The sequence below is a fragment of the Motacilla alba genome, chromosome 1, assembly GCF_015832195.1.
Source record: "Motacilla alba alba isolate MOTALB_02 chromosome 1, Motacilla_alba_V1.0_pri, whole genome shotgun sequence".
NCBI lineage: Eukaryota > Metazoa > Chordata > Aves > Passeriformes > Motacillidae > Motacilla > Motacilla alba.
In genome coordinates this window covers 6,951,483-7,021,086 of record NC_052016.1, presented here as the reverse complement: position 1 = coordinate 7,021,086, position 69,604 = coordinate 6,951,483, and the positions used below count along the sequence as shown (strand labels likewise).

Here is a 69,604-nt window from a genome sequence, read left to right as displayed (position 1 = left end):
GGGCCCTAGTGGATTTACACAGCAACAATCTCAGTTGGCTGTAGTCTTCTCATCTCTCACTGATGACACCTTCACCCTCTCTGCCTTCAACACCAAGGCTGCCCTTCCACTGAGGAAAGGATCTGTGGGTAGAGTGCATTTGCTGTGCTCAGTCTTGCCATGGCATCTGCAGTGAGTGGGATCTGCTGATCACCCAGATCTCCTACCAGGAGGGCTTCCCTCATGCCCCAGCCAGAGGCAGGAATCACAGAAGTGCTGGCAGTCTTCACTCTTCCTATTGAGTAATTCCTGGCTTCCTGCTATTGAAAACATGTCATTCGTGGCAATGTGGTGGTTTAAGGCACAGTCTCAAATAGCAGATGTTTATCTTACCAGCCCAAGACCTCTTGTGTAATACTCCTGTCTTCCTCCAGGCCAGCAGGAGTGAGGATGAAGGATTTGGGGGCAGCTCCAGCGCTTGTGCTGGGTGTGGATTCTTGCTGGGGGGCCCACTGCCAAGGAATGGGAAACCGTGGAGTTGCAGGGCTGGGCTCTGATTGATGTCGATCCTGAAAAACGACTATTTAATAAATAAACAAACAACCAAACAAGGCATGGCATCCCCAGGAGCACTGTTAGCAGGGAAGTGGGCTGCTTGCAGAGCCTCGCTGCCATCTAGCATGTGAGCTTGGTCTATATTTAGCCCTTTGAAACCTTCCAGATAAGAATCCTCCTGATGCGAACTGAAACCTTTGACCACCACAAAACACACAGCGAGGCTCCGTGTCCCCGCTTCCTCCCTTGCTGCAGGACAGCCCTCATACTTTGTGACTGAATCATCGGGTTCCCAGCGCTAACACCCAGGCTCCGGCGGCCCCACCACGCAGGAGGCGAGCAGAACACGTGTTGGTTCAACCCTGACGAAGCAGCGCTCGGATTTAGGTCAGGCACAGCAAACAGGAGTTACTTGTACGCCGCACCTGGCTGCCGTTCAAACCAGAGCCTGCTGAATTCACACCAGCCCAGACATGCAGAGCGCCATCCGCCTCTCCCCTTTGCGCAGCCATTCCTGCTCAGACGCTGCCCGCAGCTCCTCACCGCCGTGCCCCACACGCCAAGGCAGCCTGGCTCTGGGGAGCAGGCCCAGCACTGCTGCTCTGCCCTGAGCACAAGCTGCACAAGCGGCTGCTGTGCTGCCCTGCTGCCCCTGGCTGGCCCATGGCCCTCGCCGGGCACGGAGCAGGCAGCAGACGCTGCTCCAGCCGCACATCCCGAGCTGCCCAGGCTGGCCTCCTGCACGGCTGCGACCAGCGCTCTGCTGGACATCTCCCTTCCGATGGACTAGCAGGACTCGCAGGGCATTCAGCCTTGGAGATGGTGAAGTCACCTTTCACCCCGCTGGTCTTTCAGCCTTTGTCTCTCACCTCACTGTTACTTTATCCCTTCCCATTTTCCCCTGGCTGCTGTCACTTCCTGGTGGTAGGAGCAGGCTTTAATTTCCATTCCAGAACTGGCAGAGGCTTTTAACTCTGGATTTGTAGAGGCTTCGGTTTCTAGTATTTTAACTCCTTGTTCACTGGTTGTTGGAGTTGAATTTCATAATTTCTTACATTTTGGCCCATCTCAAGATCCAGAGGATTCCACACCTTAGTGCAGCTTACTTTGTATTAATAAAGTTATGGACAAATAGTATTAATCTTTCAATGAATATATGTGTTATTATTCCACAATAAATGCATGATTACACATTTATAGATATTATATTTACTTATATTTTATATACAAAACAGAGAATTACAGATATCACACATAAAATATAACTAATTTAGCCATAAAGAATTTATTGGCTTTGCCAATTCCTGATGGAAAAGAGATTCAATCAGGCTGAGACTGTAGTAATCTCACCTACAAATTTAAGAGTGACTTGGTGGTGGGAGATTACTTTTTATGGGATCACTTGGGATTAGGTAGCATCTTGAATATATTGTCAGGCTGTGCCAGAAACCAATTTAGCACGGCTCTGTTTGTTCTTCAGCTTCTACTCAAAGTTTAACTTGTACACGCCTCAATCTTGAAATGATTTTAAATGTTCTATTAAAAACATACGAGAGCGAGGCACAGTTGACTGCAGATTGACTTCTCTGAGACATGTCCTAAGTGCTGGGATTCCTGAGCAGCCTCCAGGCTGTTCTGAGAGAAACACACAGCTCCTCTCCACATTCTCATTCCCCTTGGCCTCCGCACCTGCGTGGTCTGGAAGTCCAAGATCATAGGATGCAATGACTCTGGTCTTCCCAATGTTTCTCTGCTCATTGCTTTAAAGCAGTTAAATAGTGGGGATTTTCTTCACATTTCTAATTCTGTGTTGGTTCTCAAATGCTTGGGCATCACCTCCTTGGCAGCGAGAGTAACTTCCCAGCCCTGGCATTTTCAGTGCATGTCTGGAATTCTGGTGTGGAGCAGTGAATTTGGACCCTAATGGTCCTTGTATGCTGCAAGTGTTGATTTGGACATAATTGCTTCTTGCCTTTTCTCCATAAATTATGTATTTGTATCAAAATTAAGAATCCTGATGGATATTTTTGGTGCAGGTTCCACGGATTCTGGCTTTTTAAAAAAGCATTTAGAAGTGGGACTCTGAGTCCTTCATTAGGCAGTGCATTGTCTGCACAGTTGCCATACATTAAAGGAGCTGGAATAACAGTGGTGCAATATCCAGTTTCACCCAAATGAGGTTGCTGAGCAGGATCCAGGCCTGTATCCACAAAAGGCAGAGTATTTAAACAGAAACAAAGCCTTCGATTTATTTCATTATTTACTGAGTGCTGCCATGGCGCTTAGCGCTACATAAACATGCCCTGCCCGGGGTTATTAATACTACCAGGCACGAGCAGGTTCAAGGCTCAAAACACCTCACAGGAGATATTCCCCCAACAAGAGCTTTAAGGACAAGTTAAAAGGACAAGGTATCCGTAGAGGAATCCTGTTAATGAAATTTCAGGCTTCAAAAATAGCTGTGTGTTCCAGTAAGAAGAAATTCACATTTGAAGACCCAGCTCTCCACCCATCCCATATAACTGACTGTTGCTGTAACAGGACTCTGCCCTGTTGAGTGTGTGAGTGATGCCAGTCTGGCCTTTTCTTTGTATGACAAGGAACATCCACCCCTCCAACAAATATGGAGAATTAGTAGGAGATCAGATTCTGGGGCTTATACTGCATAATGATCCCATAATTAGGGAGAATGAGAAGGTTCTTGCCTTCAGACTGCACATCTCTGGAAATGCTGGGGAGTCACTGCAGGGTCCCCAGCATGTGTGACCAGTGGGTGGACAGTAAAATGGAAAATGTTGCTCTGGAGGAAAGAAAGGACTGTTCAAGGGCATGTCTTTAGCTCTCATAGAAGGACTAAAGGAGACAAGCTATTTGAAGGTGCGTATCAGAAGAAAAAGGAGTATTTTACTTCAAGATAACTTAAATGCCTTATAAATTCTTGAGAAAGGCTAGAAAAATTGTTCTTAAACACATCAGGCTGAAATAACCCCAAAGGTATACAATTCCATGATGAAAACTTCAGTCAGCATTAAGGAAACTGTGTATGCATGCTTAGGTCAGTGAAGATTACATCTTATGTAAGGCCATTTAAAAGACAGAGCTCTCACAAGAATTACAAATTATTTGGGGTCCATGACAATCATCCTGGTTTTAATTGCAACAATAAAGACAAATCCACAAAGTTGTAAGTTCTGCTGGCATGGCAAGCAACCATTAGAAATCTGGACAAGGGATCACACAGAAATTGTAAGTAATGACTGTGAGAGATTTCAGTACTAGCTATTTTTGTCTTTAGAAATGTTTTTCATTTCAAAAAGTCATTAGCATTTGTGCTCAGCCAAAACTTGCTCATAAGACTAAGCAGGGTTTCTTAACATAAACTGTCCTTAAAAGGACACTGTCAGCTTCCAGCTAGCCCGTTTTTAAGAAGAATTTTAAAGATGTTTCAGTACATGAATCCCTGGGGTGATGCCTGTCCTTTTATCACAGTACTTTGCCTTTTTTTTTTTCTCTGGTGCTTTACCTTGCCCTTTTGCAGCATCAAAGACACCACATGAGCTCAGGGAACCAAAAAATAAGGAGGTGAAGCTGAGAGCCTGGAAAGCACTGTAGAAAGCTGAAAACAAGCCAGAGGAGCTAAACAAAGAACTGAAAAGGTGTATCTCCTTTTATTAATTTTCAGTTCCAGATATTGTTTGGAAAAGAGACAAAATTGTCAGGTAGTGATGTCCTTGTATTTTAAAGTTTAATTACTGCTAATACTGCAATAAAAAGTGGAAAGGTGGACAAAAATTAAAATTCTATTCTGATATTAAGATGACTTTGAAAAAAATATTTTTTAAAAGACAAAAAAACAGTCAAAGCAATAGTTCAGCATGTTGTAGAACAGGCATACAATAGAGTTCCTCTATCCTGAAATGTTATGTATATCATAACCAATGATATAAATCAGAAGTTTGTTACGTACATCATGATCCAATGTCATGGTGGTGGTGATAGTTCAGTGGGTACTAAGGGGCAAACTGGGAGAGGAGTCCCTCAGATCATCAGACAAGAGTTATACAACTCTTCAGTGCATTTTATTTTATTACATTTGTGTCAGCAGCCCTCTCCTGCCAGTAGGATTTGTATAACTGGGCCCTTCCTCTTTCTGAGAACCCCAAATGGCAGCAAGAAGCTTTCATTGAGGCTGGCACTGTGAGGCTGGGGCCTGAGCTGATGGAACAAGGGAGCAGTGGAACAGGATGGAAAGTTCTCTAAGGCTAAAGGTCTGGAGTTTAAACCACACTGCTTCTGCCAGGTTTATCTCAGTACTACTCATTTAATTAGTACCACTCAGCAATAAACTCCCTTGACTTTCTGATTCTAGCTGTACTGTCACTTGGCCTGGATTGTGACAAGGATAACTGTGAGTTTGTGCAACTTTTGGTGATGACTTCTTGAGAAGTTATTTGCAAAGATGGAAAAACCCTAACTCTTCCTGGTCATTGGAATAGTCTAGATGCCAGAAATTTTGTGACTGGCTAGACAGAAACTTGTACAACTGGACCTGTACAATAAGAAGTATCAACTATTACCATGTGCTGATAAATAGGAATTCACACCATTAAAATACCAGCCAAGAATCAGTTCCTATGAGAGTGGAAGGCAGAGGTGGGTGAAGAGGTAGAACTGCTGACAGTGGGGCAGATACATCTGCAGGGTAATCCTTTCCCTTCTCCTGACCCCTTTTTAGCAGCTCCCTTCTCAGATTCCAAACGCTGTTGCCCCTCTGCAATGAACCTGAATCCAACTGAAACCTTTCTTTTCTCTTACCTCCTGCACTGGCTTGAGAAGGGCTGCAAGGAGAGCTCTGAGAAACAGGCACAGTGAGCCTTGCCCAGCCCAGTGCCAGCTTTACTCCAGATGAAGAGATCTGGAGCTGGTTATCCAGATCATCCATGCAAAATGAATTCCCTGCATCAATGAGCATGCACATGAGCCTGTCATTATAGGCTCCTACCATGTAACTTCAGCTGCCTAATGCTGAACACCCAGCAGGGAAGAGCCCCGTTGGAGGTGCTGTGTCTCCCGTTGACTCAGCAGGATGACAAACCTCCTGCCTGGTGCCTACAGCCAGCCTGGCCATGCTTCCCCTCCCACTGTGCCAGTCCCTCCCTAGGCACTTTTCCATATACAGCAGGCAACTCACATGCTACATATATATCACTCCTGGTGCCTGCTGCTATCCTACAGACAATTATAAAATAGTTATTTGGAAATGGCAAAGCTTCTTAAAGAGACATTCTGCTAAATCTTGGGATGCAACCATTCTTTCTCTGCTTTCTTCTTTCCATTTGTCTTCGCAGCTGCTCTTGTCCAGCATTTGGTACTGCTCTAAAAGTTGTTGTGCCAGAGGGTTTAAAAAATAAGGTAACCTTCTCCTGTGTTTTATACAGGTCCATTCATGAAGACCAGAACTTTCTATCCTGCAACAGTAAAGGGTTAATATCCCTGAGATACTCTACTGTTCTACATCTGTAAAAAAGAAGCCAAGGCAAACCTAAAAGAATTCAGTATGGAAAACATATTCCAGCTTCAATGACACACTGGGGTTTTGTTTAGGTTTCTTTATTACGATGAGTCACAGTATGTAAACTTCACATGCAGTTACTGAAGTCATGTGCCTGCCTTATTTTAGCTTTGAAAACAGCAGCAATGCCAACATCCTTTGCTGCCTTTGAGACTTGAGAAGTCCTGAAAGCCAACAATGTTATGGTCCCCTTGTAAGCACTGTGTTGCTTTTTCACCCTTTGGCTAGAAAATAAAGGGGATGGTTCTCCAGGTGAGCCTTCTCCAATTTGGGTGCTTCTTTTAGAACCGTGGCATTGGTAATGCTGGCTGGACCCTGCTGCTGTCAGCAATGGAGGCATCCCCATTTGGGACAGTCTGACAAAAGGATGCCTCATTCTCAGTCTCTCCTGCCTCAAGCAGAAGTGAGCCACACACAGGTGAAATCAGCAGAGTTGTTAGTGCTGGAAGTTCCACCGCTACTTGCATCACTGGAGTTGTTCCAATCAGAAGTCCAGTTAGGGTGAGTGGAGTCCAAAACCAACTCCCCACCCCTGTCTCCACCTTTCTGCTAGGCCCTGCAGGAGGCTTAAACAAAGCAGAGAGATTCCCATGCTCCCATTCCCCGGGTGAGGCCCGTGCAGTGCAGCTCTCCAGCCCATTCACAGAGAGGCAGAGCAGATTCCCCTGGCTCAGTGAGTGCAGCGCCCATCCTTGCAGGTATAAAAGGGCAGCATGCAGTCATCTATATAAAGAATGTTCTTCAGATGGGTTATGTATAAACTGCCTGATGGCAAGGGTATCAAATGAAGGTCGAACATCGGAGACCTTTAGGCTATTACGAAATATGACTCATGGATTAGTTAACTGCCTGTCAGATTTTCCATTATGAAATTTAACCACAGCCCATATCTGAACAGCAGCAACACCTGTAGAAGTGCAAACAAACAAGTGGTTATATATGCACTTGCACTGAAATGGGTCAGCAGATGTGCTGTGGTATCAAAAGAATCTTCTTCCTTATTAATGAACTATTAGCTAAAGAATAAAAATGAGAGAAGGGGGAGAAAATGCTGTGGGAGTAAAAAAACATTGTTTTGAAGTTCCTGTTTGCCAAAGAATCTGCAAGATAAATCTTTACAGTTCAACTGTATCAGATGAATTAACATAAAAATTCTCCTCTGCAGAATATCATTATTATAGCTATGATGAATATCTGTGCTTCCTAATCCAAGCATTTGTTTTTCATGAGCAGAAGTCAAAAAGCAGCTATTCCTGTTCTAGAAAATTCCTATTTACACATTAAACTAAAAAAGAAGAATGTAATAAATTTTGTTTCTGAAAATCAGTGAAAATATTTAGCCATTTGTTGGAAGACCCTCATAATTCTCTCAGTTGGTTGTTTGGAGGTGGCTGTAAATTCAGAAAGGCAGAAGATGTGCTCTGAAGGTTCACCATGGGAAGTGGGGCTTTTGACCTGTGTGTCACTGGTTTGACTGCACAGGTGAGAGAGACTCAGCTCACCTACTTTTAGATGTCTACTGTGTCTATCAATACACCTGAGCCTGTTGCCCTGTAGGCAATTCAAAGGTATGTCTTATCTGATCTATTTTAAATATCTACCTTGGGATGAGATGATTCATGACCTCAGTGTCTTTTTCTTGCTGTGGCTATATCAGGGGCTGGAGGTGACTGGCTTGGCTGCAGAGCCTTTCCTGTGGCCAGAGATGAGCCCTGCCTGAATGCTCTGCCCCCACAAGACCAGTAGTTTATGTGAAATGAGTTGGTTAACACAGGTCCTTGCTGTGCAATGGTTTGTCCATATCACAATGCCACCACCACATCTGGCACAAATGAATGCTAGCAGGCTGAAACAGCCTGGAGGCTACTGATTAAAGAGGGAACCTGAACCACTTTGATGGATTTCATCATTACATCCTATTCTTGCCTCTAGAGTTGTTCCACATCACAAGGTAGGCATGGAGTTCTCACTCCTCCTACCACTGTGGCATCTAATCTGTGAAGACATAAGTCTCCATTTCCATGCCTGTCAGTCCAGCTCATTTCATAAACACTACATTCATTTAAATGCTAAACTGCTGCTCTACAAGAAGTTCAGGAGACATTAACTGTAAGGCACAATCAAAAACAATTCAGTCTCAAGAAGCAAAGTCTGAAGAGGGACAAAATAGCAGCATACAAATACATAAAAAGCAACTGCAAAGAGGAAGGAAATAAACTATTCTTCCTGTTTACTATGGAGACTTAAGTTACCCCACAGTGAGGTGACATACAACAAGCTGTGCAGCCACTTCTTACAGCTGAACAGCAGCAATCTTCCATCTTTTAGAGAATGGGGAAGCCACCAGGAGCTGCTGTCTCACAGAGAGGCAGCAGCAGCTCCTACCTCACTGCAGGCCTGCCTTGGAAAGGGGTGGGAGGGTTACAGCTCCACTGTGTCAGTGGGTGTCTGAAAGGAGCTGGGAGCCCTTGGCTCACTAAGCAGCTTTTCAGTCTCAGCATGAAGCAGGGGCTCCTTCCTCACAGCTGGGGAGCAGTGGCTGTGGTGATGTGACAGTAACCTGCCCTTTAGGAGAAGCCAGTCAGGGTTGGGAGCCCTCCCCCAGTTTGGGGATGCAGTTGGTATTCTGGAGATCCAGTCTGATGAGCATCCACCCAGCGTGGATGGATATATTTAGTCTTAAGGCAGTGCGATGGACTAGATGTCTCCAAAACCCTTTATCTTTAATTATTTAAGTGGAAAGGTTGCAAGATGCAATTGAAGCCTGAGCTAAGCCTCTTACAAGGGGTGGGCCAGAGCTCCAGCTGTGTGACCTGCACTACTGACCACAGCCAGCAAGAGGGACAGGATGGCCTTTGAATATCCATCCAAAAAAAAGAGAGGCTTTTCTCCTGACAGTAAATTTTAAAATAAAACTTGCCTTTCAGATGGCAGATTATTTTTCTGCTGCCATCTGAAAGATTACGCTTCTGGGTGCTCCTCTTTCTTGTTCATCTATAGGAAATACTGCTCCAACGTGGTATAAACAAGGTAGAAAACATCAGGAGAGGTGGGGATGAGGGGGGAAGGGGAAGAAAGTGATTTAATTTAAAATAAAACCAGAAACAAAACAGGTTTCACTCAGACACATTCCTATTCTCACACTCACAAGAGCAGGCACCAGGCCAGCATGTTTAAGCCATTTAACCAAAAATCCAGGCAATATGAAGTTTGGGCCCAGGTAATGGATCCAGGATCTGTGTGATGCCATAAAGAACACAAGGAATGCCAGTTCTGAAGTGCTGGGTTATTCTTGGATTGGTGACTATGCACAGGGCTGGAGTATCTTTCTGTAGCTCTTTGGAACTGGCAGTTTCTCCACCTGTCTCAGCTCTGGCAGTCATCAGGACTAATCACGTTTTTTCCATATCTGAATGCCCTGAGAGACAGCAGGTCGATGCCCTGTGGTCTTGATGACCTGCTAACCTGGTGACATTAACTCAGGCCACCAACCTTTGTATTACAAATCCCTACACCACCCCCATTCCCTTGCTGGTGATCCTTCCCCTGCCAAATGACAGAACCAACACTGCAGCGACAGTGAGGAAAATAGGAAGAGGAACCTTCTTTCCCTTTTCTCCCAAAGACCAGTGTTGGCTTTGCTTCATGGGCTTCATGGTTTGCCCTTTCAATTCCTGGCAGGGCTGTGGGGAGCTGGGGGTGTCCTCAGGACCCTGACAAGGCCACAGAGCTCTCAGAGTCACCCTCTCACTTAATAAGGAGCAACACTGGGAATTCCTCAGATGGCTGAGACCACTCTCTTAACCCAAGCACTCCTGGCAGCTGCACCACACTGCACAACCACCATCTGCAAAGGTCAGACCTTGCCAGGTGCTCACAGCTGGCAGCTGAATTCAAACCCCTGCACACCAGAGGGGAGAGCACTGGCAAGTGGTACTTGGTCAGAGAGGCTCTGAAGGGCTTTCATAGAAGACTCTAATGTTATATTTATGTTACATAACATAGAAGTTGCACTTGGTATTTAGAAATGGTAATTAGAAAAGGCTTACAGAAACTGAAATGAGAAACATTAGTGCCTCCTTCAAAGTATAACTGATGCTGATTAATGTAGGAGCCATCTTGACTAGGCGCCTATTTTGATTTAGGCAATTATGAGCTTACTAGTTCAAACCAGTTCACAATGAGAATGTGAATCCAATATTTACTGATGTGCCTCTTTCCTTTCTTCTTGCTGCTATGAGTCTTCCTTCTTTTGTCTTTACCTTCTCTTCTTTGGGCTTGCCTACAAGAGAAAGGCACACTCATAAAATTACAATCTACTTGTAAACCAATAGTCAACTCCAGGCATTCAGTGACAAAGAGGGGCGGTAGATGGATACCCATGACTTTGCTGCATTGAACAACATCATACTGATTTTTTTATTTTGCAAAGGACTCAGTTTTTAATACCTAGATGAAAAGAGTGGAAGGAAATATCTTGCACAGAGGCAGAGCAGTCCCTACTTCTGTCCTGTGAGTGCTGGGGATTGGGCTGTCCTGGTGGGAAAAAGGCTGCAGTGGGCAAGAGCTGCTCCACAGCCCGAGCCGGGGCAGTGACAGCAGCAGCCACCTGGTGTTGTGCTACCTCTGTCCAGCAGACTGTGGCTCCTGCAGAGGTCAAGACCATACTCCCAGCCTTCCTTCCCATGTGGAGGTTGCAATCTGCAGAAGGAGCTGCTGGACTCTCTTCGTTCTGATGCAGAAAAACTTACTGCTTTGCAAGTTCTTCCTGCTCCTAATTGACCTGATCTAACCTGAAATAATCCATTTGTATTCCTGCAGAGGAATACCAGGGAGTCCACATGGCTTTTTGCCCAGGTTTAACGTAACTTCTTTAAAGCAAACTGCAAATTAATGGTAGTGTAACTTTCCTGTGCAGGCAAGCCCTTAATCTAATTGGAACATGTAAAACAGCATTTGGGAAGACAAAGCAGTGCACAGACTTGGAAAGTGAAAGAGGGAGGCAATATAATTTGGAGTCCAGTGGGGATGATGCAGAAATCTGAATGCAGAGACATAAAAATGATTAAGGTTTTTAAAATCCAAGCTAGCAAGGAATCTAGGGATATGAAAAAATAGAGCCCAACTCAGAAATTTCCAATGTTCAGAGAATTTCCATATTCTCTCCATTCATTCTTCCATTCAGGACACCAACTCTTCTCATTTTAGTCAAAAAACATTCTCTCTTCCATCCCTAAAAGTCTGAGTCCACACTCATGGCCTCACCTTCCCCTGTGTCTGATCCTCATGTAACAAGAAGAAATATAAACAAAACTATGCTTGTACTTTCTCAGCTCTCACAGAAGCCCGTCACTACTTGATCTTGTCACTAAACCATTGCAGAAAATAAAAACAGGACTTCAGTAAAGAAAGAAAAAAAAAAAAAAGAGAGAAGCCTTGAGTGCTGCCTCAGATAAGGACTAGTGTATGTTTGAAGTGACTAAATCTTTTGTGTGTACCCCTGCTGTAGAATCATAACTTACAAAACTTCCTGACTCTGTCTCTCCTTTCAGCCAAGAGTCCCTGCTTTCTGTAAAGAGTCTTTTGTGGTTTTTCAGGACAAGATGAGAATTTCTTTGGAGCTTGAAAACCAACTCCAGGCATCTCTTTGGAGAATAATCACAACTCTGCTCTCCCCTCCTATCGATTGTGTGCATTCCACCTACCAGTCTGGGAACATGGAGAGACAAGGATGGGGAGCCAGCAAGGCTTGGGTGGCAGCACACTGGCCAAAGGACAGAGCAGCTCTTAATCAGATTGCCTTTAATTCCTCACATGAGCTAAAGGCATGATGTGCTAAGATTGAGGATAGAGGTGTACTCAGCAAAGGCAGTGATAGAACAAAGTGCTGCAGCATAGGGGAGAATTTTGTAAGAATTCTGTCAAATGCTGTCCAGGCACAGTTTAATAATCACTGGCAATGCCAGTGAGAGGAACCATTGGGCTCAGTGCAGTGGTTTTGCCCCACACACTGAATACAATTCTGCCTTTTGATGCTGAAAAATGTCCACAGAAATTTAGGAACCGATCAGATGGAACATGTGGAAATTATGCTGCTAAAGACAGATCTCTGATATCAATGAGAGACATTCGCTGTTGACTAAAGACTGCTTCCAAATCCCTTTGCTAATTTATGGCTGGACAATGTTAAATTTATATTTTGATTACCCTCCCATCTTACAGTATGAAAGACTCACAAAAATATGGTATGGGGTCTTAGCCTCATAGGCAACTGTGCAGGACAAGAACCAAGTCTTCACTGCTGTGACTTGAGAATTATGTCCATGGTAGGATCATTTTTTTATCACATTTTGGATATGTGTGATAGGTCTGAGCTGCTTTACCATTAGTAAAATACCTTCTTTCCTTAGAAGTGAGTCCATAGCTGTGTACAGTGAGAAATCTGCTTGCTAAGATGGTCAGCAGTGTAGGACCTGTTGATAGGTTCAAAGCAGATAAGGAAACTCGTGTACTACACAAGGTCAGTGTCTGTCAGCATTGGGGAAAACACTCTAAAACTCAGATACAACTTCATAAACACACTGACTTCACAGCACACGTGGCTTGGTGGCAGTGGGTGATACTGGCTTCCTAACACAACCTCCCCAAGACTCAGAAAGCTGCATTCCTGGCTGTTTTGGGGCGTTCAGTGGAGCCTTTTAGAACACCTGCCAGATGGGGCTCTGCAGGTGAAGGCATACCAGATTTGGAATTTGCTGGGATTTAAGAACTCAGCGCCCGGTAGTGTCGGCTTTTGAGGAGTTTTGGTTGAGCCCATTGGCAAAACCTTGCTGAATTTAACATGAGCAGGGCTTGTGAGGACTCTGGTGTTGACTCAAGTGCTCATGAGCTGCTCAGCTTCCTCCAGGGAATTGTGTCTGAGTCAGCTGTGGGAGAATTAAAAGTGAAACTGAGAATAGTCCTGCCTAGTGCAGATGGCAACTCAGAGGGAAAACTGACTTCCCCAAGAACTGACTTCCCTGACTGCAGGATCAGGGTTTAAATTGCTGGGATACTTCTAAACCAGCAAAGGATTAATTAATGTCATTTTCTAGTGCATGTGAATTATCACAAAGAATGCCCTTGCTTGTAAAACACTGCAGATCATGCAGGGATGTAAAGGGAACTGCAGAACTGTTTAGAATTTAGAATTGTCTGCAAAGTTGTAAGAAGAAAAGGAATTAAAATTATTACTTGAAACTTGCTTTCAAAAAAATCACAAAATTTGGGCCTACATCCAGTAACAGCTTCTTTAAAAAGACAGAGACCTTTTCCTTTTAACTGTCAGGAAGCCTCAATGACGAAACCTGTGAGTTTTTAGACGGTATAAATAGGTGCACCTGGGGAAGAAACACAAGCATAAAGATTTAACTCTGGAGCTGTAGCTGGCTGGAGAAGTATTATGGAAGGTGAAAGCAGAGGACTGGTAAATGTTTTGTTTAAGACCAGAGCATCACAGAATTGAGTGGTTTGTCTGTGAGGAGCATGTGTTGTTGATTCAAGGAGTTGTTTGTGGATGTTTAACTCTTAAATCTTGTTTAAACCCTGTCTCAGAGGGCCTAATTTCTGCATCGGGAAGACTTTGGTTCTAGAGCTCCAATTTTAAGGGCAGGAAAAACCTGGGCTGAGATGGGCTGTTTAATGTGTGAGTACTGTGGAAAAGTTCGGTCTTGTTTTGAAATCCCATGGTGAATCATCCTTCTGGAGAATGGATCTTCCCTGTGGTATTCTTCTTGGAAGAGGCAGGAGCCTGGGGAGGAGGGAAATTGAGGAATAATTGCTGTGTTTGGATCAAGGACAGCCAAACCCCATGTCCTTTTCCCCATGTCCTTTTCCCCAGGACTTCAGAGCCCCGGCCGTGTCCTGATCCCCTCAGCACGTTCGTCCGTGCTTTTACTGACCCAAATTCAAGGAAGCAGCTTTACTACTCTCTGTGTCAGCAGGCTGTGAGAGAGGGGAATGGGGTTATTTATGTATTTTTTTTCCTAAAGACAGTTCAATGTTAACTATTTGAGTGATGCTTACAGTCTGAAAGTCCTGATGAATCCAAAGTGGGGATATTTGTGGATGCAGAGATAGCTGGCAAAACTGCCACTACAGGGAAAACAAGGGCAGTGTTTTGGCACGTCAGTGTGTTTGATGGCTGAGGGGCTTGGAGGAAGAGCTGATGAACATGTGCAGTGACTACTGGAACCCACCAGCAGCGTGCTGGAGTGAGCGGCTCACAGGGCGACAACCACAGGGGATGGTCTGAGCCCCGCAGAGCCGCAGGATGGCGTATCCGGGCCTGCTCTAGGGTTAGGCGGGAGAGGAGGGAGGCCGGTGTGTTCCGGGCGCAGGCGCCCCTCCTCCGCCGCGCCGCCATTACGCGCTGCGCCACTGTCCGCCGAGGGGGGAGCGACAAGATGGCGGCGGCGCCCGCCCACGTGACCCAGGGCCCGCCTCCTTCTAGAGGCGTCCGGGCCGCGCGCGCGTGGTGCGCTCTCGCGAGAGCGGCGAACAATAGGACAGCGCGGCGCAGGCTGTGTGTTGGGGAGGGGGGGGGAAATGTGTTGTGATCTCGCGAGAATTCGCCGCCGCTCTCCTCCCGAGCAGAGTCGGGCGGGAATGGGGGGAGGGGAAACCTCGCGGTACCGCCGGAGAGTCCGCGCGGGCCCGGCGCCCCGAAGTCTCGCGACACCTCCGGGAGCGCGTCCCACACCAACAACTGGGCTGCGCGGAGTTCTCGCGATAGCGCCGGGAAGAGAGGGCGGGGGGGGCGGTCGCCGTGCGCGCTGAGGTCAGCGCGCGCGGCCGGGCGCGCGGGGGGCGGGGCCTATATAAAGGCCGGGCCCGCGGCGGGGGGGGCTCAGTCAGGGCAGCGATTCGTGGAGGAACCAGTGATACCCACGGCAGCGACCTCCCGGCCCAGCGGATTCCCATTTCTCGAGGCGGAGCGGGACGAGCCCGAGACCGATCTCTCGTTATGAGTCATGTGGCGGTGGAAAATGCCCTCAGTCTAGACCAGCAGGTGAGGGACGAGAAGCGGAAAGGCCGCTCCGTTACCCGGAGGAGGCGCGCGTCGGAGGCTCTTGGGGCAGGGAGGGCGGCAGGGATGGTCGGGAATCTTCGCGTGGGGCTCCGCTCCTCGCTTCCCGGCGGTCGTGTCGCAGTTCCCCCCGCGGTAACCCCCACCTCCCCCCCTACGCGGCCTGTTGTGGCGCACTCGGTCGTTGCGCAGTTAACGCCGTGCGGCGGCCCCGCGCCGCGCCGGGCCTCCCCCGCGGGGGTGCGTTGTCCCCGCGGCCGGGGCGGCGTTGCGGGGGTGCGGGAGCGCCGGTGCCGCCCGGCCCGGCCCCGGTCCCGCTTGGGCCCCGTGGCCCCCGCGCCGCGCTCGGACCCGCTTTGTGTGGGAGCGCCGGGAGCGGCAGCGGCCCCCGGCGGCCGCAGCGGGAACTGCAGCGGGGGGGAGGAGGAGGAGGAGGAAGGGGCGGTCAATGGCCGCCATTGTGCGGGGCGGGGGAAGGGGGGACACACACACGACACGGCGCGTTCTGTGACGCCCCTTCCCCGGGGAGGCGGCGCTGGCGGCCGCCTTTGTTCGCGCTCCGGTGCTGCCGGGCCCCGGTGACGCAGTTGGGCCTGGAGTCGTGTTGGCCCGCACCATTTTTTTATTCTTTTCCTCCTTTTCGTTCCTACATCCCCCCGCGCTGGGCGGGATCGATGGTTATCTAACCCTCGGGGTTGGCGGCAGGGGGCAGGAAGAGCCCCATCCGCTGCAGCCGCACCGCGGCCGGGCAGCGCTCGCCCTCGGCCGCTCCCGCGAAGTAGGTCACGGAGGCGATCCTTCCCTCCCCTCGCCCTTCTCCCCCGCTGCCCCCCCGCGCCACACGTGACGGGCGCCGGCAGGCGGATTAGCTGCTCCTGCTGCGCCGGGAATCCAGCCCGCAGTGCCGCACTGAGATGGCGCCGGGGCTGCGCCACCGAGGCCCGAGGCAGCGCCTGGGAGGTGTTGCCCCCACCGTGCGGAGCCAGTGCGAGAAGATTCATTCGTCGCTTCTCGTTGAGTGTGGAGAGCCGCCTTGACCTAGCAGAGAGCCTTTAAAATGCTGTTAAAAATAAGAGTCATTATTAAGCCCTGCGTTGATGCTTCGATCAACTAGAAAGATGGCATTTTAGGTGGTAGCTTGAAAGAGGATGTTACGATGTCAGCCGTGGGAGAATTCTTCAAAAATTGAATGTCTTTTGGCGGCAGCTCGTGCGGCTGAGCGCCGGAAAGCACAATGCATTGGAGTCTTTGCTGCGGACAAATTCAGCTCATGTTGGAAAATATCTCTGTGCACTACAAAATTTACTTGTATTTAAACATGCCTTATTTTTCTGATACATGTTTGTAATCCTTGCCGTGCAGGCAAACAACTGTAATAATTTGGTTCTTAAGCTTTATCGGTTTCCCACTGTTTTTTGCTGAAACGAGTCCCTATTATGTTATATTATATATTTATTATAATAATAATATAATATAATAGCCCATATTATTATATTATTATAACTCAACACCTCTGAGCGGCACACCAGCACTGCGGGAACTGAACATCTTTTGGGAAACTTTACCGTGAGACTGAAGGCTATAAAGGCTATTGTTTATTTTTGAAAAAACAACCCAAAAATTTGTGTTTGCTGAAGATGTCGGCGGACACCTAGTGTTTTGGGAGCAGTAGTTTCCTCGAGCGTGAAGATTCTAATGTCTTAGTAGTGTTAATGCAGCTAAAAATACCTTTAGTCTCTACAAGTAAAGTGCCCAATTAAATTGGCATTACTTGTGCTGAAGTTTCAGTAGCAAAAACAAATTGTCACTGACCCAAATCCGAATGCATTTGATTGAAATAGACCGAAATTCAGTTTGTTTAAAATGGCTCTTTAGCCTGCAGGTAGTGTGAAGCAGAAGTTTGTGGCAGTGATTTAGTGGGTGTGAGATACTCTGCTGGCCTTGCTGCCCGTGTGGGTGTCTGTTTATTGTGAGTTGAGTATAAAAACATTAAAGATGATACAACATGAGTAATTATAGGAGACCTAATTTGGCACGATATAAAAAAACCCCAAAACTTTTGCAGTAGCTTGTTTCTGATAAATGAGAAGGTTTTTTTTTTGTATCTTAGCATAAATTAATAGTAAAACATGTTGATACTTGTTTTATTTCTTCTAGTTTTCTGGTCTAGACTTGAATTCCTCAGACTCTCAGAGTGAAGGAAGCTCTACAAGCAGTAAGTACATGCAAATTCTCAAGCTTACTAACACACTTTTAGAAACTGGGGGCTTGCAGCTGTGAAAAGCAATTTCTAAAGCCAAAGTTTACAGAGGCTGATGAGGAAATAGGAGGTTGCCAGTTAAGCTTGCTTTGAAAACACTGTGTGTTTTAGATAGAACCACTTAATTTTGCAGTGGTACAATATGTGTGCACATTTCTGAAGCCCTTAATTAGCTTGAGAGAGCTCAGTGTTCAGTTCTGTCCCAGATTTTCAGTTGCCTCTCATCTGAGGCCACTGAGTGTAGTAATGTGGTGATTTGTCTTCTCAAAATACCAGATAGAGTAGGAATGTCAGCTCTGCTGATCTCAATTCTCTGAACAGAAAGTGATACTGATATACAAGGCTTAAGTATGTTAAGAGCGGAGAATCTTCCAGGAATTCACGTTCGGCTTGTGGCTGGTATTTTCTCATTCATGTTGCTTCAGCAGACAGATGTTTCTGGATTGTAAATGAGGAATGCTATTCAGATGCAGTTTGTTGTGGCTTCTGGTTTTATCTGAGCTGAGTGGAGGGGATGGGTGAATTTAAAGGGAAGGAAAAATACTGGTAGTAATACTGCTGAGTGCCAGTACTTGAATGTCACAGTAAATATTTGGAGCTGCTCAAGTGTCTGGCACCAGCTTAAGCCTTAATGGGTTCTAGGAATACAGGTTTTGTTGTAGACATTGTAACACCCATAAATGGGTGTGTGATTGGGTCAGAGGAACACAAGACATCTGTGCCTTAAACCAGCTGCCTAAATGGGTATGCAAGAACTTTAACTTAGAGCATGCTACCAAATGCTATATTAAAGGATTCCTGTTTAAAATGTTGCGAGAGGCCTTGAAGACAGATGTTTTTACTAATCAGAAGCTGTTGGCAAGATGAGCATTTCACCATGTGCTGACCCCACGGGCCTGTAACACTGCGTTTCTTTTGTCCTTTAGAAGGCCGATACATTCCTCCTCACTTGCGGAACAGGGAAGCTTCAAAACAGGGTATGTATCAGAAACACTGTGGCAACACTAAACTGGCTCTTGCATCTCCAGGAGCAGACTCTGGAGGCTCTGACGGTACTGCTGAAGGCAATTACACAGACTACTTGACTGTCCTGTGCCAAACATGGCAACTTTATCTTCTGCTTTTAGTGTGCTCTTCTAGATCCCTTCACCAACTTACATCCTAAGGTCAAGTTCAGTATCTGACTGAGGAAATACCTTCTGGGTCTGAGTAACAATTAGCTGTGACTGAAGCCAGATGGAGTCTCCCATCTTAACTTGTGTAATCTTGAGTGTTGGTTTGAATGGATTTTGTGGGTACTAGTTTTTCTGCTAGTGGCTGTTGTGGAACTTACAGCAATCAGTTGTTTAATAGGAACCAACAGCACAGTTTCACTCTGTAAGTGCATGTCTTTACACAAAGAGGTGTTGTCCTTGTTCAACTTCCTGCAGTTTTTAGGGAAGCCCCTGGGAGCACGTGCAGAAGGAAATGCAGGCTGTTGGTGAAGCAGACAAGAAGTACGTGACCTGTTTTGGTCACATGTTTACATAGGTGTTTATGCTGAGAAACAGCCCTTCCATCTTCTGTTTGAATCTCTAAACAGAACATAATACAGAAGAAAAGTTTCTGGGAACACTTCAGAGAAGTAAATCATGATCTTTCTGTGTAAGACGCCAAGGGGGCAGGTGCTGCAGCACGTGTTGTCATGTCTGGTGACTTGGGTGGATATGAGAGAAACATTTCCTCTAACACCTATTGAAATGCACCAGAATGCAGCAGCTAAAACACTTCCTGCAGTGCTGCAACGTAAGCAATTGAGGTTTTGTGGCATGGGAGGACTTGGATCTCATCTGTATCTAAAACAGTAAACTTCCACAGATTCTTTTCAATACTTTTACAGATGCTTTTCAATACTGCAAGAGGATGGCTTCCATTATGAGTGGGTGGGAGGGCAATCATTATATGATAATATATCTCACAGTGCTTTTGGAGCTATATCACAGTTTAACTGACTAGATGAAAAATGCTCCATTCTAGCCTTAGACCATTTGAAGAAAGATAGTCTATTTTTGTCTTGCCTTCATATGTGTCCAAGCTGCTAGTGGGTTTTCTGGGTATTTAGGGTTTTGGGGTTTTTGTGTTTTGTTTTGTTTTCTGTTTTTCTGGGGTGGTTTGTTTGTTAGGGTTTTTTTCTTTGGTTTGGGGTTTTTTTGTTATGTGAAAGAAGCATGGCCTGAAGCACCAAGTGATGAACAGTGTGTTACCAGAGCTAGATGTTCTAGGAAAAGGAGAAGGACTGGTTGGCAGCCAGATCAGTGAGCTTGTTCCCAGTCACACTGACCTCAAAATGAGCAGACTGGCAAGAAACTGACTTGCCAAATCTGAGGAATGTGCGGGTTTCTCTAAAGCAGGGAGCAGGTTTAAGGTGGTTGTGAGCATTTGCTTGTTCATAGAGGTCTTCTTTCTTGTATGATGTTTAGTACCTAAGTTTTGTGGGTAAAAAGATGCTGTAACCTTGAGTTCTACCATGACCTATTATGGGTAGGACTGGCATTGTACTTTCTTGTGTGCAAGATCACAGTTCACACGTGGCAGTGTGGGTGTGATTACATGAGGCTTTTCTGGAGACTTTAGCTTCACCTTGCAAAAAGGTAAAGAGGTCATGAGACCATAATCTGACCTGTGGCTTGTCCAGTTAATAGAACTTTGGCTGCCAACTTCCCTTGGTAAACCTAATGTTCAAAAATTGCCTTTAAACCTGGCTGAGTGCTGTAGCACTGGCACATTCCTGGTTCCCTGTGACAAGGTTCATAATTGCTGAGTAGAAAAGTTCCAGTTCAGCACCCTGCTGGAGGCATCATGAGTTTGGGTTTGTAAAGCTGGGCTATCTTGTAGGATGATTTGAAGCCTCTTCTACAGTTGTACTTCCATTGAAGTGATACTTGCTTCTGTTTACATAACTCGGTGATTTCTTCAGCTGAGTTGGAACTTCCAAATTTTGGCTGCTCCTTGGAATTTTTAATGACAGATTTTTTCAAAGCTTAGACATGAGGCAGCAACCTTGCATGATAGTGTTCAACCACACAACAAACTCTTAAAGCAGCCTTACAAGCGTGGTAACCTGATTGGGTTAAAGTCTTCCATTTAGCTGCAGATCTGTCCCACTAATACAGATCTATTAGCATTAGAAGTGGGGAGTAGGGTAGTGCAGAAGTACAGGAAATAACAGCCTGCATAAAAACAATGTTCTTAGGTTACTTAATGGCAGTTGTATTTCTCAGCTGTGGGCAGAGCTGCCTGGCCTGAAGTGTCTTGCTTCCATGAGCTCAACTTGGTAACACTGAAGCTTGTTATGTAAGTTTCTTCTTAAACTTCCTGGAAGCGGGTTCTGGATATTTAGACTGTAATCTGATCTATAGTAGATCAAAAAGTAAATGTTACGAACTCGCCTTGAAGGTCTTATCCTCCCTAAAGGAATCTATCATTCTGTTTCTCCCATGTTTAAAAAAAAGATTATTGCTGCTGCCTGTGGCAGGTTTTCAAGTGATCTGGCAGTGATTAGTGTTAGTGTTACAAAATGTGAATTGAAATGCTGGTTGAGGGAGATGCATTGAGATCTGTAGTGCTGTGCAGAGGTGCAAGGAGCACAGAGCTGCTCTGGAAGTTGATTAGCTTAGTGAGTTCTTATCCCTGCCATGATGAAGATGTGCTGGATGGAATCTCTACAGGTTTTTACTTAAAAAAAACACCAAAAGCATTGACATTTTAAAGAATTTCCTGGTAGTCTTTGCACAGCATTGTAGTCATTCTCTTCACTTTAGAGAAGTTGATCTCTGGTCTCTTATGGGTTTTCTCAGGGCATTTACTTCCATTTTTAATTTACCATTTGATGTCTGAAATTCTGATTATTGTGCCTGTCATTTACTTAGAACTGACTTGTATGGCCTGGTCCTGTGTTCTGTGCTGATCCACAAATAAAGTCAGAGTAGGAATGCCAGTCTGAAAGGCCTGGAATTGGTGAGGCAGGATGTGCACACTTGTCCTTTGGTGTAGAAGTTGCTGTGCTGCCTTAAAATTATGGCAGGGTACCAGCTTCAGAAATTAGTTATTCGCCTGCTATAACGAGCTAGGTGAATGAGATTGCTTTGTAGTCTATTTGGGGTATAAAATTTTGGCTCTTACAACTTCTCAGGCTTGGTAGATCTGAAATGCAGTGTCAGTTGAGTTTTTTCACTGTTAAGAAACTACATCTGTATCCCTGAAGATGGCTCTGTCAGTACCACTGCTGTGGCCAGGATGACATATCCAAATAGTTGTAGTGGCCCAAAAGTTACTCATAATAAAATCTGTATTTAGCTATCTTTTAAACAAGCCAAAATAACTTCCTTGAAGTTCATTTTGAAGGACTAATACTGATTCTTAAAGCACTTTGGAGGTCTTGAAGTGCTAAAACTTAATGGATGGATTATTATTGCTGTCTGTTTCAGTTATCCAGAAAAAAGAGTTACAGTTACCATAGTAGTTTTTAAAGTTCCCTTGTGACCAGTACATTTCTGGATTCTGGGTACTAGAATTCCTCAATTAGAAACCAGAGAGGCAAGGTACATTGCACTCTTTAGAGAATGTCAAAAAAAGTAGGGTAATTCTGGTAGCAAAAGCTTTTCAGAGAGACTGGGCCTAGAACAGCCCCTTTCATTGGAATGAATTTGTTCTGTGGTTGCTGTTATTGTCTCATGAATAGGTCTGGACTGGTTTTGTGCTGTGGAGCTGGCAAAGCATGCTCACAAGAGTGACATTATTTATCTGTTATTTAACTTACTCTCTGCTGGGATCCCATAGCTGAGATCAAATACGCTACACAGAGTTGGGGAGGTTGGACCTCTGAAAGAGAACTTAGAATTTCTTAGTCCAGTTCCAGAGCAATGTTTAAAGCTTCACATTTCTGCTACTTCACAAGCCCTGGTAGCAGAATAAAAGTGAAGTTTTTTACTCTGGTATTGGCAAGCTGAGGTACTTTGTATTTTTTTTGATTTAACTAACATAAGTAAGTAGGAACCTACTGTAGGCAAGGGTGAAAGTGCTGTGGAAAAATTCAGTATGGTTAATTTGTTGTGAAGAGCTCCGTATACCTTCTCTGAGTATGGTGCTGTTAGTTACAGTCTGTGCAGATCACGTTGCTTTGTGTACTTGCACTATGATAAAACATTCTAATCTCTGTTTAGATTTCTGATACCATTTATTGATCTGAGAGGCCTTGTTAACCTTCAGAAATTAAATGTGTAGTAAAGGATTTGTATTGGAGAGATGATGCAGATGAGGCTTGGCAAGACTTAGCATCTTAAAGTTTCTTGTGATGCCTGTCTTTCCAGGGTAGGCAACTGAAACAGTTGTACTAAGGCAAGTGCGCGTTTTTTAAAAAAACCCAACGTGCTTGTACATGCAGGGAGAAATTCCAGTTCCGATGGGTGGTGAGAAATGCTCAGTCCCTTCTGGAGCAAGTCTTAACATTCGTGCATCTTCAGCTCATGAAGGAATACACCTTTCAGTGAAGATTTCCCGGACAGGAGTGTGTTTCCTTGTAAGAGCCTGGGCTGTGCAGTGTTGGGCTGAAATGCCTTTCTGTGCTAGGTTTCGACAGCGGAGGCTGGAGCTCCAGGCGGGACAAGGATGCCTACAGCAGCTTCGGTGCGCGCTCCGACCGCGACGCCAAGTCCAGCTTCTTCGACCGCGGGACCGGCTCCAGAGGAGGGAGGCAAGTACCTCTTTGTCTGGGTGGTGCACACGAGGTCTGCATCAGCTCTAGCACTGCACTTGTAATCTTGATGTTAAAATTAGGGTTCCAGGTGTGAGCAGCATGAGGTAGGAGGATCCTGGGAGGGGAGGAAAGAGGGAGAGAACCTTGCCTTAAAAGCTACACGATTTCAAGGATGGGCAGCTTGCATGTTGAGAAATGTGCCCTGTAGTCTGCCACCAGCCACTCACTGCAGCTGTAGTGCCTGGCTGATTTCAGCATTCACCAAAGTGCTAGGTGGGTGGCTACTTCCAGGAGAACTGTTGGGAGCACACACAATACATCAATATGGATTTTTTTTATTTCAATATTTTTTTTCTTGTTTAAAAAGTGTAGTTAATAAAACTGGGTGAGACTCTTGCAGGTTCTCTGCCTTACTTGAGCAGTCTTACACACATCATGCGTTGTATGCACAAGTGTGGTGAGAGTGACCTTTACCGGCTACTTAGTAAAGCTGACCTAGTCCTGTATCCAGACTTTTCTCAAACATGATTTACCAGGCCAAAAACTAAACAGTTGAGGTAAGGACTTCTTCCACCTTCTTTCCAAGTCAGTAATACAGGTGAGCTCCCTCTTTATGAAATCATTATATGACATATTGGAGGTCTTTGGTCACATGTGTGGTGGGGGAATAAAGGAAGAAATTGCAGCCCTGGAGGGTTTTGTCTGGACCGTGGGAAACCAGTGTAAAATGAGGCAGAGGAAAGGGTGGGGGGAATACAAAGTAGTGCTGCTTAGGAGGTTTAAACAGAGCTCCCTACAAAGAAATGGCAAAGACTGAGCAACTTGGATTGCAGCTCCACTGGCAGATGGCTGTTTACATTTGTTATGCTTAATCAAATAAAACTGGTGATACAAAGTTCACTGTGTTAAACTAAACTGAGCCGTGAAATCCTGACAGACTCTCCTGTCTGACACAGAAAACTGTGACCTGGTCTGATGGCCAGGACTAATTTCTGTGCTTAGGTCAAGAAGCAAGTGTAGATAACCTCATGATTTTGAGTTGTTCCACAGTTGTGTGTGTAATACACAGAGCATACACTGCTGCATTGTATGGCCTTGTTTCTGCATGTCAGTTCCCCCTGTTGCCTGGGAAGGGTGGTCTGATTCTTGTGCTGTATTTAGATACGAGGAGCGTGGCAGAGGCGGGGACTATGACCGGAGTGGCTTCGGCAGATTTGACCGTGGCGGGAACAGCCGCTGGTGTGACAAATCAGATGAGGATGACTGGTCTAAGCCTCTGCCCCCCAGTGAACGCCTAGAACAGTAAGTCATGGAATGGTACTGATTCATGGGAGGGGGTCATTTGATAAATCCAGCGAGTAAAAATACTTTCTTCTTCTGTTTTTAGGGAACTCTTTTCAGGAAGCAATACTGGCATTAACTTTGAGAAATATGATGATATTCCTGTTGAAGCAACAGGCAGCAACTGTCCTCCACATATTGAAAGTGTAAGTATTTTTTTAAAAGTCTGTTGTGCTAATATATCTAGTAGTGACTATTTTGTGTGGGTGGCTTTGTCTTGGTGTCTGGAGTTTAGGGAGGAAAGGAAAAATTGTCTTCCCTTCTGACAGCTAAGCTGTTTTGCAGAAGAGGGTTGCATATGATGAATTAAAGGAAGAAATTGTGTAAGCTTTTTCAGTTAACATTCATAGCTTTTCAACTGTAACTTGTCCTTAAACAGTAAACCTGTGAAGAAGTGGAAGTGCTTTAGAGGTGCTGATTTGGGAGCAGCTGCTAAGGCATGGGCAGTGTTAAGCTAAGCACAGTGTGTGTGCTAGTGCAGTCTGCACTTGAGGCTTGGCTTGCTTTTTAAGAATTGCTTAGAAAACTGGACTAAGTATCTGTGTGACTCTGTAACTTTATAGGCAGTTTCTATAGGAAGGGCTGAAACAAGAGCTACCTTAAAGTGACTTGTTAAACTGAATGTTGTGTTCCATGGTTGAAGAGAAGGATTCTGATCTTACTCCTTTTAAATATCTTACAGTTCAGTGATGTTGACATGGGAGAAATTATCATGGGAAACATTGAACTCACACGCTACACCCGTCCTACTCCAGTCCAGAAACATGCAATACCTATTATTAAAGAAAAGAGAGATTTAATGGCCTGTGCTCAGACAGGTAAGACAATAACTCCTTGTTGCTTAGTCACAGTAGAAGTGGGGTCTTGTATTGCTGCAAGTAGGAGGTAGAACCTCCTGTGCAGTGTAGAAATAGTTGTGTCTTGAAAGCTAATTTTAGTTTTAGTCTTGCATCTGTTTTAGATGTGACTTGACTAGATTTACTGCGTTTGTCCTGAGACATGTTCATGTCTTAGACTACATTTGCTTCAGGGTTTTGGGCTGCTGAGCGTGCTCCAGTGCCACAAGTAGCAGCCACAGCCCAATGCAGGTGTTACTAGGAATGTGCTACTGATACATGGTTAGTGCTGTAGTTAATAGTAACTCTTAATAATACTGGCTTATATTCTATTAGGGTCTGGGAAAACAGCTGCATTTCTTCTACCAATACTGAGCCAGATATATGCAGATGGTCCTGGTGATGCCTTGAGAGCAATGAAGGCAAGTATTGAAATACCCAGTCCTGGGAAAACGATGATCAATGTCATAGGTTTGGGGATTTTTCCCTCCCCACATGAGCTGCTGTGTGCTGCTGAACACAATAGCTGGTCTTTAATGTTGTCATCATTTTGGTATGATAGCCAAGCATCTCAACTTCTAGAAGACTTCAGGTGTTTCCATTAAAAATCCAGGCTGTGGATTACTTTTTTTCCTACCTGAGGAGTTGGATGCATAACTGTCCCATTTTTTAAAAATAAATGGTTTTGTTGTTGCATAAGTTTAAAAGACACTTCCCTTGCTACCAAATGCTACTTGGTCACACATCTGTGTCATAGTGATTTCAGAATAGGAAGTTCTGTGGCTGTTGCTTCTCTGCTGCTGAAGTGTGGGATTGCAGTGCTTGTTGTAGAGACCAGGATTGTGCAACTATGGCCACAGTAACCCACAGCTGCACCTTGGGCACTTCTAATAGGCCCGTCTAGAGGGGCAGTGCTCAAATTGGCTCTCAGCCATACTTAGTCTTTCATAAACTTGGTGACCTGTCCTAAATATTGCCTATAGTAGCTTTTTGTCTTTCCCTTTGTGTTTTGGATGCTCATGCCAAGGTTGTTCTTTTTCTTCAGGAGAATGGGAGGTATGGGCGCCGTAAGCAATATCCAATCTCACTGGTCTTGGCTCCCACTAGAGAACTGGCTGTGCAGATCTATGAGGAAGCCAGAAAGGTAGATCTAACAGTTTATTATTATAACATAGCTCAATTAGAATGTTTCTTGGTGCTAACTTGCTTTGCTTTACAGTTTGCATACCGCTCCAGAGTTCGCCCCTGCGTGGTATACGGTGGCGCAGACATTGGCCAGCAGATCCGTGACTTAGAACGTGGATGTCACTTGCTTGTAGCAACTCCAGGACGACTGGTGGATATGATGGAGAGAGGAAAGATTGGACTGGATTTCTGCAAGTAAGTAAAGTGGTTGTCTCTGTACAGATGGCTTAAAGCAGGATACATTAAGGACCTCGGATTGTAGCTTTTGGACTGTCTAAACGTCTAATCGAGAAATTGTAACCCAGTGCAAACACCAGAGCACAGCTTACAGAAAAATGTTCTGAAGATGGTTTTTTCACTGCTGTTTAGGTACCTAGTCCTTGATGAAGCTGACAGAATGCTTGATATGGGGTTCGAACCTCAAATTCGTCGAATTGTTGAACAAGATACTATGCCACCAAAGGGGGTTCGTCACACCATGATGTTCAGTGCTACTTTCCCCAAGGAAATTCAGGTACTTAATGAGAGTTTAAATACTTAAAAGCTCATAAGGCCAAAGAAATTTCACCTTTAGAAGGAGGGAAAGAGTAGTATTTGATTCTGATTTTTGGTTTTCCCCTGCTTTTTAGATGCTTGCTCGTGACTTCCTTGATGAATACATCTTTCTGGCTGTTGGCAGAGTAGGTTCTACATCTGAAAACATCACACAGAAAGTAGTATGGGTGGAAGAGCCAGACAAACGATCGTTCCTGCTTGACCTGCTAAATGCTACAGGTAAAGAATAGCTGCCGATAAGCAAATGAGGCATAATTTAGAATAGGCAAATCTAATGACTCAAGCAATAAGAATTTCTATTGATTGCGTGAATGAGAGGGTATTTTGTGGACATGCAGTGAGTATTGCACTGGTTAAATGCCAGTAGCAAGTTGATTGTAAGCATGTCTGTTAATAAAAAAAGGAGTTGGAGGTCCCCAGTGATGTTACTTTAGAATAAGTGGACAGACAATTAAAGCTGCCTATTACCAGGTTATGGAGCCCGTATTTGTCTCTGCAGCTTTTCTTCTGCTAACCTGGGCTTTAAATTGTTTTTTTTTAGGTAAAGATTCCTTGACTCTGGTGTTCGTGGAAACTAAAAAGGGGGCAGATGCTCTAGAGGACTTCCTGTACCATGAAGGCTATGCCTGTACAAGTATCCATGGAGATCGCTCCCAGAGGGACAGAGAGGAAGCACTGCACCAGTTCCGCTCTGGCAAGAGCCCCATTCTTGTTGCCACAGCAGTAAGTGAAATCTGTAAAACTCGAGCATGTGAGCCTATTTCTTGGTCTGTGGAGTCATACAGAGATCTGATTCAATCATTTAACCACTAGGTAGCAGCAAGAGGACTGGATATCTCAAATGTAAAGCATGTCATAAACTTCGACTTGCCAAGTGACATTGAGGAGTACGTACATCGTATTGGCCGTACAGGCCGTGTAGGAAACCTTGGTAAGTGTCTCCTGGGGTTTTCACAGACAGTACTTGATACCTAAGTTGACAAGTGCAGTCATACAGCCTGAGTAATAAATGCTAAAAAAGTACTTGAGAGAAGCCTGTGAGCTGCCTTCTGTGACCAAAAGCTGGTCACTGCTGTGTAGCCACTGTGGAAAGTTTACCAGTTCCTTTGGGTAATGTTCTTAGTGCCATCAAAACGTTCTCTTACTACTTGTAAGCCTGGTGTCTACTGTGTCTGTCAGTAAACATGATTTTGTGACTAGCTGTGGTGAAGTAATGGTCTCAAACAGCTTTCTCTTTAAGTAATTCTAGTGTTTTCGGGCTTGGCTGTAAGGAACTGGAATGTGGAATGGGTTTGAGTGCTGTGGTGTACTTGGATTGTGTGTAGCCAAAACTGAGTATCTCCTTCAGGTCTTGCCACTTCATTCTTCAATGAGAGGAACATAAACATTACAAAGGACTTGCTTGATCTCCTTGTGGAGGCTAAGCAAGAAGTACCATCTTGGCTGGAGAACATGGCCTATGAGCAGCATCACAAAGGAGGAGGCAGCCGTGGGCGATCTAAGAGGTAAGGGGCACAGCTTTGGCCAGAGATGGATATTCAGTCTGTTAAGAGACAGTTCTGTTATTTGTTCTCAGTCTGAAAATGCACTTAGAGGATGGTAAGCACAGAATAAGCTGAGCTTGGTGTGCAAAGGTGACAGTGTCTGTCTGTTTTTTTCTATCTATTCATAAGGCAGTTAACACATAAATCCTCTTTCCTTTTAAGCAAGCAGCCAGATACAGCTGAGATAGAACAATGTTATCAAAAACTATTTTAAAACTGTAAAATCAGCTATAAAACACAGAAAGGCATACCTCCCTGTGCCAGAGATGTACCTTGAGCAGCTGCTCTGATGTTTAGGAGAAGGTAATGCAGTGCCTCCTGACAAAACCAGGAGAGAGAAGAGAATAAAGGTGTGAGGCCACTTGTAAAATAGTTTTGCTGTGGAAACATGAAACACTGTAATACAAACCTTTGTTTACTGGCTTACCAGGGGTAGGATGAGAGCACACTTTCTCTTAATGTAGTTAACATGATCCAACCACATTGGGTTTGGCATGAGTTTTTTGTTTTCCATTTTGCAGTATGCTTATAAAATACTTAATTTGTACATCATAAGATACAGTCATAAATGCATCACTTAAACACTGAGATAGGGTTGGAAATCTTGTGGAGGCAGAGATTTTATTGAATCAAATCTTTCCAGGTAGCCTTGGGATGCTTGTAAAGTGTGCTCACCTCAGCAGTGGCTGTTGGCCTGCTGTGTGGTTGGTACCCAGAGTCAGAACATCAATCTCAGTGTGTGCAGCGCTCAGAGTGCCCCCTGTTTGACTCCAGTGCTTGTCTCTTGCCCTCTGCAGCAGTCGGTTCAGCGGAGGCTTCGGAGCCAGGGACTACCGGACGAGCAGCGGCTTCGGCAGCAGCAGCTCCAGCAGCAGCCGGTCAACCAGCAGCCGCAGCGGCGGGAGCGGCAGCAGAGGCTTCGGAGGTGAGACGGGCTGGGCAGCTGCACCCAGAGTGCTTGCTGGGGTAAAACTGGATGTCATGTTTGAGTAAGGATCATCTGGAGCTTGTCATGCAGTCTCAGCATCCTGCTTGGATCTAAGCCAGTGCAGGTTACCTGACTGATGGTTTGACGAGACCTGCCTTTCCAGCGTTGGTTTAGTGGTGTGCGTTCCGACAGTACTGTTGGGTGGGGTTCTTAATAGACAACCAATACCTGGGTTGGTTTCTTGTTGTAAAGGTGCAAACAGAGTTAATTAAGAGTCACTTTCTCTTGCCTTTCATAGGTGGTGGTTATGGAGGCTTCTACAACAGTGATGGATATGGAGGAAACTATAACTCCCAGGGGGTGGACTGGTGGGGCAACTGATCTGCTTGCAGCAGATACCCCACCAAACAAGCTAATATGGAAACCACATGTAACTTAGCCAGACTATACCTTGTGTAGCTTCAAGAACTCGCAGTACATTACCAGCTGTGATTCTCCACTGAAATTTTTTTTAAGGGAGCTCAAGGTCACAAGATGGAAATAAAGGAACAAGTAGCCCTATCTCGAAGGTGGTTTTGAAGACTCTTATTGCTGTAGTCAGGATTAACTCCCCTCCCACCCATCCCCACCCAGAAACTGCATTTATAATTTTGTGACTGAGGATCATTTGTTTGTTAATGTACTGTGCCTTTAACTTTAGACAACTTTTATTTTGATGTCCTGTTGGCTCAGTAATGCTCAAGATATCAATTGTTTTGACAAAATAAAAATTACTGAACTTGGGCTAAAATCAAACCTTGGCACACAGGTGTGATACAACTTAAACAGGAATCACTGATTCATCCATAATATTACAAAGAAAAACTTATGCGGTAGCCTGCATTAGGGCTTTTGGTATCTGCAGATTTGAAAAATAAAACATCTTGAAGCATATCAATGCAATTAGTTTCTAATGTGGCAAAACTGTACTAAGTTAAAGTTCTGATTTGCTCACTCTATCCTGGATAGGTACTTAGAACCTGATAGCCTTTAATAAGCCATTCCAGTCATGATGAGATGATGTATGGATACATGCATACATTAAAAGCACTGTTTTTGAAGTTAATGCAAGTAAATACAGCAATTCCTTTTTCAATATTTAGGCAGATCATTAACGTGAGCTAGCCAAATGTGGGCAGAACATTACAGGGAACGTTTAAAGGTCTGATAACTTGAAATAGTTTTTAGGAGAATTCATCTATTTAGACTTTTTAAAAATGCCTGCCATATGAAATTGAAATGGTAGAATGGCTGACCATGGCAGTGATTGGTCCTCCGTAAGGGCCTGACTGAATTTTTGGTCTAATAACGCATGCTAGTGTTGATGTTTTTTGGTCAAGAGGGTATGAACAGGAAGAATTATGCAGCAGGCTTTATTTTAATGCAGATTCACATTACTCTGTTCAAGCTGCGTGGAGATGTTAAACTGGCTTACTGTAGACTTTGTAAAATGGCTCCAGAAGAGTAACAAACAAACCTGAGATCACAGAGGTTGGAAATGTACATAAACTGCACAAGGTTTCAATTCTGCTATTAAAGTGCAGTTTTAGTCAGTTTTAGTTGCATAGGTTTCCATTGTATTTATAGTCTGTTATGCTAAATCTGGCCAAAGATAAGTATTGTCCACCAGAAAAATGCCTCTGCCACTTGGAATTTCTGTGCTAACTTTGCGGCCAGAGCGTTTAACAACTAATCTACAGTGGCATAGGAAAATGGCAAAAATCTCCTAAAGTGCAATAGATTTTTTCAAGTGTATTGTGCCTTGTTCTAAAACTTTTATTAAGTAGGTGCACTTGACAGTATTGAGGTCATTTGTTATGGTGCTATTTCAAGTCTAGGTTTAGGCCCTTGTACATTTTGCCCATAACTTTTTACAAAATACTTCTTTTATTGCACATTCAGAGAATTTTATATATGTCTTGTGTGCGTGTCCTTAACTTCCAATCTTATTTTGTCTCTTGGAGATTGAACGCAGCTTGTTTAAGGAGAAGGAAATAGATTCTAAAACTTATTTGGGACCATGGGAATGATAGCTGGGAAGAAAACTATTTGCACACGACAGATTTCTAGATACTTTTTGCTGCTAGTTTTGTGTAATATTTATTGAACATTTTTGACAAATATTTATTTTTGTAAGCCTAAAAGTGATTCTTTGAAAGTTTAAAGAAACTTGACCAAAAGACAGTACAAAAACACTGGCACTTGAATGTTGAATGTCACCGTATGCGTGAAATTATATATTTCGGGGTAGTGTGAGCTTTTAATGTTTAAGTCATATTAAACTCTTAAGTCAAATTAAGCAGACCCGGCATTGGCAGTATAGCCATAACTTTCTGATAGTAAAACAAAAATTGGCAACTTAAAATTAAACATGCCAAGGTTTTGATACACTTGTCTTAAGATATTTATGAAACACTTCTAAACACTGATGTGAAGTGTCCAGATTCTCAGATGTTTGTTGCGTGAGTTTTGTTTAGTTGTGTGTTTTTTTTTTTCAGTGAATGTCTGGCACATTGCAATCCTCAAACATGTGGTTATCTTTGTTGTATTGGCATAATCAGTGACTTGTGCATTTTAGCAAGTTTTATCAGCCAGCAATATTTTCAGTTCAGATACAAGGATTCAAACCAATATGCAAGAATGGATTTAAACTTGCTGAATGTGAAAATTGAACTTCAAGTCACTGTAGGTTTAGAATTGCTTATTGTATTAGTTTAGATGCTAGCACTGCATGTGCTGTGCATATTCTTGATTTTATTAAAATAAAAAAGTTGAACTGCACAGTCTATTCATTTGTGAAGCGTCACTCCTGGTTTATGAGCTCTGTAGCCCCAGCAGTCTCATTCACGTGCAGCTCTGGAAGCAGGTGACTCTAGTGTGGCATGCGTCAGTGTGGTGGCAGATGGCAGCCAGGCTCAGGGCTGTAGCTGAAAGAACCTAAAATGGCCTGTGCCCCATAGGACAGGGTTACTGGCAAGTGTCAGAGGTGGGACAGACAAAAACCACCTGGGTTTGTTCATTAGGGGGGAGCCAAGTTAGGCTTTAATGACCTAATTAAACCTTGTGGAGCTGGGCTTGGTTCCTCAGCCCCTGACTGCTTGTCTCACAGTTGTCCCTCTGAATTTCACAGGAGTGTCTCGTAGAGAGCCTTAAGTTTTGAGGTCATACCTGTTCATTGTTCCTAGGTATTGAAAAGCCAAAATTAGGTGAAATACTGGAATATCCAAGGAAGTAGAGTAGAAGGAATAGATTCAGGTGTTTCCAGTTTCTTTGAAGTGAGATAAATTTGCTTGGATTGAGAGTGATTTAGAAAGAGCCTGGGTTTTGAGTTTGGTGGTGGAATGACTGTAGAAACTTGTGATTTTCTGGTGAGTAAGGAAGAGGGTGGGGGCAGGGAAAGTAATGCCTGGGACCTCTGATCCATAGAAGTGTGATGCAGGTGAATGGCATGGGGTAAGGACTGGTAAAGGTGTGATGTGCCCCTGGAATCCTGGATCTGTATAGGAAATGAAATCCACCCCTCCAATCCAGTACTGTGTGTGGGCCTTGGAGAATAATGGACAGGATGGAGGTGACTGATTCCCAGGATAGCTTGCTGGAGCAGCTGCCTTGAGCACACTGACTGGACCACGCTAAATTTACCTGCTCTAGACTTGCATCAATTACCAACCTCATCATGCAGGGCTTTGTGTTGTCATGCGATGTCCCTGGATGTGCAACATGCATGTAAATACCTTCCAAAGGCAGTTTTCCCTCCCCTGTGTATCTGTAGAAATACTAGAACCACACTTGGGAGATGCATATGCCAAGGGAAATGTGCGCTGTGGAGGTGGCCCGTGGCGTCTGGAACTCCAGCTTTGAGTGCAAAGGTTTGGTGCTTTAGCCTAGGTTTGTCCCTGGCAGAGTGCAGGAATGGCAGAGGAGTCATTTAGCAGTCAGATCCCCAGGAGCTCTGCACTGGGGCTTGCAGAGGTGGTGGAAGGACTAATGTAAGGCAGTAATGGGCACAAAGTGGGTGAAAACCAAAGAAGAAAGTCTGGCCCTCAGGAAGGTTGTTCCTACAGACTGGAGGAAACTGTTTACCTCTGGGATGGTAGTTAGGCTGGGGACATGGCAGAGATGAGGAGCCTTGAGACACCAAAGCTACTGGAGTAAGAGAAGCACAGAGCATGTTCCTACAGAGGTGGAGTTTTGTATCTCAGTAGTTTTGGCGTACTGGGCAGCAACGTTTTTCCCACAGTAAATGAGAAATGATTTGGGAAGAGGTAGGCAAGGCATCCTAAATTGTAAAGAAAAAGGCTGTGAAGTTGTATGGTAAAAATGATTATTGATTTGTCTTTGTGAAGCTTTTTTGTGTGGGACCTTCAAAACGTGCAGTAAAGACTGACTTTGGGCAATAAATGTGCGTATGCCAGCACTGACAGAGGTTATGGCAGGAAGGCTGTAGTAAGTTCTGCTCTTGGTTTGCCAGTGAGGTCACTGTGACCTGTGCAGATAAGGAGAGGTCTTGAAACTATTTGACTTGTGGTGACAGGAGTGGGACTTGGATTCACATCCTGGTGTGGAGTTCATAGAAGTGGAGAGAGCAATGGGGTTACCAGAGAGTTGGTTACTGTTTGTTTGGTGTGAGGTTTGAGCACAGGAGAGGCAGCTCATACAAGCAGGATGCTGCTGGGGCTGTGGCAGCCAAAAGTTGCCCTCTAAACCTCATTAAAGCTGTGTGTCTGTGGCCTTCCAAGTTTGTGAATCCTCATCCAGTGCAGTGTTCAATGTTGCTCATATTGATCAATGTGTCCATGAAAATAGCCTGCAGTCAGACAGGCCACATTGATTAACAGATCCCAGGTGTTAGTGCTCATTCCTGGGTGGAGGGGAGCAAAGGACAGGTCAGGAGTTTTGCTGCTGCTGTGAGCTCTGTGAACTTCAGTGAACCTGGCTGGAACTGTAACACCAGCACTCAAACCAACCTCGCAGCCTCTAAGTGGATTGTTTTTGAGGGGTAGGTTGCCAAGGCTGTTGAGGTGACAGTTTCATGCTGTGTTTTCTGTCTTTGTTACCACTTTGTGTCAGAAAACAGCAGTCCAGATCCTGTCTGGTTCTGTCAGCCCTTGGCTGGTTGCTTCCTGGAATCAGTGGCCTTGTGCATAACATGGGTAGCAGTTGTGTAAGTAGTCCCAGGAAGTGGGAAGTGTTTTGTGTAATTATCCTGTGCTCACAGAAAGATGACCCTTAGCAAGCTGAAGTCATCTGCTGGTGGTTAATGAGGCCAGGCCTGGAGCAGAGCCAAGACCAGGAAAAGTGTAAGTGGTGGGAGCTCCTCTAGTGCTGTCCTCTTTCCTGGCATTGTTTAGGGAAGGTCTGGAAAGGCTGTCAGTGCTGTGGATCTGCAAGTCTGGCCTGTCCATTTAGGTTAAGAAAATTCTGTATATTTAATCAGTAAGGGCACTGCATCTCCTCAGAGAGTTTTTGTAAACAATTGAAATTCTGCTCTAAACTGCATTCTAGCAAGGGTAGGGTTTCTTCTTTGTCCTGCCACTTCAGGGGAAATTCACCATCATCTGATTTGTCAGCAAAAAATATTGCTGCTAAAGGAATTGCATGGTTCAAATAAACATTCAGTGTTATGAAAGCATAGATTACACTCTTCTGGGCCTGATTAATGTGCAAGTTTCAGGAAGTGATGCCATCAAATTATGTATTTGGTGTGATGAAAGCTTTGCTCCCACTGGACTTTTGTGCAAGCTGGAGTTTGTCGTTGAGGGTCATAGGGACTACAGGCTTTGCAGGGCAGGCTGAAGTACAGCCTGGAGCAAGTGTTGGCATTACGTGCTTAGATATTCAGTGCAGAAAATAAAACTGTTGCTTCAAGGAGGGACCTGATTACCAGGGTTTTTTTCAGAGGCTAAAGGGTTTGTCTAATCTCCTTCAGTTGATGACTCACTGGGAGAGAAGGAGTAGTGATAAATTTGAAAAGGAAGCAGAATAAAAGGTTTGGCAGAGACGCAAAACATCTGTTCCCAGCTGTGCTGCTGCTCTGGGTTACCTGGGGTCAATCACATCATGCTGCAACTGTTCTCTTTGTCTCTTGTTCATCCTGTCAGTGTAAAGATATCAGCTTTTCCAAACAGCAATTGCAGCACCAATATCCAGTCTTATCTGTCATCTCACCTGGGACTTCTAGGTTCTACTTGAAACCAGTAATTTGCAGTAATCATCTTAAAAATGACAGCCCAGTAAGAGCACAGGACACCCTGGCATATTCCTTGATTATTCTACTCTAACAAGAGAGAGAAATGAGATTTCTGATAGCATTTCTCAAATATTTACCCTTGTTCTTTCTAACCCAACTTCCGTTGTTTACTTTTTTTTTCCTACATACTTGCTTCTTGCAGTCAAAACAAACTTTGCTTCTGATGGCACTTGAGATCTCAGAGGCTCATGTGATTGAAAACATTTCTTGTGCAGCAAGGGAAGCAATGGCCCAGGGTCATTTACAAAGAAGGAACAGCCAGAAATTAGGTGGACTGGGACTCCTAATGGAAGCAGTTTGTTAAATACCACTTGTGTGCTGAGCTTAGTCAGAGATTAGATGCAGGTTAAGGGAAGTGTTCTCTGAAGAAACAGAAAAACATTGGAGAGCTGAAAACTGGCTTATGGAAACAGAGTACCACATTGCTGATCTTTTCCAGCTCTCTCCACTCATGCATGAAGAAGATATGCCCAGGATATCTCTGGATGAAAAGACTGTACTTAATTACGTTGAGTTGTGTGAGTCTACAGAAACATAGCAGGATCATGTACTTGAAAGCTTGCCTGAATTTTCTGACTGTATCAGCTGGTCTGAGGAAGGATGCATCCTCCTCTCACAGCTCCTTAAGCAGCTGAGGAATCTGGTAATTGGGCTACTGTTCAATCACAGCGTGCTTTATGAAAATTCCCACAGGGACTCAAGTACTTGCCTGTTTCATGTGGATAAACTAAAATGATGGGCTCATGGCAAACACTGCTGCTTCTGCAGAACTTCTCAGCAGTAAATATCAGCAAAGTTTGAAGGAGGTCAGCCTTGCCAGGAAGTGAGGGGACAGAGCAGCCAAGCAAGACGCCAGTGGCCGAGTTAGTGTGGAAGTCCAGCTCTCCTCTGAGTGAGTGACCCTGTGTTGCTCTGACACACCAACATCAGCTTCCTCTCACGATGACCTGGGGATCTGGGAGCAGCCCAGGCTGCTGGTCATAGCATGGGAACTTCACTCAGCCTGCAGCCACTGCCCTTGCCTTGGGACTCATTACCCTTTGGGAATAATTCCCTTGGAATCAGAGTTCCCCAAGCAGGATGAGCCTTGTGGTGGTCGCCAGTGTTTTAGGAGGTTTTCTGCTATCGCTCTTTGGTCTTTGGTTTAGCACCAGAGTGATTTGCTTCACTTGCTATAAAACTCTGAGGTATTAACTGTGAGGTTTTTGAAGGAGTGAATTGTGACTTTGAAATGCCCTTGACAGGAGCCCGGCACAGACTGGTGGCAGCTTTCAGTGCTGCAGTCCATGACAGCATCCCCAAAACTCACAGCAAATAGAGCTGAACCTTGCAGTGCCCTGCTGAATTTTCTGGCCTGAGCTGTGCTGTAGGATTACGAATGTCTTAACAAGCTGGAAGCATCAGGACATTGTTGTTGATGTTGTTGACATCTGGTTGTTGATGTATGCCAATAGAATGTCTGTCTGATAACAGCAGTCACTTCTCGAGGGCCTTGTTAACCCAGTGGAGACTCTGGGATGTACCTGAGGTCAAACCATGCTTTTTAGTTTGGATACAGGAGTCTCCCTCCCATGTCAGGAAAGGATCATGCTACTCTGACCAGTACTTTTAATTTTATTGGCACGGATTCTGGTTTAGAAGTCTGATCATCTTTCTTAACTGAAGCTCATGTGGACAGCCTGTAGACACCACATGCAGGTTTATCCCTACCTCAGTTTCAGTTCTTATGCTGAAGGCAATGGATTGGAGATGGAACTTGCAGCAATGGAAACATCTGAAAGCAGTTTAGGTTAAAACTTATCAAGAATTATGTGAATTAATTTACAAATTAGGTTTAGGGACAAGGAATGTGTTTCCACATGGATGGTTCAATAGGAAACCCAAATTTTTCATTGTGGTGCACTCAACCTTGGCTGTTGGAATGGTTTTCTGTTTGCAGTCCCCAGATTCTCTATGATTATGCTGTGCTGTGCTGGGTTTTGTATCCATCAGTGTGTAGGTGGGGTGTTAAATTGCCAGCCATGGAGCTGGGGAGCACCAGTCATTTACTGCTGTGTGTTTGTGCCATTTGTCCCACTGGCCTGAAACCATTTTGTTATCCTTCTGTCTTCCCTGACTCTTTCTACTTAGCCCAGGAACTTAGACTTTGAGTCCCAAAGACCTGCCCTCATCCTTCTGCAGCAGATAACCCTTCCTTTTTCCCCAAACTCTTCCCACCATCTGCAACCTTTGCTTGGTTTGGGTGATTTCAGAGATCTGCCTGTCTTCTCAAAAGTCAGAAATTTTCCATGCTGTTGTTTCCCTCGATGTTCCTGCTCCCACAGGCCTACTCCTGGACGAGTAGTTTGCAGGGCTGCTCAGGCAGCATCTGATAAGTAATAGCTGCAGGAATATGGCTGTGCAAGGCTTTTCTCAGCAGATTTGTTACTGTAGGTTATTTAAACATAGCTCTGCTGGGTCACTGAATTCTTTCAGCCCAGAGCAGTAGCTGGCAGAACTGTAAATGGATATGGCTGTCAAATTTGCATGTAGTCCTCAAAAACTGCTTTATGAACTACTTGGTATTTGAATTCTCATCAGTTCAGGAGAAGATACAGCTGCTTAGGGTTTTTTACTATTATTTTACCAATAGCATAAAAATAACAAGAATGCAATGACTGATAAACCTCCAAAATGAGGAAGAGGCTGGTTTTTATTTACATTTTATATTTAATTTTGCTTACTAGAGCATGCTGGGTTTTTAAATTAGACGTGGATGAAATGTTTTTCCTTTTCCATGGAATCTTTCAACTTTAAAATTAAAATTTTTTCTCCTTGCCAATACAGATCAAAATGTCTTTGATGTAACATGAAGTCTGGGTTGTTTGATAGCTTTGGGCTTTGTTCTACCGCTTCCTTTAGTAAAAACTGCAGTAAAATGGTTTTAGTTTCTAAATCCAATTCTCAAAACACACCCTTTTAAAGAACAGTGACATTTTGACAATTCTGAACCAGTTTTCACAATGCCCCCACCTTATATATGTTTGTTCAAGTATCAGCATTTTCTAACAGCCGCAGGACAGTTTTGTTGAACAGCTGCTGTCCAGCTCTGTGGTCACTTCATATCAGTGTGTGGCACCATTTTCTTTGTCACAGTGTGACTCAACATCTGCTGTGCCTGTCACCAGTTCAGCCTTGGGTGCTGTAGGTTCAGGTATCTGTGCAGGGTGACCCCAATGTAGGGAATCAAGAGCCTTGACTCCATGATTCAGAAGGGTGAACAAATGCTTTATTAAGCTGTACTATATTACATTATATTAATACTAATAATGATACTAAGGAAAAACCCATGACCCCTTACAGACAGTCATGACACAGCTTTGACCCAATTGGTCAGTCAGTCTAAAGAACTATCAGCAGAATCTAATTAACAAATCCCTTTTGGTAAACAATCTCCATAACACATTCCACATGTGCCAAACAACAAGAACAGTAAGTAGAGGTAAGGATTGTTTTCTTCTCTCTCTGAGCTTTCTCACTACCTTCCCCAAGGAAAATCCTAGGAGAGAGAATTATGTCTCTCTCTGTTCAAGAAGTATGTAAATACCGCATTCAGGGCTCCTGTGTGGGTGACATCTGGCAAGAAAAACCTTATTTTAGCTCCAGTGAGCAGCAGGGTTCCTGTTTTGCTTTGCTATTCACTGTACTGTTCTGTATTTTCATTTTACAAAGTAAGCACCAATTTACAAACGTACAGCCTCAGCAGTCTATGTGTTCAGTATGTGGATTGTAGAATATATCTGATTTATAGCCCCATCCTGGTGCCAGAAATGTAGAGAAACTGTCTATTGGATTTCCAAGAGCAAAAGTGGTCCTTTAAGCCCCGGGTTAATTTGTCTCCTTCTGTGCACTGTGCAAGGCTGATTCTGCTGAGGCCAACACTAGTGTTACATCATCTCTGTTAATGCTCTTGCAAAGCACTTTTCCAGGCTCAGTAGAGACAGTTGAGGCAGTATTTCCAAAGCATCCTGGCTCTTGCTGTGCCTTCACCACTGTTTTCTTGAAAGGAGTTCCCTGCAGATGCTGAGTGGGAAGAAATCTCAGCAGCACAACTCTGCTGACACCTGCCCCACCACCCAGCACGGGCAGAACGGGATGAGAAGAGCACCAAGATCAGGCAAAAAAGGAAGAAGAGCACCAAGGTTGGGCAAAAAGGGGGACTTGCCTTAGGGAGACTGGGCCAGGAGAGGTGTTCAGCAGCCTGCCAAAGACACCAGTGTCAAATTCAGAGCTTTTGTTGATTTTCATATGACAAAAGGTTTCCCCTTCCCTGCCTCAGTGTTACTGAGTGATGCTGTTTGCACACTAAGCAACAGCTAGAAAGAGATGTATGAATAGCCCCACACATCTTTTCATGCAATAAAGAGCCCTGCTAATGTCACCTGTGGGCACTGGGCTTTGGCTACCAATGGGCCTGGCTTTCTCCTCCAAAAATGAAAGATCACAGAAACTTTGTGTCCAGGAGGCCCAGGCCTGCTCACCTGGCTTGTGGCAGAATTACAAAGCCCAGTGAATAAAATTGGCACACTGCCCCTCAATACCCAGCAACTGCAGGAAGGCACCCCTTAAAGTGACCCTTGGGGGTCTGGCATCAGCCTTCACATCCCTGTGGGAACAGCTGCAGAGATCATGAGACCTTTTTTCCCCCCTGTTCTATTAAAGGGCTGCCCTTTTCTTCCCAGTATCTCCTGTCTTGAGGATGTCGAAGTAACCAGAAGGAGGAAAAACACCATTCTGTGTTTCATTGTCTGCAGCCTGCAACGTCCATTCAAACCAAGCACTTTCTGGAAACCAAGCTGGATGACTCTTGTTTTCAGGAGGAGGTTTATTATCAGGGGAGGAAATTGTATTTGGGTAGTAAATAAAAGTTTCAGAACTCTTGATTTCTGTCCCCTTCCTTTTCAGTAATTCCACTTTGGTTTTCAGAGTGGCACCTTCTCAACTTAGTGCTCTTTGCATCCTCCTTTCTCTTCTGCCTTCCTCTGTTTCTTTCCTGGTGTCTGTCTTTACCCATGGCAGCTCCAGCCAAAAACCCTCCCCTGACTTTTTTTTTCCCCAGTCCATGTGCTGAAACAACCCTTGATTATGTTATGAAGGTTGGCAGTGAGATGTCATTGTAAGATTTTGCTTCACTTGGATTTCAGCCCTTTCAGAGCTTTGCCTTAGAGAGCAGGAGCATCTTTTCCTTGCGGGAAACTGGAATTCCAGACCATTGCAGTGTGTGCCATGGATCACAGAGAGAAATTACTGAGGCTCCTGGGGCACTGTTTCTGCTGTGCCTCCCAAGGGAGCTGTGCAGGTGACAAGGTGACAAGTGGGACCATGAGAACCTCATGAAGCTGAACAAGGCCAAGTGCCAGGTTCGGGGTCGGGGCAATCCCTGAGTCCTGGATTCATCCTTGCTTTTGCCATTTTCTTGAAAGGAAAGTTTCCTGCTGATGCTGAGTGGGAAGAAATTTCAGCAGCTCTCACCACTCCTAATGGGGAGTTCCTGGTGGGCAGCTGAGGGTGATCCATCCTCTGCTGTGTCAAGGGGCTTGTCTGATGGAGGAGACTTTCTCAAGCCATGAAGGCAGCAGGTGCTCAGTCATGGGGTTGGTTCTGGCTGCTCTCAGTGAGGTCTGCAGTGGGTCTGACACCCAGGGGCAGGCAGCTCAGCCTTGCTGAGGAAATTGCAGCGTAGGCTTTGCCCTCCAACGTCAAAAGCAGAGTGGGAATGAGATCAAAGCTTTGGATCTTCTTGCTTTTAGTCACGGGACAGATCCCAGTCTGTGTCCTGATCCGTGTGCTGTGGGGGCTGGCTGGAAGCAGTGGAGACGCTGGCGGGGGAGGGAGGAGGGATGGCAGCTGTGTGTGCTGGCACTGGTGCAAGCTGGCTGCTGACGCTTGCAGGCTGGCAGGAGGATGTGCTTGATCAGCTTTGTGGGTAGAGAAAATGTCCTGGATCAGTTCGTGCTGGCAAGAGATGAAGTGAGAAAATACTGAGACTGAAGTGGTGGAAGTGAGTCCTTCCCTGGTTTTCCATGCAGAGCATTCCGCAGTCTCCCTGCTCACAAGGTACATACCACATTTTTCATTTGAAAATCACTAAATTGATTCTCTCCGTACAGAAATTATCTGTTTCCTTCTCATAGTGGGAGTTATTTAGCAATTTAACTTGTGAGTGGCGGGTGTTTATTCCCATTATCCTCCTTTATTCCCATTATACCCCTTGAAGTTCAAATTTGTGTTTCCTTGGGCTGGGAGGTGAGGAAAACCTTGTGGCTCTGGGGTGACACCTCCCACCCAGCCTGATTTATCTTCTGGTGCTACTCTCAGAATTAGTCTGGAGTGGGTTGCACTTCGTTTCTCCCAGCAGAAAGTTCCCACTATGGTTCTGCTGGAATCACTAAAGGGGTCCTCAGAGTTCTGGCCTGGAACAGTGCTGGGCATGGGAGAGTGAGCAAAGCAGCAGTTAAATGAGCGTGTTGATGGGGTTGATTTCTGTTGTTCTTATGCATTGTGTCACCAGTGACTTTCAGAGCACGTTTTCAAGTATGCTGGGAAGCTTACCTGCAGGATAACCTGACAGTGTTAATAAAGGAGCAGGCAGGAAAGAAACATGTTCAGGTTCTTGCAGATCAAACTGGAAAAGAAGCAGCTAAGGAGTGAGGAACCAGTGATTTCAGTACAGTAGAGAAGGGTGTCAGGCTTGGCTGGGTGACTGCTGATGGGCAGGAATGGAGTGCAGCAGTGTCAGAACATTCCTTCCCCAGTCGCCTCAAGTTTCCACGGCCCAGCCTGGTGCAGGATGCATATTTGCATTGTGAAGTGCCAGTAAACCAGGCTAGAGAGGAGCCACGCTTCTCCTGGCTGATTTAAATAACATAAAACTACTGTCCTTTAGTGGGGACACTATAAATCCTAGGGATAGTGCTCAAGACTCTTTCATGTGATAAGAAATTAATTCAATTCAAATTCAACACCATATAGCCAATAGTGAGCTTAATTTATGCTTTAATTTCTAACATTAATCTTTAATTTAGCCCAGTGCCTCTTCATCTAGCTGAGAGCTCAGCTTTTGATTAAAGATGCTGCTCTTCAAGGGCTGTAGCCCCTCACACTCTACAGTCACACACAGCAGATGGTTACCCAGGGGAGCAGAGACAGACCTGTCTGCTCAGATTGCTCAGTCTGTTCAAAGCTGACAGCTTGTGGATTGGAAACTGGATGTTCTATTAGTTTAGGAGCTGGGCTCTTAAACAGTGCAAGAGTCTTTCCTTTTTAACTGAGGGTAATTCAGTTTGAACTGGACAAGGATTTTGTACATTCAAATACAACTTTTCACTCTTCCCTCCCAGCTTTCCTGTTTGGTGTACAGTCATGTGTCACGTGTGTTACAGCTGCTCATGTGCTCCCCTGTGTTCTGATGGACTGAAGCAATTTCAGGGGAAATCTGAGGCTCCAGAGCACACGGGGGTGTAAGGCAGAGAACTGCCCAGGTCCCAGGCTCCAAACTTCTTCCATCTGTTTCATTGTCTCTCACTTAGGTTGTTGCCAGGTGCTTTGGTTTTAACACCGCAGAACTCCTGCATAAACTCTTTCTTGGACCATCTTTTTATATCTCATCCCACTTTGTCAGCTGTGGAATATGTCTCCTTTCCTTTACCTCCTTTGCCCAAATGGGATCATAGAAAGGTGAGGGTTGGGTGGGACCCTAAAGATCACTTAGTTCCAACCTCACTGCCATGGGCTGGGAACTTTCCACTCGCCCACGTTGCTCAGAGCCCCATCCAGCCTGGCCTTGAACACTTCCAGGAATAGGAAGTGCACCTCTCTGAGCAAACCTGTCTGGGATCATCCCTCTGCAGGGTGACAGTGTATGTGCCAGGACTTGAGGGACAACAGGAAACCTGGGGAAACTGGTAGGAAAGCAGGAACACAGTCCCAGGACATCTGTGATGTCTTGCAGCCTTTTGGTCCATGTTTGTACAGCATCTAGGAAAGTAGCATCTTATCTGAATTGCTGTGCAAATCCATAGGATTAGTCATGGGAGCAGGGAGGTTTAACTCTGTAATTCAGAGTGATGCTAATGAGAGCTTCTTAGAGAGGTTGTTTCATAGTGATCTCTTAGGTCCTCTCTCCTGGTCTCACCTGTGAGCTGTGAGAGTGTGGCTGACAAACTGTAACCAGATGCTACAGACCTGAGCAGAAATTCCTGTCTGGGGAATAAACAAGCAGTGTTTTACACTTTGCTGTAGGAAATTCAGGGATTAGCTAAGGCTGTGTTTTAAACCTCCTCCATAAACAGACTCCAGCTGTGGCAGTCCTGGGATCTGAACCTTCTTGCTCCAAGCTGCTGTGCCAAATTAGAAACAGGCTTTTTCCTGGGCAGGCTTTGTCCCGAGATGATCTCTTGGCTTGTGAGTGTGTTCTGACTTGGCAAAAACCCAGTTGATAAAACATTCATCGAGCCAGCTGTGAACCTGCACACACCCACGGTGTGACGAGTGACCACAGGAGCCACCAGTGGCCTCTGCAGAGTCACAGCCAGCGCTGGTGTCAGGGCTCACAGCTCCAGCCCAGGTCATTTATGAACCCCTCATCACCCCTCACCTGTCACAGCCTCTTCATGGAAGTGCAGCTTCTTCTAGGAGATAAAAGACAAAAGGAAGTAAAATCCATCAGCAGCCTCAAAAAGCCTTGCAGTGTTTGCATTGCAGTCTTCTATGTGCAAGGCAAAAAATAGGACATGCCTGTGTCCAGCTTAATAGGGGCAGAGTCCTCCAGTGACCTTCCTGGACTGTAAACCTCACACTGGATCACGGTGACTATTCACAGGTATAGAATCAAATGTTTGGGCTGAAAGGCTTGCTGCCAATTTGCTGTGCAGGCCGTTTGATTAAATCTCAATATAGGACTTTCCCTTGAATGGGAAAGAAAGGCCATCCCTTCCAACAAACCCCTGTGTAGTGTATTTGTGACAGCACAAGTTAGGCAGATGAATAACAGTATTTGGAGGAAATTTCTGTAAGCTGCTTAGTGGTTACAATAGCCAGTGCTGCATTACATGTGTCATTTATCCAAGTGGAGCCAGTGCTGTGTCCCCCTTCACCTCACACACAGCACCACAGACACTGTGCCTGGATGGCTGGTAATGATGCCACTTCTCCTGTTTAGGGATGATTATCTGCAATTTTCACTTGTCCTTTCATGTCAGTCCCAGGTGAGAGCTCTGAGTTTTCCAGGCTTATCAGTGGATTAAAGCTGGCAAGAAAGTAAAAAAACCCAATCATTTCTTCTTAGCTAGCTTATGATAGATAAAGGAACTCTGAAGTATTTCTGTTTCTCCCCAAATAGGGCACTGTTTCCTGTCTTTCCTCTCAGAAGAATATGGCATGGGAGGTCTCAGAAGTATTAAATTATTTTTACTTAATCAGGAAGACAAGAGTCTTGGAGCCTTAATAGAGACATATTTTCCTCTCAACGCTCCTCAAACATTTGAGCTACATCGGATTTAATGATACAGGAGTTTTAAAGGGGCTGAATAAATCACTACTTTTGCTTTTCCTCAAGTGACATGCTGGTGATAAAGCTTCTGTTAGAGATGTGGTAGACCTTTCAGGAAAGAAACAGCATTAAAACCAGACTGAATGCACTGTGTTTAAAATACAGCAGTGGAAAAACATGCTTCAATTACATAAATGTTACTGTTCAGCACAAGAATGTCAAATGTGCATGAGGTTCTTGGAGACCTTGGTTATATTCAGTAAATATATTCAGTTACTAGTGGTAACTTGGAAGGCACTTAGGAGCAGGGAAGAGAAGGAGGGATCACTGAACAGAAAGCTGACTAGGGCTGCAGCTGTGCAAGCATGGCTTGGCTGGCTGGAGCTGCAGCACGAAGGCTCAGGTAGGGCACAGCACAGTTTGTTCTTTCTGATTTACGAGTCCCACACTTTGAGCATGTCCTGGCTTTGCTGTGTGAATGGCTTCCAGTGCCCAGGAGTGTGTGCATATCTTATCAGGGATCAGTGTATCAGGAGTGTCAATCATGGGACAGCAACTCTGTGCACACACTGCTGCATTCCCACCTGCTCAAAAAGGCTTTTGCTTTGCAAAATGCAAAGCCAGGGCTGTGTCACTGCCTTCCAAAGGGGACCCTAAAGAGAGCAGTCAGCAGCTAGCAAGGGACAAGAGGTGCTCATTGCTGTGTGCAGTTAGATCAAGCTTGTGGTGCATTGCCAGGTGAACATTGCACCCTGTATTTGCAGCACAGCTCAGCTCAGGGGCTGTTAAACCAGGGAGAAGGAAAATAAATAAAGCAATATGCTTGCATGTACTGCTAATACATCACATCCTGTTTATTGCATAGAACTCCTCCCACCCTATTAATAAAACGTCCCTAAGGTTTCAAAGTGGAAAACTCAGCAGCTGCTGATGCAAAATGACAAGAGCAGAGTGATGGTGCTTTATACCATGCACAGATCAAGACTGAAGGCTTTATTTACATGCTGCAAAGCTGTTTGCACAAGGCCTTACCCACTCCGGTGCATGAGAAATCCGGTGGTGAAACAATTCAGTTGTGTTACAAAATTAAAAAGCCTTCTAAAGACTTAAGGCATTAAGTGCTCTTTGTGTGCTGCTGTATTACATTCATAAAATACCCAAGCCTGGCTCTAATGGGCTGTAAACGAACTCTTGGTGAAAAATATATCAAAATAAAACTGCAGGCAGCCTGGGAAAATGCCTTCCAGGTTCCTCATAAAGACTTCATACCAATTAGCAAAGCCAGTCCCAGAGAGCACATAACGGGCTTTTTACACTGGGCCTTGCACATACTGGGATGTTACTTTATTTTTTACAATATCAGTGTTTACACCAACTGTGGCTTTAGTGAAAGAAATAGAAGATTTTCCGTGAGAGCAAGGAAACAGTATCGTTTACAACAGAAATAAGCAAAATCGCTACTACCAGGAAAATGGGAAGTCAGAGCTGTGTGGGCTGAATTCTGTCCTTATTTGGCTTTAGGGAATTATGTGATTTTATTCTATGACTCAGAGTTGTTTTTACAGCATTTGCGTCACTCAGAAAAGTTGAATCTGCATAAGACCCAGCATGTTCCAGGAGAGAATATTTTGTTCTGTAATGTGAACTGGCTAGCAGGTGCTGACAGGTCTCATGTTCATTATTATTATTATTATTATTATTATTATTATTATTATTGTTGTTGTTGTTGTTGTTGTTGTTGTTGTTGTTGTTGTTGCTGTCATTCAGGCATAAACTGCAAGATGTCTCAGAGCTATCAGTTTGTGTTACTGCAGCAAGTATGTGCAGTATCAGGGAGAATCCTAATGCTTGGAGAATTGTTTTACAAATCAGCAGCAGTGAATTCCATTCGCTTTCAGTTTGCCTCCTTTGACCTCAGTTCACATGTGGAAAAACACAGCCTGTGTATGATGTGGATAATGTAACTTCCCTGCTCGGTTCCACCCGGATCTCAACATATTATTTCACTTGCAGAGCCTCACCCATTATAGGTGCCACAAATCAGCCACTGCCCTAAAGTGTAAATGCTTGTGTTTTTCCATCCAGGAGGGTGGTTAGAGAATTTGGCACATAATGCTGCAATGAGTTGGCAGAACTGAAAGTAGGTGAGCTCAGACACTGGTCTGAAGAATGCAGCAAATCCAAATTTAGGGCTCTGGAGGCTGGATCACAAGTGCTGCAGCCCTGTGATACAAAGTGCTGATCTGATGCTGGCTCATTCCGCTTGTTCGGATGCGTTCGAGTGTTTCTGAGAAGTTATTTTTGTGCTGGCAGGCTTTGTGAGAGATCAGGTGCTGTCTGCCCATGCGGCCCTGTCTTTCTGCAAGGCTGGAGATCATTTCTCTTCCTGCAGCTGGCACGGAGCTGTCATTAAAAGTATGACACTGGCATAAACACAGCTCTGCCTAATTAGACAGCAGTGAGGTTGTGTGCCCGCACCCAGCCTGGGGCATCCTGGCAGCCGTGGAGGAGCCTCACCCCCCATCCATTGCTCAGGACAGGGGAACAGCTTGGGCAAGGCTGAAATCCAAAGCAAAATGAGTTTGTTTTCTGTTCCCAAGGGTGGGACACTCATCTTTGACCCCTCCTCTTTGCTGGAGGGTGCTGGCACTGGACTTTGACTCCAGTTCCCTGTGTGGCACCAAGTTCAGACCCGAGGGTGCATCGTGGTCCTGAGGGCCATTCCTGTAAAGCAAACTTCCTTTTCTCTCACCTACTAATTTTTTTTTCTATTTTTTAAGCAGTGTTTTGCTTGTGGTCTGCTTTTGGCTTTTGCTTTCTGGTTGCTCAGGTTTTGTCAGGACAAAAGGGCGAGGCTCAGCAAGGTGCAAGCATTTCTGCAGCCTGGGAGAGGGAGCACTGCAGTAATTTCCTGTTCTCTGTCTCTCCCCTTGTGTCCAGAGGAGAAGAAAATGAAGCCTGACATGATTGTCAGATAGCTCATTAACTGAATCCCATCAGAAGTGGTCACTCCGCAAATTCCTGGTGATTTAATTCCCCCATTTAATTAATTCCTCCCCTAGAAATTATCAGCTCACATTAGAGACAAATTACCTGTTAATTTTCCATTTGATAATTGGTGCTCTTCTAGGCCTTAGTTAAGCTTTCTTGCCTATGTCAGATTTGATCAAAAGCAGACACCTGAGCCCTTTGATTTGTGTTCCTGCTAATGTTAACATTTCCCCTTTTATGCGTGGAGCACAGGCTAAGGCAGGGGCCGGACAGTGCCCACGGCTCCTCCTGCAGACATGGTTCCCTCCCCACCTCTGCTGGGCACTTTGCATGGGCCCGGGAGAGACAAAAGACAAAAAACCCACCCCAAAAATAATTACAGTGCACGACTGTGACCTTTGCAGCTTCTGCTCTGCTGGTGCCCCAAGTGTCTGAGCGTTGATATTTTATCTGCCGGGGCAGTGGCCTCCAGAGGGGTGGCAGCGTGAGGGCTGCCTGTGAGGGCTGTGATGGCGGATGGGGGAACTTTCTCGGGCTCTGTCTCTGCCCCTGAGGCTGCCGCTGTATTTTATCCACAGATTTGTTCCGTGCAGAATGCAGAAGCTGCCCGGGAAACAGAAGGCGATGCCTCCCCCGCCGTCCCCCTCGGAAGTGTTTGCAAATCCCGTCTCCTCTCTGGCTGTGTGTTTCTGCCAGAGGCTGCTGGCTCTATTTATTCATTTCCCTGCACAGTGTCATGCTTTCAACAGGAGGGGGGGATAGTCCCCTTTTGATCCGGGCTGGCCCACGGCTCCTGTTGGTGAGGCGCTTCTCTAGGGGAGGTGGTGGGGTGGGTTTGCCTCTCCTGGAGCTTGGGCTGCTGCTCTTGGGGCTGCTGCTCTCCAGGCAAGCGCTGAAAAAGCTGCTGGTTGTCCAGCCTGGGGTTGGTGTCGCTGGTGGTGAGGGTTTGCTGTGCCACACAGCTTGTCCTTGCACGCTCCCAGGGCAGGGGTGGAAAGGCTCGGTTCAGGCTGGCGTGGGACAGAGCTCAGAGCTCTTGCTGGGGCGGCTGCAGGGCTGGGCTCCCTGCAGGAAATGAGGCTGTGAGCAGTGTCCCAGCGACGCCTGACGGAGCCTGCTTGGACTGGGCTGCTTGGTCATGCACAGGCATGAGGGATGAAAGGCAAACACCCCGCAGACTTTGTCATGGAAAAGTGATAGGCACGTTCCAGGCTTGAATAAATAAAATGTTTAGATCTCCTTCAGGTGCTGCCTAGGACTCACAAAACACTTCTGATCAAATATTCAGGCCCAGAAGCTCGAGGGTGTTTCAGCGTCTGTGCTGCTGGCATTCCCTGGCATACACTTAATCCTTTTTAGATCTCTTAAGTGTGAGTAGAGCCACCCAAACACAGGTTCTGCTGCCTGGCACAGCCCCAGAGCTGCAGGTGTGGGTCTCAGACAAGGTGTGTCCAGATCTGGCCTTTGCTAGCACAAGCCAGCCTCTCTGTACTGTGTCAGTGCCTTGGCTGCTCATCCTGTTCCCCAGGGATGCTGCTGCCCATTGAATTGTGTGTTCTCTTCTTCTCCCCACCCTGAGCTCAGGCCTGGTGCTGTAGCCCTTCAGCTGGAGACTCTCAAGCACCACACAGCCAGCTTGAGGCACTGGCAGGGTCCCCCAGACCCGATGGGATGCTCTGTCAAGGCACCCACTGAGCTTCTTCCCCAAGTAATGGTCTGAGTGAGAGCATCCCAGCTTGGTGCTTTCATTCATTGCTTCCACAGTCTGCTCTTTATTTTGCACATTTTGAACTGCACCAATTGCAGCCCAAGCAGCAGGGTTCCCCCGTCCATTTCTGTGACACTGGTGGGTCCTTTGCTCTGGTGGGAGAGAGACTGCAGAGGCTGTCACCAAGTGCGCCTGAGTGGCTGCTGGGAATGCTCAGAGTGCCAAGCAGAGAAAGAGGATGTTTTGGATGCCCCAGAAGTGCTGCCCTATGTGGCCCAGCAGCTCCTTCCCCCTCCCACACCCTCAGGTACCAAATGTGTCTCCCCTGTACAGCCCAGTCAGGCTCAGGGAAGTGTGAAAGTGCTGCTGAAATCAGAGGCAAATCATAATTATGGTGAGAAAGCCTGGGTGGAACACAGGTTTTTTGAGGGCTGTTGTATCTTGCAGAGCCCTGGTGTGATTTATTTTTAATGCTGAATGTCTGGCCCTCCATTTCATTTCCCACTCGTGTCGTTTGCCCCCTCATTTATTTGTTTCCCACCATACAAGGAGGGCAGACACTCTCTACTCTCTGTTACAACTCAAATGGGGCACGGTAGCTCCAACAGCTTGTTGCAACACGCCGGTGGCTAAAGCCCAGCTGTTGTGGCACAGCTTCTTTGACAGGAGCACAGAGGGTTCCCCCACCTGCCTGCAGGCTCCCATGAACCCAGCACAGCCTGCATCTCTGCATGCAGCCCAGAAATGGTTGAGGGATGAGCAGGCTGTGGTGCTGCTTGCAGGAGCGGAGCTTTCTCTTTTGTTGCCATTTGCTAGCTTGGGGACTCAGCGCTGATCCTATCCAGGAGTGTCCATCTTTGGCTTCCCCTGCTGCAGAGGAGCTGCATCTTCTGCCACCATCAATTCGATGTCTCAGAAAAAGGTGCTGAACTCCTGGTCCCTCAGGTAACGAGGCCTTCTGCAGCTGGCAGGAAACAGAGTCTTTTGCATGAGCAGAAGGGCCGTACTTCTGTGATCCATAAATACACCCCCGTGTGGGGGATCTGCTGTCTTTGCCCTGTCGTGGCCGTGGGGGCTTTTTTTGGCAACACCCAGGGCTGGTATGGAGGAGGAGGCGTCAGCAGCCCATAAAAGCACAGGCAGGGAATGAGTGGGAAGCAGAATATGTGGGTGTAAATGTGAGCTTATCTCCTGCAGTGGCTGTTCCCCTCCCACCCCCAAGCTCTGCTAGCTTTAATCATCTTAGACCCGTGTCAAACTCTGCCTATGTCAGGTGCAGGATGTTTGAGCAGCTGCATCGCTGAGCTGGAGGATCTAAACCCCTTGCACTTGGGCTTTGTGGAGGTGGCAGACAGCTCCCAATGGCCACAGCTCCTGACCCCAGGGCAGCTCCTGACCCCAGTGACTGCTCCATCCCCCTCTGGTGTGTCCTGGAGCAATGATGTGTTTCACATCTGGGCTTGATATTTTCAGAGAATGCACAGCCACTGCATATTTAGTAAGGCATGATAAGTTCATTTAACAAATCTTCCACATCATCTGTGAGTGTACACTGCTCTAACCTCCTGTTTAATGTGCTGGTTATTGTGGTATTGAAGTTTATTCCTGATCTGATGCTTTCCTCCTTTCCTGCCTGCCAGCATCTTTGACAGACAACAGAATTCTATTTTAGATCTATGCCAGGTAATTATGTTTGCTTGGCATGTTGCAGTGCTCCTTGTTACTTTGCATTCAGAAGTGTTAGTCAGGCAGGGGAAAGTGCCATGGCAGGTGGAGTAAAAATCACATTGCAGTCCAGCTGTAGCCCCCAGGTCCCTTCCTCCAAGAGTCCCAGGGCTTCTGGTTCATTCTCCCAAGGATTTGACCTGGCTGCAGAGCAGGATCCTGACATAAAGGCCTGAGTTAAGCTCAGACAGGTAAAGTGATGAACCTGACCCAAATATTCAGTCTATACAGTGGGGAGAAGGTGGCACAGATCCTGTCCTGTAGGTGGGAGAGATGAATTACCAGGAGGGAAATAAAGTGTCTGGTGAGTCCTGGGAGGGGCTGTTGGCTTGGATAACATATGGCCTGTTGTGCCTTTACTGCAGGAAGGCTGTTTCAAAAGGTGTTTGCAGAGCTGTGTTCAAGTTCATTGTGCATTGCCTGTATGTGGCTGTGGAGGAGCTTTACCAGGATGAATGGGCCCATGAGCACTCAGGGGAAATTAAGCAGAACTCACTGCCATGTCCTTGCCTTCCTGTGTGCACTCTGCAGGCTTCCCATGAGATCCCAAGGAACTGCAGGAGCCCCTGCCTTGGGCAGCAGCCTGTGGGAGTCATGGCACGAGGACTTCAGCAGGGCATGAGCAGCAGCCTGTCACTGTCCTGGCTGGGAGTGGGAGCTCCAGACAAAATTTACTAGAGAAACCCTGCCACCGAGTCACGAGGTGCAGAGAGGACCCCCTTGCTTTTTAAACTTCTCAGAGAGGAGCCTGAATGTGGCTGGATCCAATCTTTGCCTCAGACTGTCAACAACTCAAGTAACTTTGACCTGTAGGATTTAAAGATGGCAAATCAGATATATTTATATTATAAAACAAATTATTTATTATGACAAATGATTAGACAAAAGATCTTAATCAGAATTGCTAACTACTCAGAATAAAAGCCGAAATTACTAATGGTTGTATAGTATGACATAGTGCACTAAATCAAAGCAATTTTATTAGAGGTAGCAAAAAGAAACAGTTACTAAGTAGACATTGGTGTGATTCACCATACCAATGCTCAGAGTGGACAGGCTCTGTCCCTTAACATTGAGGAGCAACCTTGAGGGCCATCCCCATTCCAGGGAGAATCTCCACACACAGTCCAAGAAGTCAGAAGAACCTACTGTATGGAAACTGGACTGGATTTTAGAGTGTTAAGGTGCTGACTGTCAGTCATATGCCTGCAGGCCAGTTTAGCAGCTTATCTGCCAAAGCTTTGCCTTACTGTCAGGATGTTGATTTGGGCTTGGTGTGCCAGACTGAGTTTCAGCATAATTCAACACAAAGCAGCACATAGGACCCTTCTCAACCCACCCTGATAGATTTGCAAATAGGACATTGTCCACTGAGTTCTTGACCACATTCCAGGTCAAAGCAGGAGGGGGTGTGGTGGGGAAGCGTCCTGCCACAATTCCACAGGATAGAAATGATGCCACAGATGGGCTGGAGCAGAGCAGAGCAGCTCCCCAGCTGCTGAAAAATGCAGCATGAGCCCACACTCCCCCAGGGCTCCCTGGCTGTGCATGCCCACATCACTGGCACTCTCAGGTGGCACCTTCAGCAGGGAGGGCAGGCTGAAGGTCCAGGTGCTGCCAGTCTTGGATATCCCCATCTGCTGTGGGACATGGCAGCAGCAGCTGCTCCTTGGATGCACTCTGGATTCCAGTGATGCCCTGCTGCACAGGAGGGCTGCTCGAAGGCAGGAGGGAGGGCAGGGCTCCCCCCACCCTGCAGAGGAAGATGATGCAGCCCTGTTCAGGCTTCAATGGCAGCAGTTTTTCCCTGAACAGAGAACCCTGAGCACAGCTGGCCAGTTTTAGTCAAGGCCAAGTCAAAAGTCAAAGAGTGGATGTGGGAAACATGGATCCAAGTCTCTCTTCAGTTTTAATGAATAGAGATCTGAGCCCAGCTCCCCTCCCCTTCCCCAAGCCTGCTCTGGGTATTCAGGGGAGTTACCCAGCAGCCCAAATGATGTTGTTTTCCAGTGCTGCATCCATGCACATGTCTTGCAGTGGGAAGCAGGATCTTGCTTCCATGGCAAACACCGAGCCCCTCACTGCTCCTTTCTTGCTGGAAATGTTACTGCTTGACTGGCATAAGAGAAACATGAAACCGTATCTGCAGGATGGGCTGGGAAAGACCTCGTGAGCTGATGTAAACATCCAGTGGCCTGGACAGACATGGAGAGAGGATCTCTGTCCTGCTCTCACCCAGCAGTGGGAGGATTTGACCTCGGTGGAGGCCATGCCCAGGGCTCCTTGTCCTCTGAGTGGGGTCTGCGTGGTGTCTCACAGAGCTGCTGGCAGAGGTTTGGGCTGGCAGATGAGCACACTGGCCTGTGGTTTGCTGTGCACAGCATCTGCTTCAGGCTGCCTACCCTAGAGTGTGCTGTTCCCTTTCAGAAATGCTCCTGCTGCAGCTGCAGGCTCCCACTCCTGCAGCACGGCTTGTGCTTGCCATCAGGCACCACCTGGGCTGGGGCTGAGATCTGGTGCCCAGCTTGACCCTCTCTTCTTCCTGCTGTTTTATTGTCTTTAATTCATCACTTTCCACGTGGGCTAAGTGGCTTTTTGGTGGCTATATCTTGCCAAGTGCTGCTGCTGGCTGCCTTGTCTCATCCACAGACTGGGTAGTGAAGGTTCCTCCTGCAGGATAGCTCCTGCAGGCAGCCTGCTGTGAGGCAGCTGCCAGCTGCTGTGCCCTTGGGCTGGCTTTGGGCATTGTGACATGCTCTCAGTCCACAGTCAGGTGTCCATCAGGAGCTTGTCCTCACTCAGAGCACTCTGTGATGGCAGCCCACGTGTGTGTGCAGCAGGGACATGGCTCAGGTGGGATGGTGCTGTGAACTTGAGGCCCTCCTTGCTGAGGATGCATAGGGAGGACCTTGTGGGGGGAACCACAGCAGCTCTTCTGTCCAAGGGATGTCTTGAAGGGGTGTTGGTCTTCTGCAGGGGTGGCACCAGGAGAAGGCAGGCTGGCAAGGACATGGCACAGCACCCTGAGCGCTGAGCCTGCTGTGAGGAAGCTCTGGAGCTTAATGCCGGGCAAAGTTTGGTGGCCTCAGTCTACACAAAAATGAAACCCCTGCCTGCAGATGGAAATCTGTCCTCTCTTCTGAGCAAGGGAAAGCTCTTCAACTCCTTGCTCTCAAAGTCCTGGTTGGCTCCTCAGCTGCTTCTGCATCTCCTGTGAGCAGCCGCATCCCGCGTGTACCAAGTGCTATTTCTGGTGGCAGGGCAGGCTGTGCTGCAGCTGCAAACCCCAGCACAGCCACGCTGGTCCATCCTGTCTGCTCACAGCCCTGTGATCCTACCACGGGACATGTCCTCCCTGCCCCAAACTCACCCCAGCCAGGGCTCTGTGTGACCATCCTTGTGCAACCTGGTCCCACAGGCAGTGCTGACCACAGGATCTCTGCCAAGAAACGCTGAGGCAGCTCCTTCAAAGGTCACCCTGGTGATCACAAGCACAGGAAAGGCTCAGATGTGTGACACAGCTGTGGCTGTGAGATGAGGGGAAGTGTGCGCCGAGCTGTGACTGCTCTTACAGGAGCTCAGGAAACCAAAGCCTGCGGAAGGTGGAGGGGCTGGAGCGCTCTGTGGCACGAGGACCTCACCCCCAGCACTGTTCCCATGAATGCAAGCAGCTGGTAGAGATAAAAACCAGGGGAGTGAAGATGTTCAGCCACCAGAATCAGGCAGCAGCTCTGCTCCTTCACTGCTCTGGGGAAGGCAGCTCTTGGCTGGAAGCGTTGGGATGTGCAGTGCTTGGGTTCCAGCTAATCCAGCACTGGTGTCATCAAAGCTGCACATCCTTGGCTGTCTTGCCATCCTGTCAGAGAAATGAGCCCTGCTGAGGGCCATGGTGGTGCCCACAGGTAACTGGCCAAAGTGGGTGAAATGAGACCTGTCACCTCCAGTAAGGTGAAATGAGTCCCACCAGCTGTTCTTAGACAAACTTGGAAAATAACAGGAATATTTTAATATGCAAAAAGCAATCCTCAGTGATAATCTAAAATCATATCAATGTATATTAGAGATAGGAGCTACCTACAGATCCTCAAGTCACCATCACATGAAATGCTCCTGGCCATGAAGAAATGGGCTTTTAGAAGCAATCTTTGTGGTGAGTCTACACAGGATTGCCCTGCAAGGCAGACTTGTGAAGCTGGTGAAACTGTGCCAAGGTTTATGTCCCCAGAGCACACACCTCTGGAGCAGAGAAGGTTCCTTCAATGAGGACTCAATCCTCCAAATTCTTTTGGTGGAAGATCAGATATAAACATCTGTGATTTTTTTTTTTTTTCCACTGCAGCTTTCTGGTCTTGCTCCACTGCTCTGATCACTGGCTTCTCTGACTTCCCAGAGATTAAAAAGAGCAGGATAGATCATGAGAAGGAACTCTTGGTGGCAAAAAAATTTAACAGCACAGAGCTGCAGTAGCACTGTCTGTAGCTTCTGACTCTACTTCCAGCCTGGCAGCCACAGCAGCTTCCCAACACTGAGCATCTCTAGTGTGCTCAACCCTCAGCATTAACCAGCCACGAGTCATGCTCTGAATAATGCTGAGGTGTGGTTTAGAGCCCAAGTTTGTTTCATTAGAGAGTACATGCTGGTCTCCTTTATGTACACTCTGGTATTTAAGTTTCCTACCTAAGATGACAAGAAACTTCTCCTTTTCACGCCTCCTTCTCACATTGTCATGCCCTTTCGGGGCCAAGGGTTATCAGGAAATGAGTCAGGAGTCACCAGAAGTTCACAAGGTCACTAGGTGCCCTGCTTGGTGCACCTGCAGTGCTCTGCTGAAGCCACTCACAGGGCAATGATCCCTGATTTTCCTGGAAACTGGGACCTCAGTTGCCTCCCAGTCCCAGCACCCCAGCCTCCCCCCAGCACATGCTGAGATGTTTTCTGTGCCGGGGGCTGGAGGTGTGCAAGGCTCCTGCCCATGGATGGTGCAGAGAAGTACAGTGCTGTGAGCTGTGGAGCTGCTGCTGCTGGGCAGGCAGGAGCTCTGGGTGTGCCAGCACCGCGTGGCTGCTGAGGCTGGGGGTGGGAGGGCTCATGATGGGGCAGGAACGGGCTCTTCCAGCTGCTTGACCTCCAGCCACAGCAGGAAACGCAGAGCGGGACTGGGCTGGCTGCAGTCACTGCAATGTGTGTGGGGTGGGTGCTGCTGGCACAGCTGCTGGCAGAAGCTCCCGCAGGAGCAGATGCTGTCTGGGCAGGTCTCTGGTGAGGCTGCCTGCTGCAGCAGCTCTCTCAGAGGTGTTCCCTGCCTGCCTTCCTCCAGCTACTGCTGCAGCCAGCTTTGGCAGCGTCACCTCCTCAGCACCGTGGCTGCTGATTCCTCAGCAGGCACCTACTGCCACTGCCCCTCGGCCCCAAAAGGGGCTGCTGAGGTGCTCGCAGTTTATCCAAAAGGGGCTGCTGAGGTGCTCACAGTTTATCCAAAAGGGGCTGCTGAGGTGCTCGCAGTTTATCCAAAGGGGCTGCTGAGGTGCTCACAGTTTATCAAACCCATCAGTCCCCAACCCACCAGCCCCCACCCACCTGCTGTGCATAGCAGAGGGTCCCAGTGCCCTTCATTGTGTTGGTTCTGCAAGCTGTTCCTCTGAGGGAGGTGGTTCTGCTGATCACAGAAACACTTCCCGAGGCTCAGGAAGTGTTCATCTCCCATCCCTCCAGCCCTTATATGTGCACGTGGAAAAAACAGCGAGGCACAGAGGAGCCCCAAAAGCTCACAGAAATGTGAGATTTTGTGGTGCAGACCAGCCCCTCCTCATTCCCTGTGAGCAGGTTTAGTGCTGCTGTGAAAACCCAGCTGCAGGTCTAATCCCTGGGGAGCTGCCAGCTGCTCAGACACCAGTTTGTCCCCAAATCCCACACACCCTCCTCGCCCTCTGCCTTCCCCCTTGCCAACAGCATGTGTGCACCTGGGGAGGGACATGATTCCTGGTACCCCTGATAAGGCTCTTGCAGATATTGGGTAAGAAAGAAGTGGGAATAGCACTTCCTCCTCCTCCCCTCTCAGTTTCTTCATGGCCAAAAGGTCAGTGATTTCCTTTCTGTGGTCAGGGAGGTTGTGGCTTCCTGGTATTCCCATGGGAGCCAGGGCTTCCAGAGCAAACATCAGCTGCCCCAGTGCTGGTGAGGACCCAGCTGGTGCTGGTTCTGTCACCACAAGGTCTCCAGCAGCTTCAGCTCTGTGGTGGAGACTGCAATATGCCTGTCTGTGGCTTTGCAAATCTCTTTCCTCCTCTGCAAAACAGCACTGTGCAAAGCACTGAAGTGCGAAGCTGGAGGGTTTATTACAGCTGCTGGTAGGGAAAGGTTTAAAATCTAAAATTCAGCTAAAATCTGTGCTCTATGGGTCATCCCCTGCCCTCCAGCCTGACCCCAGCGCAGCTGTTTACAGACTGTTGGGACAGACAAATTTCCTGAGGTGCCAGCCAGATGCCTTAAGACTGAGGGAAGGCCAAACCAAACAAAGTTGATGTAGCTGGGTGCTTTAATTTGCAGGAAGAGCTGTGCAGCAGCAGGCTGAATCTTTCTTGCTGTATCAAGCATAAATTCATCAGGTATTCCATTTCCTGGGGAAAAAAAAATAAAGCAGAATAATTCACTTGGAAATAAAGAGTGGAGCTATTTTTCCCTCTGACACGGTGAATGCAATTACCTAAGGCATGGGAGGCTGAGATAACTCACTGATTCAGCCCCCACTCTCCAAAGAAACCATCATCATTCTGTCAAAAAAGGCTTTAAACTCCAATTCACATCCTGAATGCTAAAACATCACCACGTACAGAAGCTGTCCTTATGATTTCCATGCACCAGCTGCTGCATCACAAGGAAAACACACTCATAGACAGGCCAGAATTTATTATTATCAAGGCCATATACACAGTGCAAGCTCCCAGTGTTTGCTGATCCTTTTCCCCATGCTGTTGGTGTCTCCTTGTCCATCAGGAGCAGTTCCTAGTGAAGCAAAGCCCACTGGCACCCTGTTAGTAGTGTGTGAGCCATGCTGGGGCTGGGAAAATGTGCATGGGGGCTGAGAGTCTCGAGCTGTGTCTGTTTGGAGAGCTCAGTGCAGGCAAGGCATAAGCCTGTGATTGCCCCCAAATTTAATTCCATTTAGGCAGCACTCTCCCACCTCTTCTGCCATTACATAACGGGGAGCAGAGTAATGACTTTCAGCAATACTGTTTGAGTGGCAGCAGTCCAATTCTGGACTGTATTTTTTTTTTTTTTTAATGGTGGGGGGAGAGCAGGTTGGCCGAGGGGAGAAAGCATCCGTTTGGCTCGTCTGCAATCCCTGTTTCACTCTGGGAGCTTTAGAGGACAGACACATTCTTCCATCTCTGCTAATCCTCCTCTGATACAGAGGATTTTCCTGCCATTAAATGATAGCTTGTGAGGAAAAAAAATGCCAACTTTTCAGGGACTGACTCGTATGGCTAAGGGCAGCCTCATGAGCAGGAGGGAGGACACAGCCACTGCCTGGCCAGGTAAGCGACGCATCCGGATGATTTCTGTTGGAATTTTGGTTTCCACTTTTTGCTGCTAAGCTGGTTACACTCCTCTGTACCAGCACCTATTTCCTGGGGATAGAGCCAGTCCCTTACTGTTGGTGATCCTGATCCTTTCCCACCTCAGATGAGAGGAATCTGCCTTTGGCATGGCTTGTGGGAAGGACGCAGATGAGCTCCTGAAAAGCAGTGGCACAAAGCTGCAGGATTCCCTGAGAAGGTCAGTGGTGGAAGAAAGATACTCACCAGGAAGGTGCTGGGGACTTCTTCAGTTTGAAAGTGTGTGAGAGAAGAGCGGTTTCCTTCATCTTCCTTTCTAAACATCTTTTTGGTGGAAAAAATGATGCAGGGAAATGACAGAGGATGAAACCCATCTTAATTCTTCCTGTGTGCTTTTAGATCCCTTAAATTTGCTTGCCAGACCTGAAATGCCACTAGAGAATAATCAAGGTAATGTTTGCCATCGTTCTAAATGGTGAGTATACTCTTATTCTGCATTATCCAGTAGTGGATTAGACAGATCATTTGGAAAGGTGGTGGTTAAATATTCAATTATTGCAATCATTGTCTCTTTACCCTTAAGAACCTGCAACCTATATTTGTTGTTTCTTTTCCTTTGGTCTCTCACTCTTTCTTCCAAATACGGAGTTACTGTAGTATTTAAAAGAGAGGAAGATATCATCCATGGGAGGAGACTTTTTTATTCTTTAATGTCACAAATGTTTTTGACCTTACTGCTCTATTTCACCCTTTTGCTCAAACACACATTTCATTTGAGTGCTCAAATGTGTCACTGAGGGGCTGAAAGCTTCCAGCTTCTGCCCTTTGTTAGGGAAGGGGAAGGAGTGAGGTGGGAAAGATGGGAATGTTTCAGGCTATGTTGATCAGAGGAGATCTCGCCAACGGGGAAGATCTGATCTCTTTTGCCCAGAGCAACAGCTCTCCCAAGGGTTTGGTGCAGTTCATGTGGAGGATTTTTTCCAACTTCCTTTCCAGGAGAAAGAAGGGAAATTGCCCCCAAAGGCTGCGTTGCTGGAGGGTTTCTCTGAGCTCCTGCTGCTGGGGGGATATTTTCTCATTGGATGGTCCTCACACTCTTGCTGTCCATATCCCACTCATTGCAAGGATGCACTTGTACATAGAGATCTTAGAAGTCTGCTGTGGAATGCCACTGGCAGAAGACCCAGATTTGGCACTCGTGTATAAGGAAATCAGGCTGGATGTGCCTTGGGGGCAGACATTTCCTAATCACTCAGACATTGAGTGATTAGAGGAAAAGCTGGGGGGAAGGAGGGGATCTGGTTATCAGCAGGCTCATTCCTACACTGCCCACCATGGGCAGAGCCGTGGGTGGAGGTCTGACAGAGGTCTGCTCTGAAGGGCAGGGATGTGACTGAGCTTGGGCAGCTGGAGCTAAACATGGAGCTTGCTCAGGACAGCCTCACCTGTAGGACAGCCTATGCACAAATGCCCCTCTGGATGTCACCCTGAATCCACACAAGGCTCCCTACCAGCAGCAACTCTTGCATCCATCATTTCCAGACAGCCACCTGCAGTCAGACATTTGGGAACAGGCAAATCCTTAATCTGTCTGGCCCTCAGTTTATGTAACTGCCTAGCAAAAACAACATATGCCCCTGTTGGCAAGCAGAGGGTGGACTGGTGCAGAGGGGAGCAAACGAGGCAGCCCCTGGGCAGGCTGCACAAAGAAAGAGCAATCTGAGACCAGCATATTGTTCCTCTTCTTGTCCTTAAACTCCAGCTGTTGTCAGGAGGATTGAAGGGAACTTTCCTTTAGCTGTGGCTGTTAGATAAGGGCATGGGAAAAAGGGGAAGAGCAGACAAACAAAATGACAACCTGTCTAAAATCCTTTCCACCTCCCAGAGTCCTTCACTATCATTTATCCTTGAAGTGATGTTGTTTTGCTAATTCTCCAGTCACAATAGTGTGCCCAGGCATGATGAGACCTGAATTTTGATGAAGAGGCCACAGCTCATCCTTTTGTGATGCTCTCTGTGTGTTTAAATACCTTTCCTACATGCAATAACCAGATTGGCTTGAACAGACCCAGGCTCCAGGGCAGCTCCTGGGTTGATGCCCTTCAGCAGGGACTTGCCCAACAACTGATTTTGCAAGTCTCTTTTACACAGGCAGTGTAAACTCCTAAATACAGTCCTATGCATGTCGTCTTTAGAAAGGATGGAGGAAAGGCAGAGAAATTGTAGCCCAAGCTGTCATTTGTCCTGTACATTAAAGCCTTAAGGACTGCAAAAATAAAACTTGATGCTTGCTGAAGCTGATGCTCCTTGGCATATCACCCCCCCAGGTCTGTCTTATTAAAATGCCCCTGGGAATACAGCTGTAATGGGCAATCCCTGTGCTGCAAACCACAGGGAGAGGCAGCCCAGCTGTTGGGAGCTTCCCCCTCTGGACACTCAGCAGAGGTATGGAGGAAACCCCCTGATCCCAGGAGCACAGTAATAGAGGTGGCTGTTGGTAAAGCTGTTGGAATCTCATGTTTTGCCGAAAAAAAAAAAAAAGGAAGAAAAGTGTTATGTTTGTATGGGAGCTAATAAACTGCAGCAGAAAACCAGTCAGCAGCAATAACACCATTTCGTGCTTGTGACTACCTGGACATCACTGGTGTGGCTGCTCATTTTGTGGAGGAGAAGGTGGGGTGTGTCTGGGAGAGCAACTAGGAAAACTGCCTTCAGTTCTTCCTCTCTAATGGGTTTATCTTCATGGATTCGGAGAAAGGAAGGGACCCAAAAGATCATCTCATTCCAGGTCTCCTGCTACGAGCAGGGACACCTTCCACCAGACCAGGTTTCTCAGGGCTTCACCCAACCTGGCCTTGAGCACTGCCAGGGTTGGGGTATCCACAGCTTCTCTAGGTATCCTGTGCCAGCATCTCAGTACCCTCACAGTAAAGAATTTCTTCCATGTATCTGACCTAACTTTTCCTCTCTTTCAGAGGGGAAAATCATTTTACATTAAAAAAAATTATTTTTCAGATTTTTTTTGACTGGATGTTTTTTCCCCACAAAACCCCTGTCTGTGGAGGCTGATGTCTCCCAGCCCTTTTGCTCCCTTTTGTTCTTCTCTCATTTCTCCCAAGAGCCTTCCTCTCTTCCTTGTTGTTCACCCACCTGTGTGGGACTAACCTGGGAGGAAACAACAGCCTTGCACCTCCCATGTCAGCCTGATAAAGGACAAAGTGGCTGCTCCCATCAAGCATAAGGCACTATGGTGACTCTTGAGAATTGGCAAAGCAGCAAAAACTGTGCTGGAGATGCAGAGTTTCTCATCTATGATGAGATCATGAAGCCAGCAGTTGAACAATATCTCTTAGTTTGTTTTTAGTCATGCTGTTATAGCAGTACACAGTGGGAATGTGTTTTCAAACACTGCATTGCATCTCCTTGAGAGCTGAGAGTTCCCCTTCCAGTTCTGCACCAGCTCATGGCTCTGGTGGAGAAACACTAGGTTGAAAGAATAAAAGAAAAAAAGAAAGAAGCAAAAAGTATGAATTTGACACACTTTGGCAATTAATTGGTGTCCCCTGCCCATTGCCCGACTCAGCATACGCTGCCCTCCCCTTTTCCACACCCAGGAATGCTGTAACCCCACCACAGCTGCTGGCCTTCAATGCATTTCTGCTGCTTCCTGGCCAAACCATGTCCCCATCAGGCATCAGGGAGAGCCCAAAAGAGACACTTGAGAAATACTGAATTCTAGGTGAGCCCCCTCCTGGGGAGAGGAATTAATCAGAGATTACGTTCTAGGTGACATATTCTCAGCAGGTTTAGAGAGCCCAGAAGATTTTTAGGAATTTTACACAAGAGCCCCTCAGTCAGCACGGGTGTACAGGTGGCAATTGGCTTGGCTAGAGGGGAGGAAAAGACAGTATAATTTTTTTTACTGCTCTGACCGATTTGCTAATGATGCATTCTTTTCTCTCCTGCCCCGCCTCTGCGGGGATGGCAGTGATCCTTTGGGTCCCACAGGTGCACGGGGTGTGGGCCTGCGTGCGCTCCTGCCCTCCCAGCTGCGTGTGCACCCCGGAGAGGAGCTGCTCCGTGCTCTGTGACCGTGCCGGGCTGGGGCAGATCCCCAGCGAGTTCCCCTGCGAGGCCTCCTCCATCAACCTGGATAAAAACAGCATCAAGTTCCTGTCTGAGAGGGCCTTCGGGACGCTGCCTTCCCTCAAGTCCCTGTCGCTGAACCACAACAACATCTCCTTCATCACGCCGGGCGCGTTCAAGGGGCTGCCCAGCCTGACGGAGCTGAGGATGGCCCACAACGAGTACATTCGCTATCTCCACACGCGCACCTTCACCGCGCTCCGGCGCCTCGTGAGGCTGGACCTGGCCGACTGCAACCTCTTCAACATCCCAGACAGGATCTTCATCGAGCTGCCTGCTCTGCAGGAGCTGTTCTGCTTCCAGAACAACTTCCGAAGGATCCCGGGCGCCATCAGGGGCATGGAGAACTTGACCCATGTGTACCTGGAGAGAAACAGGATCGAAGCGGTGGCCTATAACTCCCTGCAGGGCCTGACCAAGCTAAAATACCTGAATCTGCAGGACAACAAGATAAATGTCATCCACGAGCGAGCTTTTCAGGGCTGTCAGAGGATGGAGTACCTGTACCTGAATGACAACTTGATCACTGAGCTTCCAGAAAACTCCTTTGACGGCCTGAGGCGCCTGAAGATGCTCAACCTGGGGGGGAATTTTCTCAGGAACATTTCCAACACCTGGTTCCGGGACTTGGGGGAGCTGGAGTTCCTCTACCTGGACCGCAACAGGATCAGCTACATCGAGGAAGGGGCTTTTGAGAACCTCACCAGCCTGGTGGCGCTGCACTTGAACAGCAACAACCTGACGACGCTGCCCTTCTCCGTGTTCGAGCCCGTGTACTTCCTGGGGCGGCTGTACCTCTTCCGCAACCCCTGGGAGTGCGACTGCCGCATCGAGTGGCTCAAGGAGTGGATGGAGAACTACAGGCTGGTCAGGGACATTCCGTGTGCCTCCCCCTCCTCAGTGGCTGGGATCGATCTGACGGACGTGCTCTTCGAGAGGTCTCCCGAAGGTTACTGCCTGGACCCGGAGGAGCTGAACGTCACATCCGAGCGGCCGACCCCGAGCGAGGAGCCTTGGTCCACCACGGAGAGCAAGTTCAACAGCCTTATCTCCAAACTCTTGCTCCAGATGGGCCTTCCTGAAGAGGTGGCAAATGCCACCGAAGTGTACAGTAACAGCACGCAGCCGGACGGACAGACTGAAGGGGTTTCTTCTGGCATGGGGGAAGAGAGAACCCAGGCTGACTCCTCTTCCTTGTACCTCCCAGCACTTTTGACACTGATTGTTCTGCTGTGCAAATAGTCCAAGGGCTGGATGGAGCAGGGGTTCTGCTCAAGTGTTTAGACCCTGCACCTACTCAGTCATCAGAGAAAAGTTTTATTGTGGGCCTCTGATATGTAAAGGGCTGCAAACTCTTCCAGATTGGGTTTGTTGGATCGGGCTCCAGATTCCCCTGGGAGTTGGTGAGATCTGGGTGCCACTCTGGGTGACAAACCTGCCCTGTGTGTGTCCCAGAGCCTCCTGGATGCTCACAGGGAGATGAGCAGCACTAAGGTTGAATTTTGCCTAGAGATATGTGCTGTTCTGCTGGGAAAGGGGGGAAGAGGGTCTGTGGGGTGTTTGTTCCATTGGGCCAGCTTGGGAGAGCAAGATGTTCCATGGTGACTCAGCCTCATGAGAGCAAGATGAGGCTGCAGAACTGGGCACCTCGTCATGTCCTGACAGACACCCACACCCACGGCAGATGCTGCTGAACAACGGGAAACTATTCCTGATTGCCCCAGTGGGTGCTGGAGGGAGCAGAGCAGTCCTGGACAACATCCAGGGATGCAGCAGGAAACATGTACAGGCCTCATGGAAACAAGGAAAGTGCCTGGGGTGGGGGCACCTGCCCCAGGTGGATCTGGGATGGGGACAGTATTTTGGCTGTGACCACCTGTTATCCTGGTACTGGTGCAGGAGAACCAGATGGACCCGTGTTTGTCCAAACACTCTTCTCTGAGGCAAAGCTACTTAAACTTAACCTACTTATTCCCATAATTTCAATGTATTTAATTTTTCAGTGAATATATTGTTTCAAGAAATACTTTTTTTTAATCTGTAGATTGTTTCATGGCATGGCAGCAGGGGCAGAGCACAGTGATGACAAATGCAACCAGGGCCTATGAAATATTTTGTATTTCCACCACTTACATGTACCATGTAGTGTTTCATATTATGCCACATTGATAATTTTCTTTTATACGGCATCTTAAGTGATTTATCTTTGAAATCTTCAATGAAAGCTGCTAATATGACCAGGAAAAAAAAAGCTGTTTAGTGTATCAAAGCATATTAATAAAATAATTTGATATTTTACTCACAAAAATAACTGCTCAAACCTAGGTTTTGGGTTTTTTTTTTGATATCCTTGAACAACTCTGGTGATTGTTTTTTGTAGGCTACTCAAATGGGTGCACATGAGTGTCCTTTCATGGCCTGGATAAATGGCAAGCTATTTATTGCAACATAAATACTTTCACTTAGAACCTGACTGTGCTTATGTTTGTGTTAAGCAGCAACAGTTGAAAATATAAGAGACTATATAGAGATACACTTCTGTCCCAAAAGATCTACTGCTTTCTAATTAGTGCCAGAGATTTCCAGAGGAAAGCCGAGTACAGGGAAAACCAAGCCTGCAATGGCTTCTGAGTTATCTGTAGCTGGACCACAGTTTCCCCAGGGAATCAAAATGCCAGATGGTTTGATAAATGCCTATTTGACCTGTTCCATGAACTAAATTCAATGAGTTTGGATTTCCAGGCTATTTATGAATCCATTAATCTTCTTAAGTGCTAAATTCATCTGAGTATTGTAAGAGGCTGTTTTTCAAACCTAGTCCAGCCTGGTGCTGTAGAGGCATATTAGGTTAAGGATGCCTTTGCAGGAGCACTGTTTCATCCTGTCAGGGGAGGTTTATCAATAGGCCTGGCACAGGTGGTAGGACACAAATGGTTGTATTTCACTTCCTATAAGTACAGACGCCTCATGAGTGAATTGTTTTCATAACCCACATATTCATTTTCTGTGCTGGGGCACACTAAAGCTGAAGATTGCCCTACTGTGCAATTGCTGAGTGGCTTTCAAGTCAATCAGTGCTTCAGAGATGCTCCTGCTTTATCTGCAAGATGCAGATCTGAACGTGAAGCATCTTAAAATGTTGGTTTTAGCAGAGATTGTGCTGTCAGGTGATGGGCAAGAGGGCTGTAGATTGTACTCAGCTGTGTGACAGCAGGGACACTGACCTTGGGGTCGATGGTTTAAGTGTCTCTTGTGCTCAAACACCTGCCTGGCCCAGAGAGCTTTCCCTGGGCTGCTCTGGAAAGCAGCTCTGAGACAGCCTGGAGAGCGTGTGGCTGATGTTGTGCTGGGTGTAATGTCATCTTCCCCACAGGAATAGGGACAGACTCTGTGCTCTCCTGCTCTGAAATCCTGCTCTGAGCTGAGAGATCAGCAATGTGTGTTTCCAGTGGCACAGAGCAGCTGGCACATGGCGCCCTGAGTGGATTGGAAAGGTCAGTGAGCCTGTGATGGCTTTTCTCCTCTACTCTGTGTTGCTCATTCCTTGAGGAGACACTAGAACTGCCTGCTTCATTCTTTCATGATTCTTTTTTCTAAACTCTCAGCAAATTGCTTGTTTTGCTGATTACTCGGGCAGGTGACAACTCATAATTACATTTTGTTCCATAAATAGTTTGGATTTTTTCTTTATTTTCTTACACCAGACTGTCTCTGCAAAACTGTGCTTCAGCTGGTAAACCTGAACGAGTCGTTGGTTACAGGTCTGTGGCTCAGAGTCCCTTCACAAATCAATGCTGTTTTCAAAATCTGTCTCTGGACTGGGACACCTCCAGAGATGCCAAACCTTTGTCTGTTTCAAATAACTGCAAATATTTTTCAGCAAAGTGGCGCTCCCAGCCCTGCCCTCAGCATGAGGTGCTGAGATTTTATTTGAAGCTGTGGGAAGGGATGGTTGTGAGCTGCCTGGAGTTAGGACACACCTTCTGACTGAAGTTTATTCAGGGAGCTGGTGTCCCCAGGCACTCGAGGTCCTGGGAGAAGGCAATTTGTTTTAATGTGTGGTACCTGCTGACACTGGACTGCTCTGCACTGGTGCAAGTGGTTTTCATGCTTTACAAGAGTTACTGTTGGAGCAGAGGGGAGAAGTTGTCAGTGTAAATAGAGGAAACAAACAATCTGATTTTTGGATATAACCTCTGAGTCTCAGAATTCTGTTGCTATGTTGCCTCCCTAGGATCATACTCAGTGTTTTAACATGAACGCCTTTATGTCCCCTCTATTTTCTTTAAATGTGCAGCTATTGGCAGTAAGCCCCTGTGAAATGAAGCTATTGGCTGTTTTGCTTCTCTTGTGGATTATCATATTTTCCTGCTTTGGAAAGAAACATGATGTGCAGGACATGGGGGATGGCTGTCCTTTGCTGGAGAGGCAGCAGCTGCTGTCTGAGACTGACAGCTGCTGGCCAGCCAGGACTCAGGAACTTCATGGCCAGTTTTCAAGGGTGTTGTATTTTGGCTAATTCTTGTCTTCACAACATCTGGCTGATAGCTTTAAAAAAAAAAAAAAAAAGTTGGGCTTTCCTTTGATAATTTTTGTGCTCACAAATTCAAGAGGAACCAAATCAACTGAGGTAAATTCCAGAAAACTCTCGTGCCTGCTGTGGAGGATATTAAGCCTTGCAAGAAAATGGCCTGTCATGGTCACTCCTGCTCCAGTGTGAGCTTCAGAAGACAGGGCTAGTTTGGGTGAGAAAACAGTGCTTGTAAATGCCTGCTTTTGCAGAATCAAGGGATGGGATTGTTGCAGAAACACTAAAAATACTGATCCTTCCTCTTCCCCCACCCATATCTGATAGGGATTGGTGGAGTTTGAAGGATCTGCTGCAATAACCCTCAAAGCAGTTTTAAAAGAACTTTAAAGAGAATGCTAACCATGGAATAAAGACTAGAAATTATAATTTAAAAAAAGGTATCACAAGTATTACTTCAAAGAAAAACATTAGCTAATATTTAAAACATACACCTAAACATGTGCAAGATCAGCACCAAAGTTTCTTCTCTCATGGGACAAGGCTGGCATTTTAAACTCCAACATAAAGATGAATACAGAAAATAGATATTTCTGGACAGAGAATTATCTATGCCTCTCACCCAAAGGCTGATTTTGTTTACCCTGTGGTTACTTGAACCAGTCTGATCTTGTACTCTGTGGTTAGTTTTAGCCTTGAATGGGAGAACTTAATTTCTTCTGCAGTTCTTCTGAACTTTGACCTTCACCACATCCTTTGATTTTTTGTTGTACTTCCTTCTCCATCTGTCTTTTAAAGGACTGTTTTGGAGTTAATTCTTAACTTGCATATCATAAATCTTATATTCTCAATGAAAAACACTGAGGCATTTCAGAAAGACCTAAAACTACCATTTGTTTTTCTGTACACACCTGATGGTTTACTCTTCACGCACATTCTTTGTATTTGCCATTTGGATTAACAGCTGATTTCACTTTGTGCTTGTCCAGTAGGTTTTGTCCTGTGTCAGGAGCTTCTTGACGTGGCTGGAGGTTTGCAATGAGGCTCAAGGCATCCTTGTTCTGCCTCCCCTTGTATTCCACACCCTCCTTTCCCCTCCTCCTCTCCTCACCTGCTTGCCTCTGCTCCACCGTGCTGCTCCAGCAGGGCCAGCTGAGATGGAAAGTGGGTCACTGCAATGGCCCAGGTAAAACCAACACCCAACCCCTCCCTCTCTTTTTGATGTTTGTGTTCCCTATTATTTCCCGTAATAATTTGTAAGTCAGGTTGGGCCATCAGTGGGTTAAACCGGGGATAATTGGAATAAAATGCTATTGTTGTATCTGAAAGGGGGACAAGCTAAATGGGAAAGATGGTGCCGAGTTTGCTTAGTCTGAGGGAAGACCCACAAGGATATTGGGAAGAGGCTTAGGGAGTTCTTGGGCTTTGTGGGGGCAGATCAGGGCACAAACAAGTAAGCACTGAACTCTTGGTGAGATGAGGATGTGCTGGATTCACAACAAACTGTGGCATTCAGCCAGGTGTGAAAATATGTGTAAAAACACAAGTGGTTTTACTTCTGGGCTTTTGATGATGA

The 69,604-nt window shown here is 46.4% G+C and overlaps 3 protein-coding genes across 12 annotated transcripts in view; 2 read left to right on the top strand and 1 right to left on the bottom strand.

Moving 5' to 3' along the window:
• The window catches only part of LOC119703104, a 1,744-nt gene extending 106 nt beyond the window's left edge, over positions 1 to 1,638 (bottom strand). Inside the window, exons 1-3 of the mRNA XM_038142379.1 lie at positions 960 to 1,638; positions 373 to 548; positions 1 to 299 (exon numbers count right to left, since the gene is read on the bottom strand). The exon at positions 1 to 299 is cut by the window's left edge and continues 106 nt beyond it. Coding sequence (XP_037998307.1) covers positions 87 to 299; positions 373 to 548; positions 960 to 1,305 — 735 coding nt within the window. The 5' untranslated portion in view covers positions 1,306 to 1,638 and the 3' untranslated portion in view covers positions 1 to 86. The remainder of the gene's footprint in view (positions 300 to 372; positions 549 to 959) is intronic.
• A 13,343-nt stretch (positions 1,639 to 14,981) lies between these two features.
• Positions 14,982 to 32,376, top strand: DDX3X (DEAD-box helicase 3 X-linked). 2 transcript variants are annotated; one of them, XM_038133252.1, is made up of 17 exons: positions 14,982 to 15,155; positions 17,331 to 17,388; positions 18,360 to 18,410; positions 23,041 to 23,164; positions 24,329 to 24,469; positions 24,555 to 24,654; positions 25,191 to 25,326; positions 25,681 to 25,766; positions 26,390 to 26,488; positions 26,564 to 26,724; positions 26,899 to 27,043; positions 27,159 to 27,303; positions 27,626 to 27,807; positions 27,898 to 28,015; positions 28,433 to 28,589; positions 29,426 to 29,553; positions 29,855 to 32,376. In XM_038133252.1, exons 1-17 carry the CDS (start codon positions 15,111 to 15,113, stop codon positions 29,935 to 29,937), a joined length of 1,959 nt encoding a protein of 652 aa, XP_037989180.1. In that variant the 5' UTR covers positions 14,982 to 15,110; the 3' UTR covers positions 29,938 to 32,376. The 2 variants fall into 2 exon arrangements, with proteins under 2 accessions (XP_037989180.1, XP_037989187.1); XM_038133259.1 differs by lacking the exon at positions 18,360 to 18,410 and having other exon boundaries at positions 29,855 to 29,937.
• An 8,512-nt stretch (positions 32,377 to 40,888) lies between these two features.
• NYX (nyctalopin) lies at positions 40,889 to 68,052 on the top strand. Of its 9 annotated transcripts, none has more exons than XM_038147451.1 (4): positions 57,303 to 59,333; positions 59,482 to 59,633; positions 59,754 to 59,829; positions 63,343 to 68,052. In XM_038147451.1, the coding sequence occupies exons 3-4, from the start codon at positions 59,808 to 59,810 to the stop codon at positions 64,740 to 64,742; spliced, it is 1,422 nt and encodes a 473-aa protein (XP_038003379.1). In that variant the 5' UTR covers positions 57,303 to 59,333; positions 59,482 to 59,633; positions 59,754 to 59,807; the 3' UTR covers positions 64,743 to 68,052. The 9 variants fall into 9 exon arrangements, with proteins under 9 accessions (XP_038003404.1, XP_038003371.1, XP_038003336.1 ...); XM_038147460.1 differs by having other exon boundaries at positions 57,304 to 59,333; positions 59,482 to 59,574; XM_038147476.1 differs by lacking the exons at positions 57,303 to 59,333; positions 59,482 to 59,633 and adding an exon at positions 40,889 to 41,941.
• The last annotated feature ends 1,552 nt before the right edge of the window (positions 68,053 to 69,604 follow it).

What these genes read in the sequence shown, in the direction of transcription:
- NYX (XM_038147408.1), top strand. Translation starts at nt 63,297, where the DNA reads ATGATGCATTCTTTTCTCTCCTGCCCCGCCTCTGCGGGGATGGCAGTG.
- DDX3X (XM_038133252.1), top strand. Translation starts at nt 15,111, where the DNA reads ATGAGTCATGTGGCGGTGGAAAATGCCCTCAGTCTAGACCAGCAG. An exon ending in ATGCCTTGAGAGCAATGAAG is followed by an intron (nt 25,767 to 26,389) that starts GCAAGTATTGAA and finishes CTTTTTCTTCAG; the next exon opens with GAGAATGGGAGGTATGGGCG. An exon ending in CTTTCCCCAAGGAAATTCAG is followed by an intron (nt 27,044 to 27,158) that starts GTACTTAATGAG and finishes CCTGCTTTTTAG; the next exon opens with ATGCTTGCTCGTGACTTCCT.